At 46.5% G+C, this 64,704-nt stretch overlaps 2 protein-coding genes across 2 annotated transcripts in view; one reads left to right on the forward strand and one right to left on the reverse strand.

The window, feature by feature from the left end:
- Window positions 1–8,167, reverse strand: part of NSF (N-ethylmaleimide sensitive factor, vesicle fusing ATPase) — a 114,820-nt gene extending 106,653 nt beyond the window's left edge. Inside the window, exon 1 of the mRNA XM_089674621.1 lies at window positions 8,028–8,167. Within this exon, the coding sequence (XP_089530747.1) occupies window positions 8,028–8,039 (12 nt within the window). The 5' untranslated portion in view covers window positions 8,040–8,167. The remainder of the gene's footprint in view (window positions 1–8,027) is intronic.
- A 14,728-nt stretch (window positions 8,168–22,895) lies between these two features.
- LOC149464602 (ADP-ribosylation factor 1-like) lies at window positions 22,896–60,583 on the forward strand. The gene is made up of 5 exons (XM_089674625.1): window positions 22,896–23,045; window positions 47,148–47,311; window positions 47,397–47,507; window positions 51,358–51,482; window positions 53,305–60,583. The coding sequence occupies exons 2-5, from the start codon at window positions 47,164–47,166 to the stop codon at window positions 53,464–53,466; spliced, it is 546 nt and encodes a 181-aa protein (XP_089530751.1). The 5' UTR covers window positions 22,896–23,045; window positions 47,148–47,163; the 3' UTR covers window positions 53,467–60,583.
- The last annotated feature ends 4,121 nt before the right edge of the window (window positions 60,584–64,704 follow it).

A 64,704-nucleotide genomic window follows, 5' to 3' on the forward strand; every position in this document is an offset into this window, starting at 1 on the left:
TTCATAGCCCGGGAGGCAGGACTTTCCACCATTCATAGCCCGGGAGGCAGGACTTTCCACCATTCATAGCCCGGGAGGCAGGACTTTCCACCATTCATAGCCCGGGAGGCAGGACTTTCCACCATTCATAGCCCGGGAGGCAGGACTTTCCACCATTCATAGCCCGGGAGGCAGGACTTTCCACCATTCATAGCCCAGGAGGCAGGACTTTCCACCATTCATAGCCCAGGAGGCAGGACTTTCCACCATTCATAGCCCGGGAGGCAGGACTTTCCACCATTCATAGCCCAGGAGGCAGGACTTTCCACCATTCATAGCCCAGGAGGCAGGACTTTCCACCATTCATAGCCCAGGAGGCAGGACTTTCCACCATTCATAGCCCAGGAGGCAGGACTTTCCACCATTCATAGCCCAGGAGGCAGGACTTTCCACCATTCATAGCCCGGGAGGCAGGACTTTCCACCATTCATAGCCCGGGAGGCAGGACTTTCCACCATTCATAGCCCGGGAGGCAGGACTTTCCACCATTCATAGCCCAGGAGGCAGGACTTTCCACCATTCATAGAAGAAGATGCCACATCCCTGTCTGCACACGTGCAAGATCTGGTGCTGCCTGATTACATGAATGGAAAGTAATGCCACTTGGGACATACAACACTGGTATCCCAGGAGGGAACAGCAGGACAGCAAAAAGGCATTCTCACCATATATCGTAGCCGCATACCGAGGCATCATGACAACACATGTACATCCCCTACAGCTGTCAGTGCAGCCTAAAGGGGATGGGCAAAAACATGGATCAGACATGTATTTTTACTGACCCCCACCTCAAATACAAGTGAGGCCTAAGGTTTTCACTCTTCTAGGCTACAATCACATGGCCATAACACAGCAATAAATAATGTACTGATTATAACCAAAGAACAAAAGTTTTTGTGTAAACGATCAGTAAATAGATTCATTATTTAATGTATAAAAATTGTCCTGTTCTTTTTTCAAATCGCATACATGTATACACATCCTCAGATGCAGATTTGGGGATTTTGTTACAGATCTGAATGCAGTGCATGTTTACGCACCTGGGTGAATGCAGCTGTGCTCAGATCCATAAGAAATGGTTGTAAATGCACTTTTTTTTTTATGGCCGTGTGATTGAGGCCCTAAGGCTCCATTCACACAGAGCAATTGGCTGCGTGCTCTGTGCAGGGCGGTCTATCACCAGCATGGGGATGCCCAGGTGTTGTGTGTATCGCCCATGTCAGTGCCCCGTTGTTGTCTACTAGGACGTGCAGCTGCACAGACACAGCCGCTGTGTCCCAATATGACGTGTGGATGCACATCCCTGAACACATACAGGGCGAGTTCGGGGACCTGCTTCTGTACGCACCCGAGTGTCATATTGGGACATAGCGGCTGTGTCCATGCAGCCACGTGTCCCACAAGACAGCAACGCCTGCGCCTCCCCATGCCAATAAAAGTCAACCCTGCATGGGGCCCACAGTTAATTGCCCTGTGTGAATGGGGCCTAACACCCCGGTCACATCAAAGCTGATTTTTAAATCATGCGATTTACAGCGAAGTCGCACAATTTGAAAGTCAGGTGACTTGCCGATTTAAGGTGCGATTTGCAAGACATCAGAAACAGATGTCTATGCAAATCACAACAAATGTAGTGCATGTACTGCTATAGAAATCGGTGCGGCTCTGACCAAGTTGGAACCACACCTATACGACCGCTCTAATAGTGGACAATAGGGCATATGATTTGCAAATCGCATGCCAAGTTGCACCCAAAGTGACTGGGGTGTTACCCCTGGTTCACATATATGGGGCCGTGCGGACTACGTTTTGCGCAGACACGAGAGCCCATTCATTTAAGTCCCTGCATTTCTGAAAGCGCAGCCCGCACGGAAACCTCGGTTCCCAGTACGGTTGCGTTTTCCGGTGCGGGCGGCGTGCCATTAGAACTAATGGCCCCCACCTGAGGGTCCGCATTCCTCTGTGCGAGTGGTGCGGTTGCATGGACTTTTGTGCGGATCTGCAGCCGCACCACCCACACAGATGTGAACCGAAGGTTAGGCTAGGTTCACATCTATGCGGCCGTGCGGGCCGCGTTTTGCAAGGGCAAGAGAGCCCATTCATTTGAATGGACTCCTGTGCCCGTGACACACAGGAAAAGACGTCCCTGCACATCTTTGGAAAACGCAGCCCGCACGGGAACCTCGGTTCCCAGTACGGTTGCGTTTTCCAGTGCGGGCGGCGTGCCATTAGAAGTAATGGCACCCTCCCGCGGGACCGCAATTCTCTGTGTGGGTGATGCGGCTGCATGGATTTTCGTGCGGATCCGCAGCGGCACCACCCACACAGATATGAACGTAGACTAATGCAGGCCATAGACGGGTCGAAAATCGGCCGATTTTTCTTTTACAAAACGAAAAATCGGTTGTTCAAGCGGCCGACGTTACCAGCTACGGTAAAAAAAAATTAATAAATAAAAATCGCCCGATTTTCATCCTGTCTACAGCTGGCAAAAAGTGTCCCTGCAGAAAGCTCCGCTATTTCTTTGACAGTTCCTTGACATTTATAGCGGTTGCAACAATGTATTTGTATCCATTTAGGATACAGATGTTTTTATTCGGAAACAAATAGATACATTGTTGCAACCGCTATAAATGTCAAGGAACTGTCAAAGAAATAGCGGAGCTCTCTGCAGGGAGATTTTTTGCCGGACTGGAATTCCTCTTCTTCTTCCTCATCCTCCTCTTCCTCCTCCTCCTCCTCCTCTTCTCCATCCTCCTCCTCTTCTTCCTCCTCCTCCTCCTCCTCTTCCTCCTCCTCCTCCTCCTCCTCCTCCTCTTCCTGTCCTTCTTCTTTTTGTCTTCCTCTTGCAGGTCACTGCTCATGCGCAGATTTTTTTATCGGTAAAAAGATCGGCCGATTTGCCCATCATTGCCTCGAAAATCGGCCGATTTTTTCCAACTTTACCGATAAAAAAAATCTGCCAAAATACCGAAAAACGGCCGAACAAACAGCCCACTAACGATCCGAAGATCGGCCAATTTTATTTTCGGCCAAAAAAAATCGGCCGATTTTCGACCCATCTATGGCCTGCATAAAGATCTGCAGACATGGCGGATGTCTTCAGAAGACACAGATTGTCCCAGGTGCTGATAATGGAGAACCATCTCAACAGGTGTGATAGAAACAAAAAGTATTCATCAGCCAAAATGTTTGCTAAAAACCTTGTAATGCACATAGATCACGTAGGCCTTGTTCACACGGGTGGCCTGAGGGGGGGTAAAAACAGGCAGCGGTTTTACAGCTCCTGACTGGCCAACTATAACATGCAGCCTCTCTTTTTTTACACAATGACCGCAATGCTTTATGCTGCAGCAAAATGTTACCCCATGAAGCATTCGGCAGGCAGTGCCACCCTCAAAATCAACTCAGCTAGCGGTTGCGGCGCCCACCGTGAATCACTTTCCAAACGATCGAATCCTTAGAAGGAATTTTATTTTTCTAAACAAAACTGGAATGACTGTTGAAAAGGCAGAACAAGGTGCAATGATGGGGCAAGACACCAAATTCATCCATACTGAATCTTTTATAAGCCAAGTGCCGTGATAACAAATGATTGCTTAGTCACTGATACAGGTTACTGCATCTTCCTGTTCCTCTAATAAATGAAGGCCACTGGGAGCTTCACACCCATCTGCATTGCTGCGAATACCTGACAACAAACAGAAATCAAATCATGATACAACTCCCACTCCCAGCGCGATCTCATCCACAACAAGACCAACAGTCAGCCTGGAAAGGACATTGCCGCTGGAAGAAGCCGGGGAAATAGACTCATTTAGATGCTCCCATCGCCCACAGGGAGGGAGGGGGGGGCAACACACAGCAGCAAAGGATAGAATATTAATGGGATATTAATGACGGGAGCAGCACTAATTCCAAATGTACCGAGGAGCCGTGATTCCATCGTCAGGCAATCGCTGAGCTCCGTCCTACACACAGGCTGCCACAAACAATAAAGGACAGTCGTGAATGACAATATCACATGACTACCCATAACATATACAAAGTCATCCCCGATTCACCAATTATAATGGTCCTCTCTGCATATTACCCCTGCCTGGTCACCGCTCTGCATATTACCCCTGCCTGATCACCGCTCTGCATATTACCCCTGCCTGGTCACCGCTCTGCATATTACCCCTGCCTGATCACCGCTCCGCATATTACCCCTGCCTGGTCACCGCTCTGCATATTACCCCTGCCTGGTCACCGCTCCGCATATTACCCCTGCCTGATCACCGCTCTGCATATTACCCCCTGCCTGATCACCGCTCTGCATATTACCCCCTGCCTGATCACCGCTCTGCATATTACCCCCTGCCTGGTCACCGCTCCGCATATTACCCCTGCCTGCCTGATCACCGCTCTGCATATTACCCCTGCCTGGTCACCGCTCTGCATATTACCCCTGCCTGATCACCGCTCTGCATATTACCCCTGCCTGATCACCGCTCTGCATATTACCCCTGCCTGATCACCGCTCTGCATATTACCCCTGCCTGGTCACCGCTCTGCATATTACCCCTGCCTGGTCACCGCTCTGCATATTACCCCTGCCTGATCACCGCTCTGCATATTACCCCTGCCTGATCACCGCTCTGCATATTACCCCTGCCTGGTCACCGCTCCGCATATTACCCCTGCCTGGTCACCGCTCCGCATATTACCCCTGCCTGGTCACCGCTCCGCATATTACCCCTGCCTGATCACCGCTCTGCATATTACCCCTGCCTGGTCACCGCTCTGCATATTACCCCTGCCTGGTCACCGCTCCGCATATTACCCCTGCCTGGTCACCGCTCTGCATATTACCCCTGCCTGGTCACCGCTCTGCATATTACCCCTGCCTGGTCACCGCTCTGCATATTACCCCTGCCTGATCACCGCTCCGCATATTACCCCTGCCTGGTCACCGCTCCGCATATTACCCCTGCCTGCCTGATCACCGCTCTGCATATTACCCCTGCCTGGTCACCGCTCTGCATATTACCCCTGCCTGGTCACCGCTCTGCATATTACCCCTGCCTGGTCACCGCTCTGCATATTACCCCTGCCTGGTCACCGCTCTGCATATTACCCCTGCCTGGTCACCGCTCTGCATATTACCCCTGCCTGATCACCGCTCCGCATATTACCCCTGCCTGATCACCGCTCTGCATATTACCCCTGCCTGGTCACCGCTCTGCATATTACCCCTGCCTGATCACCGCTCCGCATATTACCCCTGCCTGGTCACCGCTCTGCATATTACCCCTGCCTGCCTGATCACCGCTCTGCATATTACCCCTGCCTGGTCACCGCTCTGCATATTACCCCTGCCTGGTCACCGCTCTGCATATTACCCCTGCCTGGTCACCGCTCTGCATATTACCCCTGCCTGGTCACCGCTCTGCATATTACCCCTGCCTGGTCACCGCTCTGCATATTACCCCTGCCTGGTCACCGCTCTGCATATTACCCCTGCCTGGTCACCGCTCTGCATATTACCCCTGCCTGGTTACCGCTCTGCATATTACCCCTGCCTGGTTACCGCTCTGCATATTACCCCTGCCCGCCTGACCACCACGCTGCACACAAACATTCATACAGCTACACAATGGGGGAGATTTACTAAACCTGGAGCACTAGTGCTTGACAGCCAATCAGCTTCTACCCTCAGCTTATTATTCAATGAAGCTTTGGCAATAAAACCTGGAAGCGGATTGGTTTCTATACAGAAGGGCACCTGATTTTGCACTCTCCAGCTTTAGTAAACAAACCTCAATGTATTTTCTGGAAGAAAAGCACCTTGCTGACATTTGTCTGCATTCCAAAGGGATGTTATTTACTTTCTGCCTCCAAAATATTTCCTTCACACCAGCCTGCTAAACCACATGTCCCTTGTTACATCACATGACACCTTTTATTCAGCTGGTGTCAAAAACGACACTTCATTGGAGTCTATGAGCTGCAGCGGTGAGTTTCGCCGAGTAGAAACGCAACAGGTTTGAATTTCTACCACCACTGATGTATACAGGGCACAAAGAGAACTATTTATTTCTAGGTACCCCTTGCAGTGGACCTGTGCATGCTAGGGATGAGCTCAGGCATGTCCAGACCACAGTCTGAGCCCACTTGAGCTATCCCGCCAGGAGGCGGTCACTGCCCATTGCCAACCGTAAGCTGCTGAGCCATTAGTCAACCCACAGCCACACAAATACAAGGGACGTGGGGTGAGGTATGCCTGGGCAGTGCACACTGACAGCTTCCTGACGGGATACCTAACGTGGGTTCCGACTAGGATCTGAGCTCATCCCTGGTGCTGACCAATGGAGATGGTGTGACCAAGTCCTGATCGAACAGAAGAACAAAGCTCAGTATGAATCACGGTGGGCAGGCTGAAGATAAACAAAAGGAGTATTGAAAACTCTATTGAGAGGCTAACAGCTGCTGTGGCTGGACACTGCACTAAGCACAAACGTTTAGAGCCGTATGCCCCCAGGAGGGAATGCCCTGAAAGCGGGCTTCTGCCATTTGTTATGTTAGTGCCCCTCTGAGTCTTGCCTGTGACTGTTGAGTCTTGCAAGGCCTCATGGGACTTGCAGGTCCTCAACACCTGGAGGGCCGTAGTTTGGAGACCCCTGGTCTACCCTATGCGCATCGTGAAAAACGCATTTATGCAAACGCGGCCTAAAGGAAATGGTACAATCAGACCAGGGGCGGACTGACAACTCATGGGGCCCCCAGGCAATAGGGGATCATGGGGCCCCTGTGTCCTTGCCCAAACTCCCTGTGTCCTTGCTGAAAAAGGTACCAGGGGCATCTCATGGGGCCCCCTACAGACCCCGGGCCCTCGGGCAGTGCCTGAGTTTCCAAATGGTCAGCGCGCCCCCGAATCAGACTGTATAGTGTGTGGCCAGCCATGCCGTGCCGGTTTACGCGCCGTGCAACCCCTCATCGCTCACAGTGCGTCACGACGGGATCCGACCAATGAGCGCTTAAAAACCGTGCGAGACGCTTTCCACGAGCCTTCACACCCAACAACCGTCTCCTAGGGACTGGCTTCCCATTGGCTAAAAGAAAGACACTAATTCTGAAAATGTGCAAAACGTCACACGTGTACAAATGCGGGGAAAAAATGCGCTAAAGTCAACCAAAGACGGCAACGCTCAGGGGTGAATGGAACCTCCTGGCTGTATTCTCCGCCTCATAAGAAATATATAACTAGAGGTATATATACATGTGTATGCATGTAGATGTGTGTGCATGTATACATGTGTATGTATGTATGTAGATGTGTGTGTATGTATACATGTGTATGTATGTAGATGTGTGTGTATGTATACATGTGTATGTATGTAGATATACATGTGTATGTATGTATGTAGATGTGTGTGTATGTATACATGTGTATGTATGTATGTAGATGTATGTGTATGTATGTAGATGTGTATGTATGTAGATGTGTATGTATACATGTGTATGTATGTATGTAGATGTGTGTGTATGTATACATGTGTATGTATGTAGATGTGTGTGTATGTATACATGTGTATGTAGATGTGTGTGTATGTATACATGTGTATGTATGTAGATGTGTGTATATATGCATGTGTATGTATGTAGATGTGTGTATATATACATGTGCAATTATGTATGTAGATGTGTGTGTATATATACATGTGTGTATGTGTATGCATGTATATGTATGTGTATGTATGTAGATGTGTGTATGTATACATGTGTATGTATGTAGATGTATGTGTATGTATGTAGATATGTGTGTATGTATACATGTTTATGTATGTAGATGTATATATAATGTATAATAATAAACACAATGTCTGTCTGTGTATATACATCTCTATGAGAGACACACATCCCGCATAGGTCCTCCCCAGTGTCATGGCGGCTCTGCCCCCTCCTCCTTCTCTATAAATCCCATTCTGAGGTGACCCGACACTCACCCGGCCCGCCATGGCCGCTCCTGTCACCTCACACCGCGTCCACCGGCTGACAGAGCTGCACCACCAGCTCAGCAAAGGGGCCGAAGAGATTCTCTCAGTGGGCGGGACTCTGTCTCATCACATGACTCCCTACAACAGCAGCTTATGGCGTCATCGCGTAACCCGGAAGAAGGGCAAGCTCCTTTAGCACCATTTTGAATCCTGGATTTAAAAAAAAAAAAAAAAGCTTAGTTATTTATTTTATTTTATCTTTTTTTTAATACAATTTTGCTGTGCTTCTACTTGGGATTTTTTTTTTTGCTTAAAGTGGAGTTCCAGTCAGTTTTGTGTTTATTAAACTGCTGACTTTTATTAAACACACACCTGTCCCAGGGTCCTGCGATGTTCTCAGCCCCGCCGTCCATTCTCGCCTTCTTCTCTCCCTGGCTCAGGCATCACAACTGTGGGCACCAGGGTGCCCACTGCGCATGCGTGAGTGGCGCTGCACATTCTCATTGGTCCAGCAGTCTTCCAGGACCTGTGAAGGTACCCAGGAGACTTTGGGAGAGAGGAGGCGGCCAAACTTCTGTCTCACTTCGCCGCGGCGAACTGAGCCAGAAGTGGGTACCTGTCAAATACACGTATCAGCTCCCCCTCCCCCCCAAAAGGTGCCAAATATGGCAGTGGGGGGGGGGCAAATAAGCAGAGCGTCTGCTTTTTAGTGGAACTCCGCTTTAAGACAGTAATTCATATTTCATTTTTATTTTCAATACCTCACTTTCCCCTCTCAAGCTTCTTATTTATCATTTATTTTTGCTCCCCCCCCCCAAGTTGCCAATCTACTAAAGCAAATCTGTCACTTTGCCTGCAAAGAAATAAAAACAATTGCAAAGATTATTTATTTTTATAAACCACTTCCAGTCCGGACACTTTCACCCCCTTCCTGTCCAGGCCAATTTTCAGCTTTCAGCACTATCACACTTTGAATGACAATTGCGCGGTCATGCAACACTGTACCCATATGCATTTTTTAGCATTCTTTTTAGACCGATAAAGCTTTATTTTGGTGGTATTTATTCACCACTGGGATTTTTATTTTTTTTGCTATGTAAATTAAAATGTCCAAAAATTTTGAAAAAAAGTGTTTTTCATATACAATTTTGCAAATAAATAATATTTCATTATAAATCTAGGCCAAAATTTATTCCGTTATATTTTTAGTAAAAAAAAAATAGCCCAAATTAGTTTATAACCAAAATTATAATTTTTAAACATTTTTAAAAAAAAATTTTTTTTTAATATTTTTTATTTATTTATTTATTTTTTACATACTGTCACCCTAGCAGTACAGTGTCACCATGGTGACACTGTACTACTTGGGGGGGGGTGATGAAGATTTTTTTTTTTTACACTGATTGCTTTTACACCCATAAAGGATGTAAAATCAATCATTTCTCCTTCTCTCTGGCTGCATTTTTGCAGCTATTGAGAACTACTGAGTGAGCTGTGATTGGTCACAGCTTGTCACATGGTACAAGGTTGTTGTAAATAGCCCTGTACAATGTGACCTCTGTGATCATTCACAGATTTCACACATAGTAAGCAATGATGTCACAAGTGACATCTTGCTTACTACTTTGCATGTGATCACTGATTGGCCAATCAGTGATCACATGATCGGGACCTCTTACAGAGGTCCCATCCAACGATCGGTGTTCCACAGCGGGCACCGGATCGCGGTGCTGTGCGCTCCCAGGGAGCGCGCACAAGCAGGGTGCGGGGAGGCCGTTTATAAACGGCCACCCAACCCTGCACTGCCACCATCCGCCCGTTTATATACAACGGCCAGACGGGAGGTGGTTAAAAGGATCAACGTGTTATACATGCCTGCTCTATGTAATGATATTTTGCACAGATCGGCCCCGAACATCCTCTTCTGGGGTCCCCCACCAGTACTCTTGGCTGCTTCTCTTCTTGGTGCTCCACCATAGGAAGCCGCTTTCTATGGGGGCACACCTTGGCTTGATCCAGAGCTGGGCTCTGTGCATCTATTGACACACATAGAGCAGCTCAGCCCTGATCCCCGCCCTCTGCTCACAGGATTTGACTGACAGCAGCAGGAGCCAATGGCAATGACTCTGCCTTTATGAGCAGAGAGAGAGAGCAGCTGCAGATGGGGCTCAGAATTCAGAATAGAATTAGGGTCCTTTCACATGGGGGCCTTCAGTTATGTTTTCATCCAAAATGCACAGAAAGTAGGTGATTTGGTTGTCAATGTCATAGTTCACATCAGTGCTTGCAGTTCCAGTGTGTTCCAGTTGCAGAAAAAAGGTAGAACAGGCTGCATTTTTCCTGTAGAGAATTGTACTGGAACGTGGTAAAACGCATCAAACACACACCTGAACGCACCAATGCGCACCAAAAATGCACTGGAATGCACATGTCCCTATGTGAATTGAAGAAAAACAGAAAGGAAAAAAATTAAGCAGAAAGCATCACAAACGTACTGCAACGCATCAAAAATGCATACAAAACTCACCGGAACGCGCCCAAAATGTGTGGGTGGTGGGTGGTGCGGCTGCAGGTATTTGTGCAGGTCCCGCATTCCTCTGTGTGGGTGGTGCGGCTGCAGGTATTTGTGCAGGTCTCCTATTCCCCTGTGTGGGTGGTGCGGCTGCAGGTATTTGTGCGAGTCCCGCATTCCTCTATGTGGGTGGTGCGGCTGCAGGTATTTGTGCGGGTCCCGCATCCCCCTGTGTGGGTGGTGCAGCTGCAGGTATTTGTGCGGGCCCCGCATTCCCCTGTGTGGGTGGTGCAGGTATTTGTGTGGGTCCCGCAGCGGCACCACCTGCACAGATGTGAACCAGGGGTTAGACTAATGACTAATTGCTGAGACTAACCACAGGTCAGGTGCTATGCTTTGGCCAATGACAGGGCATGATGATGTCCCCCGCCCCCTGGTGATGTCATCACCCTATTTAAGAACTGTCATCCTGGTGCAGCTGTCAGACGGTGGGAGCCAGTGTTGTGGGCGGTGCTGCTTTTTTTTCTTTTAATTCTTTTTCAGGTCGACAGTGGTGGCAGGCATCGTGATTAAATGTCGGCCAGGGTTGTGGGAAAGAGGCCCTTGTCCTCTTCGGCATGGGGACACCATCCCCATGCTGGAGAGCACGTGGCCTCGCAAGGCCCAGGGAGGGGGGGGGGGGCTCGTTCATTTCCCTCTTTTCTGGCCTGCCAGGCCTGTGCTCAGATCAAGGGTCTGGTAGGAATTTAAGGGGGACCCCACGCTTTTTTTGCTCCCATTTTTTTTGGGAGTGGGGTTCCTCCTAAAAGTCCTACCAGGCCAAAAGGGCCTGGTATGGCTTTTAGGGGGACACCTACGCACTTTAAAAAAAAAAAAAATTTAAAAAAATGTCAGTCTTATACATTGTACAGTGCAACTTTTAAGGTAGTATAAGGGGACCCCTCCAGACATGATATTTAACCACTTGCCTACGGGGCACTTTTACCCCCTTCCTGCCCAGGCCAATTTTCAGCTTTCAGCGCTGTCGCACTTTGAATGACAATTGCGTAGTTGTGCAACACTGTACCCATATGAAATTTTTATAATTTTTTTCACACAAATAGAGCTTTCTTTTGGTGGTATTTAATCGCCACTGAGTGTTTTATTTTTTGCAATATAAACAAAAAAATATCAAAAATTAAAAAAAAAAAATGTCTTTGTTTCTATTATAAAATTTTGCAAACAGGTAATTTTTCTCCCTCACTGATGTGCATTGATGAGGCTGCACTGATAAGCACTGATAGGCGGCACTGATGGGCACTGATGAAGTGACACGGATAGGCAGCACTGATGGGCACTGATAGGCGGCACTGATGAGCTGGTTCTGATGATGCTGCACTGACATGCAACAATGATGGGCACTGATAGGCGGCACTGATGGGTGGCACTGACTGACTACACTGCTGGGCACTGGTGGGTGGCACTACTAGGCACTGCTGGGCACTGGTGGGTGGCACTACTAGGCACTGATGGGCACAGGTGGGTGGCACTGATGGGTACAGGTGGGTGGCACTGATGGGCACTTGTGGGCAGCACTACTGGGCACAGGTGGACGGCACTGGTGGGTGGCACTGCTGGGCACTGATCATCAGTGCCCTGAAGATCAGTACCGATGAGTCCACTGACAGTTGCCATTTATAGGCAGTACTTTCCTCACGCTGTGATAGCATGAGGAAAGTGCAGCCAATAACCAATAACTGCATTTACTGGTGATCTGCTGTGCCATTGGACATGGCTGATCACATGGTAAAAGGCCATTGTGATTGGCCGTTTACCACATCACGTGATCAGCTGTGTCCGTAGGACATAGCGATCATGGAGATCACCTGGTGCACCTCCCCGGAGGAGCACGGGAGGGAGCGTTCAGTGAGGACATCATTTGACGCCCTCCCAGAACTGGCCGGCCGTGGTGAAGCTGTCATACGGCTATCTGCGGTCGGCAAGTGGTTAAAGGATTTTTTTAATTTTTTTTTTTCATTTAAACGATGAAAAATGACTGCCCCTATAAAAACAGTACTTTTTGAAATGTTTTTTACACTGATTCATGTCCCTCAGGGCAGTACCCGAGTCTCCATACTCCTTTTATGGCTAATACCTTGCATATAAGCCTTCAAAATGGGCACTTTTGAATTTACAAGTTCGAGTCCCATAGACTTGCATTATGTTCGATGTTCGCGGTAGAAATTTCTTTAGGTTGGAATATTCTACCATGAGCCGAACAGGAGGGTGTTCAGACCATCACTATGACTGGTATTTTCCTGCATTGGATCAATGCAAGGCACCACAGGAGCACACAGAAAACAACCAACGTTCCAAGTTAGGTAGTTCAAGAAGTAGTGTCCGCCCGGCAGTACTAGGGTCATTGGTTCAAATCCCAGCCATGGCACCACCTGCTTGGAGTTTGCATGTTTTCCCTGTGCCTGCGTGGGTTTTCTCTGGGTACTCCGGTTTCCTCCCACACTCCAAAGACATGCTGGTAGGTTAATTGGATCCTGTCTAAATTGGCCCTAATATATATAGATATATATATATGTATATATGAACGTGAGTTAGGGACCTTAGATTATACTCCCCTTGAGGGTTAGGGACTGATGTGAATGTACAATATATGTGTAAAGCGCTGCGTAAATTGACGGCGCTGTATAAATACCTGAAATAAATAAATGAGTAGTAAAGAGATGCTAGTATTGAACCAAGATGCAGATAAGGAGTTTTTTTTCATCATCTCCCTGTGCGCAGGTCCCAGTTCCATTCTCTTCTGTGTAAGACTCAAAGCATTGCATAGCATAGGGGAGGTCATGGCAGGTCATGCCAATCATGTAACTTGTTCAAGGACAGATGGATATCTCACCATTGCTAATGGGGAGATTTGTACTGATCTGTGCCCAGCCTTACACATGGGATGAATTCATGGCTGATCATTTGGAAATGACTACCATCTAGTGGTTAAAGAAAGATAATAACATTCCAGATTTCAGTTGCAGTTACTCTAGTTGCATGGAGTACTCCCCTTTGAACTGGAAATACAATTTTTCTGTATACATTCCTTTTTTTGAGGGATCTCCTGGTAGGTTGCATGACACAGGTCCTTTCTTCTGTGTGCCTGGGGTGGGCAATCTAGAATGTTGCAGAGAACGATGCTGATGTAGTGACATTATGGATGTTCGCGGCAGCATTTTCCTGCGGACCCAAGTCATTGGTGGCCATTAAATAACGCAAAAGAGCAGTGGCAGGAGGCAGACAGAGGCAAAAGTCTGCTGTTTCAGAAAAGCTGTTTTTCTATTTTTTAACAATGTTGGTAAAGTTCACTTTTCACTTGCTTCCAGGACTGGAGTTCTACTTTTAAACATAGAAATTAAGGTAGTTCTAATAGCTCACATTTTTGTCCTAAATACATCGGTGGTGAGCCGCTGAGCAGCGAACAATAAATGCATTTAATTACCAAAGTCCACAAGTGCTTACAACAAGAATGATCACCACCATAGCATTTCGGTTTGTGTGCACCACTTTTCTGAACTTCCATCCAGGAGCATGCACTCAACACTTCTTGAAAGTTTTTTGACCACCCCCCCCTCAGAACGATATGTCCCATGATGTCAAGAACTTGCATGCTCTGTCCAGTCTGCTCTGTCTGAGTGTGATGGAACCACTACGCACTGTGCACTCATCCAGGCCTCTCTGGCTGTCCGCCACTCAGCTTGCACACCCCATCCAGTCTGGTCATGCTTGATATGGCCACTGCATATGCACACCCCATCCAGTCTGTTCATGCTTAATATGGCCACTGCATATGCACACCCCATCCAGTCTGGTTATGTTTGATATGACCACTGCATATGCACACCCCATCCAGCCTGGTAATGTTTGCATATGGTCACTGCATATGCACACCCCATCCAGTCTGGTTATGCTTGTTATGGCCACTGCAAATGCACACACCATCCAGTCTGGTTATATTTGCATATGGCCACTACATATGCACACCCCATCCAGTCTGCTCTGGTTATGTTTGCATATAGCCACTGCATATGCACACCCCATCTGGTTATGTTTGCATATGGCCACTGCATATGCACACCCCATCCAGTCTGCTCTGGTTATGTTTGCATATGGCCAATGCACATGCATACCCCATCCAGCCCGCTCTGGCTGTCTGCCACTGAGCTTGTGCACCCCATCCAGTCTGCTCTGGCTGTGTGCACATAGGACCACTACATTTGTGCCTCCCGTCCAGTCCACTCTGGCTGATTACGTATGCATGGGTGTCACCATAGGACCCTGCTAGTGCAAGGTGACACTCAAAATCAGGAAAGAGAGGGCAGGGGAAATATGACCTACTGAGCAGGAGGAAGGAAAGGCTTTCAAAGAAAGATGAGCAGCAGCTAATATAAGTCTGTACATCTGCTGCAAGAATAAACATAGAATGTAATATAATTTTAAGTTTCATATTACTCTCAAGATTTGTATGCACAACAGAATATTTGGTTTAATGTATAAATTTAAAACAAATGCAAAGGAAAAGTGTAAGGGTCCATGCATTCATTAATAAGTTTCAGTGCTATTTATTTCAAATTCTTTTTCAATGTCACCCAAAACACCTCCAGAATGCAGCTACACTATATTTCCAAAAGTATTGGTCTCCTGCCTTTACATGCACATGAACTTTATTGGCATCCCAGTCTTAGTCCGTAGGGTTCAATATTGAGTTGGCCCCGCCCTTTGCAGCTATAACAGCTTCAACTCTTCTGGGAAGGCCGTCCACAAGGTTTAGGAGGGTGCCTATGGGAATGTTTGACCATTCTTCCAGAAATGCATTTGTGAGGTCAGGCACTGATGTCGGACGAGAAGGCCTGGCTCTCAGTCTCCGCTCTAATTCATCCCAAAGGTGTTCTATGGGGTTGAGGTCCGGACTCTGTGCAGGCCAGTCAAGTTCCTCCACCCCAAACTCACTCATCTATGTCTTTATGGACCTTGCTTTGTGCACTGGTGCGCAGTCATGTTGGAACAGGAAGGGGCCATCCCCAAACTCTTCCCACAAAGTTGGGAGCCTGAAATTGTCCAAAATGTCTTGGTATTCTGATGCCTTAAGAGTTCCCTTCACTGGAACTAGGGGGCCAAGCCCAACCCCTGAAAAACAAACCCACACCATAATCCCCCCTCCACCAAACTTTACACTTGGCACAATGCAGTCAGGCAAGTACCATTCTCCTGGCAACTGCCAAACCCAGACATGTCCATCGGATTGCCAGACAGAGAAGTGTGATTCGTCACTCCAGAATACAAAAAATGGCCACTGCCCCAGTCTATAACTGGCCTTCACAGCAAGTAATTAGTCAATCCAGAGAACACGCCTCCACTGCTCTAGAGTCCAGTGGCGGCGTGCTTTACACCATTGCACTTGGTGATGTAAGGCTTAGATGCAGCTGCTCGGCCATGAAAACCCATTCCATGAAGATCGCCACGCACTGTGTGCTAATCTGAAGGCCACACGAAGTTTGGAGGTCTTTAGCTCTTGACTCTGTAGACAGTCTCTTTGCTGGATGGGCTGTCTCTTTACTGGACAGGCTGTCTCATTGCTAGATAGGTTGTCTCTTTGCTTGGAGTGCTGTCTCCTTGCTGGATGGGTTTTCTCTTTGCTGGACTGGGCAGTCTCTTTGCTGTATGGGGATGTCCCTTTGTTGGATTGGGATGTCTCTTTGCTGGATTGGGCCATCTCTTTGAATATATAGAGGGCACTGTGATTCGATCTCTTGGGGCACTGTAATGTTAAGGGGCACTATGATATAAAACAGACTGCGCTGTAAAGGGGCACCATAATCATTACAGTGCCCCTTTACAGTGCAGTCCACTTTATATCACAGTGATCCTTTACATTACAGTACAGAGGACCGACTCCATGAATATTCCATAACCAACTGCCCCCCTGGAAAAATTGGCTGCTCCGACTAAAATGCCCAGGACTAGTTTTTGTCCCAGTCTGGGCCTGCACAGTTGGCAACCTATCATGGTAGCATGCTTGAATTAATTGAGCTCCTGAGAGCGACCCATTTTTTCACAAATGTTTGCAGAAGCAGTCTGCATGCCTACATGCTTAATTTTATACACCTGTGAAATAAAGCTTCTGAGATTAAAACATTTATTTTCTGACTTTCGTAAATGAGGTCCACTGAGCCCTCTGAGTTTAAATCGTTCTAAAGGAACATTGCCCCGTGTTTTTATTTCTCAGCAACCAAATTGCAGAAGAATTACAATGAGGCAAAAATTCAAATGCTTCCTAAGGGCAATGAGAACGCTTACCTAACTATGCATTTCTTAAATAATATCCTATCTCTTTTGCTGTAAAGGAAGGAATGTACTGTACCTTTCTCAGCAGTTGCTATAGATACCATTTTATAGCAATTTTTATTTAATGTAGCAGCTGACATTGCACAGCTATTGTGTGAGTTGGGACTGTCTGACTAACTAACTGTTCAGTCCCTAAAACAAATTAGAATAAAAATGTGTGCTGCTATTCCACATCCCCCCACCCCTTCACAATGTGACACCTGTCCATAACCCTATCACTCCCCTATACCAACCTATGTGTTAACACTTAGGGGTATGTTTATAAAACATAAAACATCCTGTGAAACTACATGTACATTCATTCTGTGAGATTGGGGGCAAAAATTAATGTTACTAAGCTATTTTGTCTCCAGAACAGATATTCTCCATTCATAAAAAAATAGAGTGAATTGGGAAAATACTGCATTATGCCCACTGGATGGAGCTGATGATCACAGGAAATTAGTATTTATTTCCTGTGAACATTAGCTCCATCTAGTGGCCCTAGTAACGCATGTGTAATCCGCTGCAAAAAACGAATCTCTCTTCTATGGAGTGCTGGCATTGTGGCTGCGCTCTCGGGGACTTTATACATATTTTCTGGACCTGCCAGCAATTGCTACCTTCTGGATGCAGATTATGTCTGTTGTTAACCTCATGGTGGATGTTCCTCAGATCCCCTCCCTCAGAGTCTGTTAGGTTTGGTGGAGAACCTGGTTCCTAGGAATGGCGAACTGGACACTCGTGGGTCTTTTACTGTTTCATGTCAGAAAAGCCATGACTTTGTATTGGAAAAAGCAGGTTTCCCCCTCCAACACTTTCTAGAAACAGCAAGTTAATGCCATTTTACCTTTTTACAAAGATACTTATCTGCATAGAGGGTGCCCTAAAAAGTATGACAGAATCTGGGCAAAATGGTTAGCAGAACCCTCAACGGCTACTGACACCTGACTTCTCTGAACTATTTGTGCCCCTCCTGGAGCCTCATTTATGTTAGTTTCGGGGGCCTTGGGTACTGGGGAGTATATGTCTATTTGTCCTAAATTGTTTGTCACAAACAGAAGCTATTGTTTTAGGTTCTTTTTTGTTTTATTGTATGTTGTTATGTTTGTGGGCCGAAACCCTGACTGTAAACTTGCTATGCTTTCACCAAGATGTCCTTGCGTGGGTTAGTGCTGGAGGATGTAAAGGTTTATGTTAAGTGTATTTTTCTTGGAAAAACAATAAAAAAAATAGAATAAAAAAAAGTGTGTGTAATCGCTTATCTGCGTAATATTCCTATCCTTTAAAATCAAAATATAATGATGTGCTCCCAACTAATAAATAAGTGAATACAGTTAAATGTCAGTGTACTGAACATATGCTGGAAGGCTGCAAGCATGAATGTGTTCCCACAATGTGCTATTTTTAAAAAAACAAATATATACCTCAAAAGTTATATATCTATGCTGAACCAACCCCTAAATCAACATACAGTCAGGTCCATAAATTTTAGGACATCGACACAATTCTAACATTTTTGGCTCTATACACCAACACAATGGATTTGAAATGAAACGAACAAGATGTGCTTTAACTGCAGACTGTCAGCTTTAATTTGAGGGTATTTACATCCAAATCAGGTGAACGGTGTAGGAATTACAACAGTTTGCATATGTGCCTCCCACTTGTTAAGGGACCAAAAGTAATGGGACAGAATAATAATCATTAATCAAACTGACTGTACAATATACAGTAAATCAGACATAAACATAAATGATACCAGGCATGTGCTTCCAGTTGCTCCTGATCATCAAGTCACCTGTCTCTATCCTGGGTAACTTGACGGACAGGAGAGACCGGAAGTGACACAGGAGCTACGGCCCCGCTGTATAGTAAATTGTGCTGTGATATTTTAATTTATTGTAAGTGCAATTTTAATATTATTAAAGTGGTTTTAAAGACACTACACTATGTGACCCCACATATATTTATGAGCTTGATTGTAGAGCAGAAGCTAGTACAAGTCCGGGATTTAGAGGGGCTGTACGCCTATCTTGCTGGTTTTTATACTCACTCCTCCACTGTATCTATGGAGGAGCGATGTAGCCACCCTTGGGCTGTAGCATTGTCAACTTAAGGAGAGGGTAGATTTAGATGGACATGCTGGCTGATCAGAACACTGTCATAGCTGGCCACAATCAGGTGAGCCCTCAGAGAGACTGCTCATTTCACAGAGGCCTTGAACTGAATCAAAGCATATGTCCATAGGGATTGACAGAGAGGGGGTGATGGACACTGGTGAGGTAGATGAGTAGATGAGAAAAATGAGTGGGTGAGGTAGATGAGTGAGGAAGCAGCATTAGTGGTAGACTGAAGGGATAGTCTGTGGAGAGGATGTCCAGCAGAGGACAATAGTCAATAGTCAAGGCAAGAGATAACCAGGGAGTCAGTTAGTTACCTGGCGTTGTCAATCGCTAAGAATGGGAGTACACAGGTGAATGTCACAGAGATGAAGGTGGCAAGATTTGGATGAAGATTGGATGTAAGGCAGAGGTCAGGCCATTTGGGACCTATAACATTTACCACACTGACCAATCCTTTAAAACCTACTGCACATCTTTTTTGTACAATTGGTAAACTCCCAGTAATCCCATCCCACGTATTGCTCATCTACAAGAGTCTAAATCCTATATATAGCAAAGCGGAACAGAACCGCCATATTGTATATACTCTTCAAGGGATGGTCTATGTTGCAAGAATTGGTCCTGACTGGTGAAAATGTGGGAATTGGGGCTAATCTGAGGTGTGAAGGTGAGAGATTTGGGACAAGTCTGAGGTGTGAAGGTGTGGGAATTGGAACTAATCTGAGAGGTGAAGGAGCAGGAATAGGGGCTGATCTGAAGGGTGAAGGTGCGGGAATTGGGGCCGATCTGAGGGGGTGAAGGAGCAGGAACTGGTGCTGATCTGAGCCGTGAAGGGGGGTGGGGGATTGAAGATGATCTGAGGAGTGAAGATGTGGAAATTGGGTTTAATCTGAAGGGTGAAGTTGCAGGAATTGGGTCTGATTTGAGGGGTGAAGGTGTGGGAATTGGGACTGATCTGTGATGTGAACGTGTGGGAATTGGGTCTGATCTGAGATGTGAAGTATGGGAATTGGGACTGATCAGAGAGGTGAGGGTGTGGGAATTGGAGCTGATCTGACAGATGAAGGTGCGGGAATTGGGTCTGATCTGAGGGGTGAAGGAGCAGAAATTGGGGCTGATTTGAGGGGTGAAGGAGCAGGATTTAGGGCTGATCAGAGGGGTGAAGGTGCAGGAATTGGGGCTGATCAGAGGGGAGAAGGTGCGGGAATTGGGTCTGATCTGAGGAGTGAAGCAGAAATTAGGGCTGATCTGAGGGGTGAAGGAGCAGGAATTGGTGCTAATCTGAGGAGTGAAGGTGCAGGAATTGGGTCTGATCTGAGGAGTGAAGGTGCGGGAATTGGGTCTGATCTAAGGGGTGAAGGAGCGGGAATTGGGGCTGATCTGAGGGATGAAGGAGCGGGAATAGGGGCTGATCTGAGGGGTGAAGGAGCAGGAATTGGGTCTGATCTGAGGAGTGAAGGTGCAGGGATTGGGGCTGATCTGAGGAGTGAAGGTGCAGGAATTGGGTCTGATCTGAGGGGTGAAGGTGCGGGAATTGGGTCTGATCTGAGGGGTGAAGGAGCAGGAATTGGGGCTGATCTGAGGGGTGAAGGAGCAGGAATTGGGTCTGATCTGAGGAGTGAAGGTGCAGGAGTTGGGGCTGATCTGAGGAGTGAAGGAGCAGGAACTGGGTCTGATCTGAGGAGTGAAGGTGCAGGAATTGGGTCTGATCTGAGGGGTGAAGGTGCGGAAATTGGGTCTGATCTGAGGGGTGAAGGAGCGGGAACTTCGTCTGATCTGAGGGATGAAGGAGAAAAACATGAAACATGATAGGGTGAGCTGAGGGACAGAAAGATAGATTTGGGTGTCTTTAGCATAGATAAGGTATTGGAGACTATCATCAGACTCAGGGAGAAGGTGTAGATCAAGAATAAGAGAGGTCCAAGGAGAGGGCCCTGATGGAAAAAGGAGACGAGGAGGTAGTTTGAGAGGAGGTTGGTGATGTAGCTGGGGGCAGTTGCGGATGGTGTTCTCTGTTGTTAGTATTCTTGAATTGTATTTCTGGGGTGAACAGAGACCGGTGGAGAGATTGGCAGAGAGGGGTGACATACATTGGTGAGGTAGATGAGTCAGGAAGCAGCATTAGTAGCCTGAAGGGGATAGTCATCGAGGAAGGAGTTGCCACAGTCGAGTAAATGATAACAGGGAGTGAATTATTAACTTGGCGGAGTCAATGGTTAACCCTTTGAAGACCAAGGGACGTATTTGTCCCATGTTTTTAATTGCGTGTATCATCTGATTAAGAACTTAAAACTCTTTTTTTTTTTGGTTTGAGTCAAAATATTAGTTCTTATCAACAAACAACAATTGGATCTAGCTTTTTGCCAATTATTTCATGAAATGGCTTAGTTACAGCAACTGAAGTGTACGAACTTTAAAAACAAAAAAATTGATTCTTTTGGCGTTCCAAAATCTTACGGTCCTCAAAGGGTTAAGAGGCGTACACAGGTGAATGTGACGGAGGGGGAGTCAATGGTTAAGAGGCGTACACAGGTGAATGTGACGGAGGGGGAGTCAATGGTTAAGAGGCGTACACAGGTGAATGTGACGGAGGCGGAGTCAATGGCTAAGAGGCGTACACAGGTGAATGTGATGCAGGCGGAGTCAATGGCTAAGAGGCGTACACAGGTGAATGTGACGGAGGCGGAGTCAATGGCTAAGAGGCGTACACAGGTGAATGTGACGGAGGCGGAGTCAATGGCTAAGAGGCGTACACAGGTGAATGTGACGGAGACGGAGTCAATGGCTAAGAGGCGTACACAGGTGAATGTGACGGAGGCGGAGTCAATGGCTAAGAGGCGTACACAGGTGAATGTGACGCAGGCGGAGTCAATGGCTAAGAGGCGTACACAGGTGAATGTGACGGAGGCGGAGTCAATGGCTAAGAGGCGTACACAGGTGAATGTGACGCAGGCGGAGTCAATGGCTAAGAGGCGTACACAGGTGAATGTGACGGAGGCACAGTCAATGGCTAAGAGGCGTACACAGGTGAATGTGACGGAGGCGGAGTCAATGGCTAAGAGGCGTACACAGGTGAATGTGACGCAGGCGGAGTCAATGGCTAAAAGGCATACACAGGTGAATGTGACGCAGGCGGAGTCAATGGTTAAGAGGCGTACACAGGTGAATGTGGCGGAGTCAATGGTTAAGAGGCGTACACAGGTGAATGTGACGGAGGTGAAGGCGGCAGAACATGCAGACTGGATGTGAGGCCAGACCACTATTGGGGCCTATAACATTTACCACATCAGCCCAGCCTGTAAAGCCCTCTGCACGTCTTTCCTGCAGAACTAGCGCGTCCCCACAACCCCATCCCACGTATTACCCAATCACATGAGTCTAAATGCTATATATAGAAAAGCGGAAAAGAACCGCCTTATATACTCCGCTGTATTAGACCACACCCACATAGCCCGTCAGACGAATCAGCACGCTAGTCGTTTCACCGAAACTGGGCGTGTCTCCCACGCTTACATCCAGACAATTTAATTGGCCACGTAGCACCTCCCCGCTGTCACCTATGGCCGCCCTCTTGCTACACCCAGTAACCATGGAGATAGTGCAACACCTTGCGGCCACAGGCGGCGCATTAACATTGTTGAGTATCATAAATGCCCGAGCACGTGCAGTCGTGAGCAACCTCCTTCACTGGTTGGAGGGGACTCTGATCACGGCGAACCGTTTTCTGCTGAGGGGGTTTGTCGTAAACAACTGCGTGAGTAGCAACATGACCGCCATTCGCTTCCTCATTGTTGTACCGGCATGACGGTACGTCTTCTCATTGGCCGGAGAGGTCTCTCGTACGTCCAGGCACGCCCACTAATCGGTGGGCCCCGGTGGCTGCGATTGGCTTGAGGCTGAGCGTGCGCAGCAGGGCGGTCCCTCGCTTCTCTTCTCTGGGTGACGTGAGCCGTGGCCGCCATTTCGTGTGACAGAAGAGCCGGGCAGAAGCGGCGGAAGAAGGAAGCTGGTGAAGGGCAGACGTCGGTAAGAGACGTTAGACGTGGAGATGATTGCATTGTTGGTCATATTCGTTGTGGTACAGAGAGGGTGGGGGAGTCCAGGGGGGGCGGGGAACAATCATGGTGGGCTATTGGCTGCTATTCCTCCGGGGTGTCCCCTGGGCCTCTGTCAGGGTAAATCTTCCATGGGGACACTTGTCCCCTTCTCATCAGGTATTTTGTATAGGGTGAGTCCTGTAATATAGGTTATAGTATGGATGTTACATTGTATTCTTGTTACTTGGAGACCTCAGGCCTGTCCCGGGGTGGGCTCACCCTGTCTTCTTCAGTGGCACCTGGATGGTGGTCATGTGACACAGAGAGGCCAGCTTGGGCTAGACCGCCGGAGGATCCAATGGGGACCCTGCTTCTGACACATTGGCTGTAATTGGCAGATCACACGGCGGTCCTTCACAAAGCCTGGCCTGCCGATCTGCCCTCAGCCCACCAAACTCCATGGTTCCCGGAGGCCCGCCGGACGTCACTGAGTGTACCGGTATAGGCCGCTTTCATGGCGCTGGATGTTATGTGAAGAAATTCTCTTCTTCCTCCAAGTGGAACTGCGGGTGTGAATGTAATACCCTGCGAGCCGATGGTGTAGGAATTGGGGATGGTCTACGGGTGGGAATTGTGACTCATCCAAGGGGTGACATTGCAGGGGTTGGGGCTAATCCGACTAATGAAGGGGCACAAATTGGTGCTGGTCTGAGGTATAAAGGTATGGAAATTGGGGCTGGTCCAAATGTGCAAGAATTGGGGGACAATCCGAGGTCCGAACGTGCGAGAATGGGGGGGACGATCCGAGGTCCGAACGTGCGAGAATGGGGGGACGATCCGAGGTCCGAACGTGCGAGAATGGGGGGACGATCCGAGGTCCGAACGTGCGAGAATGGGGGGACGATCCGAGGTCCGAACGTGCGAGAATGGGGGGACGATCCGAGGTCCGAACGTGCGAGAATGGGGGGACGATCCGAACGTGCGAGAATGGGGGGACGATCCGAACGTGCGAGAATGGGGGGACGGTCCGAACGTGCGAGAATTGGGAGACGGTCCGTATGGGGGACGATCCGAGGTCTGAATGTGCGAGAATGGGGGACGATCCGAGGTGCGAAGGTGTCGGATTCGGGAACGATCCGAGGTGCGAAGGTGTCGGATTCGGGGACGATCCGAGGTGCGAAGGTGTCGGATTCGGGGACGATCCGAGGTGCGAAGGTGTCGGATTCGGGGACGATCCGAGGTGCGAATGTGCGAGAATTGGGGGAAGATCCTAGGTGTGAAGGTGTTGGATTCGGGGACGATACGAGGTGTGAAGGCGTCAGAATCGGGGGCAAACCCAGGCCTGCAGGTGCCGGGAACGGGGGACGATCCGATGTTGCCAAACCTCATGGTAAATGACACCTAATGTAGAAATGGTTTCTGACCCCGCTCTGTCCTAGAATAGGTGTCCTGCCTATTTGGAAAGGCAATGGTCTTATGACTGATCACAACCAGTTTGTAGAATCTGGAATTAGGGCCGATCCAGGACCTGTGAAATAACAGTTTGGTAGCCGGGGACCGCGTAGCTTCCTTGGATTTCTAGGCTACAACAATAGAGAGACTTGTGTCACCAAGAATTGTTCATTGTGTTGCTTTGTGTATGTAAAGGTAAAACGTTTCTTTCAGAGTAAGGAAAGGGTAAAACTTCTGGTAGACTATTTTGACCTTGGTGTCCTGGGAAGACCCCTCCCCTTTAATTCCAGCCCTGAAAACACAACAGGAAGTGTGAGAAAAATCTCTCCAAATTGGTGGTAATAAATGGCTGTTCCCATGCAGGGTGTCCCTGTAGGTGAGAAAATCCTCGTAAGTATCAACACACATGTACAAGTCTATGCAATTAGTGTATACCTGGGTGCAACCTGTTATTACTAGGGCCAGCTGTACGCCAAATTTGTCTCTCCTGGGCATGGAAATACCTCCCACGATTACTAAATCTGGAGCACGCAGAATCTGGCAGCCAACCAGCTTCTAATTTCAGCTTGTTCAATTACGCTTTGCCAATAAAACCTGGAAGCTGATTGGTTTTTATGTGGAGCCGCACCAGATTTGGCACTCTCCAATTTTAGGAAATAACCCCCAAAGTTTCAGAAGGTGGTCATGCAATACAATACACTTTTTTTTTTTTTTTTTTTTTTTTTTCACACACTTTTTTTTTTTTTATTCACCACTGGGTTTTTTCTTTTTTTTTTTTGATAAACAAAAATACCAAAAAGTTTGAAAAAGCCCCACAAGTTTTTCTTCTTTTGTTATACAATTTTGCAAATAAATAATCTTTCTTTATAGCTTTAGGCCACAATTTATTCTGCTACATTTGCTTGGTGAGAATAACCCAAGTCAGTGTTTATTATTCAGTCTGTTGGAAAGTAGGATCCACAGACTATGGACTAATCACAGAGATCAACACATTAGTACACAATAAATGGTGTGAATGGAAGGCCGCCCATTGTGTTCAATTGTCATGTGATTGGTCACAGCAAACGTATGGTACTGGCAGCGGCCCAGTACACTGATCTGTCACCCATTGTGTCTGCTGGACAGAGAGGGTGACAGTTCGTGCCGCAGCGTGGCCCAGTCCTGTCACATGACATCCACCCAAGATGGGAGAGCTCCCACCCAGCCGTCATATCACAATAGGCCAAGTGGGAAGTGGTTACTAGTTCAACTGGTAACATCAAGAAAGGAAAAATACAGCCAGCCCGATTCGGGGTCAGAAGATCTCCCTTCTTCAGGGGTTAAAAAAAAGATAAACAGAAGAATGCCATTAAAGCAAGAATGGTAATGAGGAAAATTGATACGTAAATTGCAGTAGAATGGATGAACCCAGGAACAGTACTTGAAGGCACTTCTAGGGACCTTTTCAAATGTGAAGATGAAATGCCCCAAGACAACCCACCACCAAAAGGTAAACCAAGGAATAAATGCTGTCCCAGAAGTTCTCCTTGAACCAATGCTGATTGAAATTGACTGAAGATTCTCCTGTGTATGCCCTGCATAAAGCACTCCTGATGGAAGGTATTGAAGGGGGGCTGGTTACTGTGTCTCCATATAGGACACCGCAGTGGCCCTGCGCACTACCGCCTGCTTTTTACATTCCATTCATATAGTAAAGGTCGCTGCATGAAGCCAACAGTGTCTTACTATGTTTTATATCTGTGGTCTCCAAACTGCGGCCCGAGGGCTGGATGCAGCCTGTTGCTTGCTTTTACCTGGGCCTTGGGGCACTATTTCATCCACTGATACTAACAATGAGGCCTAATTCCCCCCCACTGACACCAAACTAAGGGGCACGATTCCCCCCGATGACAGCAACAATGGGGCACGATGCCTCCCCAGTGACGACAACGGTGGGGCACGATGCCTCCCCAGTGACAACGGTGGGGCACGATGCCTCCCCAGTGACGACAACGGTGGGGCACGATGCCTCCCCAGTGACGACAACGGTGGGGCACGATGCCTCCCCAGTGACGACAACGGTGGGGCACGATGCCTCCCCAGTGACGACAACGGTGGGGCACGATGCCTCCCCAGTGACGACAACGGTGGGGCACGGTGCCTCCCCAGTGACGACAACGGTGGGGCACGGTGCCTCCCCAGTGACGACAACGGTGGGGCACGGTGCCTCCCCAGTGACGACAACGGTGGGGCACGGTGCCTCCCCAGTGACGACAACGGTGGGGCACGGTGCCTCCCCAGTGACGACAACGGTGGGGCACGGTGCCTCCCCAGTGACGACAACGGTGGGGCACGGTGCCTCCCCAGTGACGACAACGGTGGGGCACGGTGCCTCCCCAGTGACGACAACGGTGGGGCACGGTGCCTCCCCAGTGACGACAACGGTGGGGCACGGTGCCTCCCCAGTGACGACAACGGTGGGGCACGGTGCCTCCCCAGTGACGACAACGGTGGGGCACGGTGCCTCCCCAGTGACGACAACGGTGGGGCACGGTGCCTCCCCAGTGACGACAACGGTGGGGCACGGTGCCTCCCCAGTGACGACAACGGTGGGGCACGGTGCCTCCCCAGTGACGACAACGGTGGGGCACGGTGCCTCCCCAGTGGCAGGAACGGCGGGGGCACGGTGCCTCCCCAGTGGCAGGAACGGCGGGGGCACGGTGCCTCCCACTGACGCCAAACTAAGGGGCACAATTCCCCCCCAGTGACAGGAACGGTGGGGGCACGGTGCCTCCCCAGTGACAGGAACGGTGGGGGCACGGTGCCTCCCCAGTGACAGGAACGGTGGGGGCACGGTGCCTCCCCAGTGACAGGAACGGTGGGGGCACGGTGCCTCCCCAGTGACAGGAACGGTGGGGGCACGGTGCCTCCCCAGTGACAGGAACGGTGGGGGCACGGTGCCTTCCAGCTGATGCAAACAATGCGTCGCAATTCTTTCCACTGACAAAAATGGGGCATTGTCTATTCCCACTGATGTTGGGATGGTTTCTACTCCCAATGGTCACAGTTTGGCCCCCCCTAAAGTCTGAAGAACAGTAAACTGGCCATTTGTTTAGAAAATTTGGAGACCCCTGTTCTTGTTAACACTGCAGAGATTGGTAGATAGGCTGGTCACATGACTTTGACAGGTTCCATGCTCAGGGTTCTCCCAGCACCTTTTTTTTTCCTTCCTTGTTGATGGTGCTCCACTTGCGAGGTCCGAAGGCAAGTGGTTTGCTTGTTTTGTATCACACGTCACGTATCTGTGGTAAGGCCGTACATGCATTGTGAATGGGGGTCCCCAATCATCACTAGAGGAAAGATGAAGTGGAAACCAATTGCTGTGGGTGATGAGGTCCATTGTTTCTCATACAGTAGTGGCCATTAGGCCCGGTTTTTTTATTCTAAGGCAAGATTTTACTAGACTTCCTTCCAGTTAGAACTCCCAGTCATCAGCCTGACTGTAGAGGACAGTACTTTGCTCTCCACTTCACAATACAAGGGCCGTATCTGACGCTCTGTACTGATTACTTTCTTGCATAATTGAAGGTGAATGTGCAAGTCTTTTTAGGCTTCGTAGCAGGAGGGAGGGGGATGTGTCCCTTTGCTGATGGGGTTTAAGAGTGTGGAGCAATCTCCGTCTGCAACCAGATATGCTTTTGTATTAATGCCAACGTTTCAAATGTTTCTTCCCAGTTATAGCAGTATTGAGGGGCATTCTATACTGTATTTGTGTACAGAATATCTCCAGTATTTTCCATGTCCTGCTCTTGTGATTGGCTCACTGCTGCTGCTTAGTCTGCACAGAGCTTGAAGTATAATGTCCAGTATCCCCTGTGATAGGAGTTTGATTTTTGGTCACATACTATCATAGGTCTACTTACGAAAGCAATGTGGGGCTATTTTGTTTTATGACGACCATGAAGGCGAGTCCTTCCCGCTTCACTGGCAGTTTGAGAAAGGATCCTGTAAAATCTTTTCAGAACACAGAAAGAGATACACCTGCAGAATGTTTATACAACAGGTAACAAGAGTTATATTGTCTTTCCTTTACAATATTGGCCACGCCACTTTAATCTATAGTCACATTGCTGACAGTGTTCCTACCCTTGCGCCCTGCCCTCGCTCTGTCTGGTCTCCCGGGACCCTGCCCTCGCTCTGTCTGGTCTCCCGGGACCCTGCCCTCGCTCTGTCTGGTCTCCCGGGACCCTGCCCTCGCTCTGTCTGGTCTCCCGGGACCCTGCCCTCGCTCTGTCTGGTCTCCCGGGACCCTGCCCTCGCTCTGTCTGGTCTCCCGGGACCCTGCCCTCGCTCTGTCTGGTCTCCCACAGAACATGGAAATGCAATTATTAAATATAAACTGCTAAATACTTTCTCATCAGCAGTTTCAGCAGTCTTGTGACTTCTATCAGTGTCCAGAAGAGCAATGGTTAAAGCTTGTAGGAGGAGTTTTCATTCTGCTCTGACTGTCCTATGAGGCTGAATAACCCCTGATCTGACAGTGCTGATTGGCCCTATGCTGATCTCATGCACCCTCACAAAGGAAAAAAGATAAACCTCTCTAGCTGTACACACTAAACTGAGCATGGGCAGAGAGCCTCCTAGAGCTTTGTACTATTAGCATATGGATTGGGGACAATAGAAAAAGGGGAAGATCAGAGACCACAGGTTCAAACTTCCTTTTTACACAATGTAGAGGATTAACCCCTTAGGTATTCAGACTGATTTTACCGTTGTGGGTTTAGTGACACGTTAAGGTTATTGGTATATAGGTGCTTATACCTTACCTGTGTCTGTCATGGATCCATGGGTGCTTATACCTTACCTGTGTCTGTCATGGATCCATGGGTGCTTATACCTTACCTGTGTCTGTCATGGATCCATGGGTGCTTATACCTTACCGGTGTGGGTTGTGGATCCATGGGTGCTTATACCTTACCTGTGTGGGTTGTGGATCCATGGGTGCTTATACCTTACCTGTGTGGGTTGTGGATCCATGGGTGCTTATACCTTACCGGTGTGGGGTATGGATCAATGGGTGCTTATACCTTCCCTGTGTCTGTCATGGATCCATGGGTGCTTATACCTTCCCAGTGTGGGGTATGGATCCATGGGTGCTTATACCTTCCCAGTGTGGGGTATGGATCCATGGGTGCTTATACCTTACCAGTGTGGGTTGTGGATCCATGGGTGCCTATACCTTCCCAGTGTGGGGTATGGATCCATGGGTGCTTATACCTTACCAGTGTGGGTTGTGGATCCATGGGTGCCTATACCTTACCTGTGTGGGGTATGGATCAATGGGTGCTTATACCTTACCAGTGTGGGTTGTGGATCCATGGATGCTCATACCTTACCTGTGTCTGTCATGGATCCATGGGTGTCTATACCTTACCTGTGTGGGTTATGGATCCATGGGTGCCTATACCTTCCCTGTGTCTGTCATGGATCCATGGGTGTCTATACCTTACCTGTGTCTGTCATGGATCCATGGGTGTCTATACCTTCCCTGTGTCTGTCATGGATCCATGGGTGCCTATACCTTCCCTGTGTGGGGTATGGATCCATGGGTGCCTATACCTTACCTGAGTAGTCTGTCTGCTTGCCTTTGCTAGGCTAGGTTCACAGCTATGCAGTTTGCGTTTTGATCCGTTTCTACAGTTTCTTTTGTGAAACGTTTTTGCACATGCGTTTGACTTTTTGTGTTTTTTTTTTTCTCCCAACTTGTTGCTGGGCAGATTAAAACGCATCAAAAACACGCACATGCTTTTCTGCAGCGTCTCCATTGAAGTTTATTGAACCAAAAATGCAACATTTTGCGTTAAAAAGTCCCTGACCTTTTCCAAAAAGTGCACCGGGTGAAAACGCAGAAATGTGAACCTGTGCCTTAGGAAATCATGTTAAATAGACTGCTGTGCGTTTCTGCAAAACGCAACGGGAAATGCAAAGGTGTGAACGTAGACTTGGAGCATTCTGTCGTTTTCTCCAATGTGAATAGGACGATGGCCATAATACGCTGGAAACATGAAGGGGAGTCTGTTTGCTAAAGGCAGGACTTCTTTAGGACAGTTATGCAGGGGATCATTTTGTTTTTACTGAAGGCTGCATACATTCTAATGTTTAGCTGGTACAGAATTAAAAAAAAAAAAAAAAAAGAAAAAGCCGTTTGCTATCTCCACCAGCTGATTTAACCCTGTAAATGGTACAATTGTGGCACAGCCCCCTCTGCTTGCATTAGCTGCGTTTAGGAGAAATAAAACCCGACAACTACAACATGCTCTTTAATTTTTACCACTACATATGTACATTCCTGAGCGGCTGCATGCTCCGGTTCAGCAGGGCGGTTGGGGGACAGTAAAACCGCAGCACGGCTGCCTGGTTTTACTGCCCCCTAGGCACACATGTGAACAAAGCCTTAGTGATTCTGCTGGCAACCTTGATCTTTGCTGTCACACTGATTCAAAATCTATTGTTTGCAGGTATGGGGAACCAACTGCCACTCCCTTGCCCTTCCACTGCATATTGCTTAGTGCCTGGCTAGGCCTGAATACTGTTACATGGGGGGACGGGGATCTAGAATCTCCTAATCCAGCTGGATTGGGCAATGACCATCTGATGTTTATGGCCATCGTATTGGGTCTGAATTGTCACTTAAATTGTCTGTAAAGCCCAACAATGAAATACAAAAAAAATACCCATTGGACCAGCAAGCCTTTTGAACTGATCTTCTGTACACTGCCGACTCTTTATCAGCTAGCAACATTCTCCGCTCTCTAGACTACAAAGAGAAATTTGGAGACTCCTGTAGGTTAAGGTTCTTTCTTTTGAAGTGCTAATGTCCCTCTGGCTTGTGAATGATGTGACAGATTAGGACCTTGGACTTCACTTGCGGCATGCTTGGTCTGGGCCAGTGACTCTTAAACTATTGAATCCAGAGACAACAAAGCATCTAGCAGTTTCAGCAAGTGGTCAGTGGCAGTTCATCCAGGGTATGGCCATACAGAGTAAACGTCCCTATTCAGGAGCCTCAGCTGCAGCATAATTTTGCCCATTGCCATGCATCACAGAATATAAGAGATCGGTATGCTGCGGAGTTCACCTTCATTTCATGCTACCAGGTTGCATGTCAGAGTGTAAGAGGGCCCGCACTGGGTAGGTGAGTGTTGCCCACACTGGGCAGGCGAGTGTAAGAGGGCCCACACTGGGCAGGCGAGTGTAAGAGGGCCCGCACTGGGCAGGCGAGTGTAAGAGGGCCCACACTGGGCAGGCGAGTGTAAGAGGGCCCGCACTGGGCAGGCGAGTGTAAGAGGGCCCGCACTGGGCAGGCGAGTGTAAGAGGGCCCGCACTGGGCAGGCGAGTGTAAGAGGGCCCGCACTGGGCAGGCGAGTGTAAGAGGGCCCGCACTGGGCAGGCGAGTGTAAGAGGGCCCGCACTGGGCAGGCGAGTGTAAGAGGGCCCGCACTGGGCAGGCGAGTGTAAGAGGGCCCGCACTGGGCAGGCGAGTGTAAGAGGGCCCGCACTGGGCAGGCGAGTGTAAGAGGGCCCGCACTGGGCAGGCGAGTGTAAGAGGGCCCACACTGGGCAGGCGAGTGTCGCCCACACTGTTGCTCGGGTAGCCTCTTTGCAGCCCAGTGAGGGAATGGGGTGTTTTGAAATGACTGACCTGCTAATAAACCTTCAATTTGGGTCTTAGGAATTTAGCAAACTTCTCGACTAAGTTGAGTGGGTGCAGCATGTTGGTTAATTAATGATGAACGGTTAGCATGTATTGATCAGCCTGTGATGAATGTCCCATTTTCTATTATTCTGTGGAAAGAACACTTGACCAGTGGTAACACCTAGATGACCTCTGTCTTGGTGGGATGACAGATTGTTTGCTGCACTTCATGGACATGAATACTGTACAGCACGGGTGTCAGACTGGTGGCTCTCCAGCTGTTGGCAAACTACAAGTCCCATGAGGGATTGCAAGATTGACAGTTACAAGCATGACTCCCAAAGGTAGAAGCATGATGGGACTTGTAGTTTTGCAACAGCTGGAGGGCCACCAGTTTGACACCCCTGCTGTAGAGTATATCCTCCTCCTATGGTGCAGGACACTCTCGGAGCATTCATAGACCCTGGGTTATAGGCTTGTACCTTCAGGCGATTGGGCACTGGCAAGCTTTTGGGGACACGCCCCTTGGGCATTTTGATTGTAACCCTACCACACTTTGAGTCCTCGGTTTTTCCTAGTGTCCTAGGGTGATGGACCTCTTCTTCATGGAGAAGTCACTCTTGGCTTCCAGGCTCACCATCACAAGCTGGTTAAGAAATCTGATTGCTAAAGGTCATCGTTTCATGGACAGATTTCCTCTTGTGCTTGTATGCACCCATTCCACCAGATCTCTGGGCATTTCAGCACCATGGCTTCCTTAGCCCAGCTATGTACTTTATCAAATGCCTACCAGGTGGATGTCCTATCATCTCCGGATACAGCTTTCGGCTGCACGGTTCTTGTAGCGGCACCCGTATGTTTAGGTGACCTAGAACATTCTGGAAACAACATTTTCACTTTGGCTTCAGGAAGGCCCCCTATCTTCCACTGTTTCTTGTGTTGCTGATCATAGAATGGCTCACAGAAAACTTCTTCTGATGGCTAAGTTTGCATCCCTGCATTGGAAATTGGACCATACGTATCGGTGGGCTGGCATCAGGTTACTGGAAGAAGATGCAGGTCTGGGAAAGGGGACTGTGGCTGCTTCACATTGTTCCTGCAGCCTGCTCACAATTTTTTTATAGAGCAGGAAGGGAAAGGATAAATATGTGGGGATTAATGAAAGAAAATACGATCATTGTACAACTTTCTGGTGACTGGACGTCAGGCAGCTGAAAGAAATATCTGCTGAGACCCAATTCAAAGAATTCTAGTAGCAGACAAATTCTAATGCAACATTTCTTTTATTTTTTTGTTTTTAAGCTAAACTCCCGGTGAATGGTTACATACACAAACGAAATACATGTAAGGGAGCTAAATTATTTGACTTTCCAACTGCCTGTTCACTACCTAGTATCAGCATTGTGGGTGCACATATGCTTCACACGCTCTTGGGGTTGCATGAGGACCTCTGGGGTATAGCATTTCATTTTTCTGGCTCCTTATAACGTCCTCCTTGAGATCCTGAACCTCTCCTTTTCCCCCTCACTTCTGTTTGGAATGAGCAGTGCACGTTTGTTGTGGTTATGTGCACTACTCTATGCACAATACACATCTCATAGTCCAAAAGGGATTTGGAGGAGGACAAGAGCAATAGTGTGTATGTGTATTTTGTGGTTTGTGTGTGTGTGTATTTTTGTTTTTGGTGGTGTGTGGGTGTGTGTGTTTTTTTGGTGTGTGTGTGTTTTTGTTTTTGGTGTGTGTTTCTTGTTTATTTTTGGTGTGTGGGTTTTTTTCTTCTTCTTCTTTTTTTTTTTTTAAGGTAAGAACACATACGAATAGGATTTTGTTGTTTTTTTTACCAGAGTTTAGTGTCCCTTTTTAAGCTGAGTCAGGGCTTTCATTTTCTTCACTCCAGCAAGTGCATGGAAGGCGTGTATAAGTGTAGGTGGATTAAAGGAACCTGGCAAGATCATCTGGCAATGTGTTTACCTTCATACAGGGCCAAACCTTTCCAGGTAAAGGTAATTCTGTATCTCTGACCTGTTCAGGTATTTTCTTGATTCCTTCTTGCAAATGTTTGAGATCCACTCGGTGGATAAAAATCAATGATTTAAAAAAAAAAAAATAAAAAAAAAAAATTGGATTTTTTTGATTTAAATTGGATTTTTTTTGATTTAAATTGGATTTTTTTTGATTTAAATTGGATTTTTTTTGATTTAAATTGGATTTTTTTTGATTTAAATTGGATTTTTTTTGATTTAAATTGGATTTTTTTTTGATTTAAATTGGATTTTTTTTTGATTTAAATTGGATTTTTTTTTTAATTTAAATTGGATTTTTTTAAATAAAATGCTTTTTGCAGAAAATATATTACCATCCAAAGGTTATTCCATCATGAAATAAAGATTAGTTTTTTAATTATGTAGAATAAGGCTGTATATGTTTACTTTTTTGGTAAATAAATTCCATGTATCCATTCACAATGTCACGCTCTTCCAGAGGTTTTGTAAGATTATTGGGCAGTTTCTCTGCCTACAAGATATTATCACAGATGCTCGGTTTACTTTTGCAGTTCTCAAAACTGAATTTGACTCAGCGGAGATCACATGCCTCTTCTTCACAGCAAAATGTTATAACGTGAACAGAGTTAAGAAAAAGACCTCAATCCTAACTTCTACAAACCTATGAATACAGAATCAACCCCTTCAGTGCTAAGGTTCAAGAAGTTCAGTGAATAGAATAGAAACAATATTTTTCTGATTGTTTGGAGTGGAATAGATCTGCACAAGAAGAAAGTGAAACTAAGTGTGAGGAGGAAGGGGCTGACAGTCTAAGTTTCTTAAAATATATAGATTTTGTTTAGCCAAATTAGTTAACAAACATGGATGTTTCAGCAAATCACATATGCTGGAATGTTATTGTTTCAGTTGAATAAATCTATTTAAATTGTTATTATTAAGGTAATGATTATTTTTCTCCTTCCTAAATACAACAGAAAAGTTGTCCAAATATGAATGATTAACCTATTAAACTGGGGATAAAAAACTAATATGAAAAGTTGTTATTCTAAAAATCTTCATCTACTTGCATATTAAAGTTATACCAGCAAGAATTAGTCTTTATGTAGAAAACTAGGATTTACATCAAGCCTTACTGACTAGTGATTTAAATCACATCCACCCTGGTTCCACTTCACCAATACATCCCGATATTTGAGTAATCTTGATGGCTTCTGTTACTGCAGGTCTATCTTGGCTCAGAGCTGAAATGGTTTTGATTCTTTTATTGGAGGCTTGTTGGGTAGGTATTGGAGCTGCGGCCTGGGGTGAAATAGGTAGTCACAGGGCCAGTATTTTCTGCTCCTCTATAACATTAGGGAACCTTTTCAAATGGAAACTTGTACGCCTCCTTGGCTGCTGTTTTCTTAATTGATGAGGAGCTGTTATGGTACCAGCCACACGCAGAAAAAGGTGACTCCGCATCACGCTACAGATGAGAAGATTGTATGGGGTCGGTGGCTGGAAGCCATGCAGCTCTATTGTCTCCAGTTAGTGTATATGAGCTCTGGCATGTTTGTACAGCTGATGTCAGTGTCATGTGCTCTCTGGCAGTTCGTCATGTGCACCACTTTCCAGGAAATGCATCTCAGGAAATGCTGCTATTACGTTCTGCATCCTTACCGGACAAATGAGGAACTTTAGTGCCTCATGTATGAAATGCCTGACTAAACAGTTTCTTACGATCGATGATTTCCCTTTTGCAGTATTAGTGTTTCTAAACCCACAACAGTAAAATCAGTCTGTATATGCAGTAAAGCATGCTTGTTATACTCACTGTGGGACCTAAGGGGTTAATTCTGCACATTGTGTAAAAGCTGTTTGATCCTGTCTTCTCTGGTCCTACCTCCCCCCTTCTTCTTCCTTTTTTTTTTTTTTTCTTTTTACTGTCCCCAATCCATCTGCCATAGCAAGGAGCAGCAGTAGAAAGTCTGCACATGCTCCCTTTGGTGTGTATTGCTAGAGCTTTTTTTTGGGGGGGGGGGTTGGCATGTGATCGGCACAGAGCCAATCAGCACTGTCTGGACAGAGGGTCAGGAGTCATGCATCCTCATTGGACAATCAGGAGAGAATCAAAACTCCTACAAGCTTAACCAGTGCTCGGCCAGACACTGATAGAAGTCACAAGACTGCTATATACTGATGATGAGAAAAGGTATTTAGCAGTTTATATTTACTAAAATAATTGCACTTCCATGTTCTGTGTACTGTGGGAGAGCAGATCTAGCGAGTGCAGGGTCCGGGGAGAGCGGATATAGTGAATGCGGGGTCCGGGGAGACCAGATATAGTGAATGCAGGGTCCGGGGAGAGCGGATATGGTGAATGCAGGGTCCGGGGAGACTGGATATAGTGAGAGCGGGGTCCAGGGAGACCGGATATAGTGAATGCAGGGTCCGGGGAGACCGGATATAGTGAATGCAGGGTCCGGGGAGACCAGATATAGTGAATGCAGGGTCCGGGGAGACCAGATATAGTGAATGCGGGGTCCGGGGAGACCAGATATAGTGATTGCGGGGTCCGGGGAGACCGGATATAGTGAATGCGGGGTCCGGGGAGACCGGATATAGTGAATGCGGGGTCCGGGGAGACCGGATATAGTGAATGCGGGGTCCGGGGAGACCGGATATAGTGAATGCGGGGTCCGGGGAGACCGGATATAGTGAATGCGGGGTCCGGGGAGACCGGATATAGTGAATGCGGGGTCCGGGGAGACCGGATATAGTGAATGCGGGGTCCGGGGAGACCGGATATGGTGAATGCGGGGTCCGGGGAGACCGGATATGGTGGATGCGGGGTCCGGGGAGACACGTGATACTTTGGGCCCTTGGTGTCCGCTTTTTTTTCCCCTAATTTTTATGTTTACATAGCATGGAAAAGTTGTATGTTTTTTTGTTGTTTTTTTTTTACTGCTATAGTAGTCACTTTTTGCAGTGTTTTGGACCTTTTATATGACACTAAACAATATTCTTGTTGTCCAAAAGTAATCGATATGCATCCACTACTTTTTAATGGCATATATTATTTTTTATGCAATTTTTTTTTTTTCTTGCTGTGTTTTTTGTTTGCATCACAATAACATCCTCTGAGCACCCAAACCTCTCCTTTTCCCCCTTCACTTCTATTTATTTGGATGGAGCAGTTCACGTTAGTTGTGGTTATGTGCACTCCTCTATACACACTACCCATGCCTGTAGTCCATCTCAATAGCAAGCAAGAGAAGGTGACTACATTACTACATACAATGTGACTATGGGAAACTAATGTAGCCACCCTCTAAAAAGAAGTTGGATCACAGCAGCAAAAATTGGAGGTGCTTGAGAACCACTAAAAGGTACTTTTTTTTTTTTTTTGTTTTTTTGTTAGTACATTGTTGAAATTTTTTTTTTCTTTAAACCAGTTTAGTGTGATTTTTAGGACAGTTTCAGTACTGAAAGCTCAGATTTCGGCTTTGCTTCATTATGGTGTCGCTGATTGCTTGGCAGCTGTTATTGCCACAATTGGGCAGAACTGTGGATTCTAGTGGGGATATCTCACAAATTGAAGAGATGGTTCCACTTGCTGGCAACTCTGCAAAACTAAAATACCAATTTTAGGTGGAGGTGGCCTGTGTTGTTTGGCTAGCTTAATCACAGTGAAGGAAAGAGGAAGTATACAGTATATGTTGCAGGGGAGGGGGAATTCAAGAGAACCTTTCCCCCTGTCCCATGTGGGCAAAGCACTTGTTTGCTTTCAAGCCCCATTGCCTGGGGAATTTTATTTTTTTTTTTCTCTTTTCCCCCCTGGAGTTCTGCTTTTACATAAACTGCATCAGGACCTGACGGACACTTTAAATATTACAAATCAGATACAACGTGGTGCTTTCTATTAGCTTTGTTAGCCACTGTGTGTTTGATATCCGCTTACAGCGTTAAGGGGCCGACTTAAATTACAACTATGGGCACAACTTTTTTTTTTTTTTTTGTTTCATGTGTATCATTGAGAAGATTTACCTTCACTTCCTGCCCCATAGCCAAAACAGGAAGTGATAAGAAATCACTACAAATTAAGAGAATTGCTTTGGGTCCCCCAGAGCACCAGAACTAGTGTACCCATTGGAAGATTTACCCTCTATTACTCTTCTGAGGACAACCCAAAATATGGGATTTTCTTTTACTTTCACTATCAATGATAATAGTAAACAGGGCAGATAGATAGGGGGAATCTCCTTAAAGTGTTCCTAAACTCACAACAGCAAAATCAGTTTGTATATTATTATTATTATTATTATTTTACAGTATTTATATAGCGCCAAAATGTTTGCTCAGCGCTGTACATTATAGCAGTAAAGCATGCTTATTATATTCACTGTGGAACCTAAGGGGTTAATCCTCTGCATTGTGTAAAAGTTGTTTTATCCTGTCTTCTCTGATCCTCCCCTTCTTCCATGCTCCCCCATTATTACTTTTTTGAGGACAACCCAAAATTTGGGATTTTCTTTTACTCTAACTTTCAATGATAATGGCAAACAGGACAAACCGAGAAGGTGAATCTCCCTAATTGGGTCAGAGACAGTGCAAAAATCTTATAGATGTTCTAATCCCAGTCCACTCCGTCAAAAACTTTAAAAAAAAAAAGTTTAGAAATTAGTTTTACTTTAAAGCGGAGCTCCAGTCAAAATGTAAAAAAAAAAATAATAAAAAAGCAGCTACAAAAACTGTAGCTGCTGACTTTTAAAAGAACAGACACTCACCTGTCCGTCGATCCACGCGCTTTCGCCGGACGTCCGTCGATCCACGCGCTATCGACGGACGTCCGGTGAAACCGCGTGGATCGGCGGACGTCCGGTGAAACCGCGTGGATCGGCGGACGTCCGGTGAAACCGCGTGGATCGGCGGACGTCCGGTGAAACCGCGTGGATCGACGGACGTCCGGTGAAACCGCGTGGATCGACGGACGTCCGGTGAAACCGCGTGGATCGACGGACGTCCGGTGAAACCGCGTGGATCGACGGACAGGTGAGTGTCTGTTCTTTCCACGGCCCCAGCATCAGAAGTGTGGGGACAGCTTGTGCCTTCACAGCCAGGTGCCCGCTACGCATGCGTGAGAAACGCTGTGCTTTGCGAATGGTCCTGTAGTCTTCTGGGACCTGTCACATGTCCCAGAAGACTACGGGGAGCGAGGGGGTGGGCTACAACCTCTTCCATTCGCCTAGGCGATCGCAGCAGAAGTGGGAGATGATACTTGTCACAATCAGGTACCCGCTCCATAAGAATCTGAAATTGTGGCTGCACAAGGTTGTTCTGTATAGTAATCCAATCACCACAATCTGCTGTATGAGGGGTTAAGTGGTGTGTGACTGGAAGGTGCTGTAACCCTTCCCCCCCCCCGTATGTGGTTTTGTTACTGAATTGTGATAATAGATGTTTGTCATAGACATCCACCTACATTGCAGTACCTTGTCAGTGCATTCTTTGCGCACTGTATGAATCATCAGTAATTGCTAAGAGAAGTTTAAGTACACATCTATCCGGTTCAAGGTTTGCTGTTCCGCACATACACCAAGCTAGAACAATGTATATTGTAGTGCAAGTGACAGAGCAGGGTGAAGATCTGTGTTCGGATAAATGAGGAGTGCCTTCTGAAGACTGGAACTAGAGATGATTCCGTGTCTAAATATAGGGTTTGTTTGATTTTGTTTTTTTGTGTTGTTTTTTTTTTTTTTTTCCCCAGAAAAATGGAAAGTGAACTTTAGAACTAGTTCAGCTTTAAATTTAAATTCTAACTAAAGGCATTTTTTGTTTCAAATAGGGATTACAACACCTGTCAGGTTTTTATTCCGGTCTGTGCCGTGTTGGGGCCATTCTCTCTCTAAATTTGTCCAGGTTACCATTATCGCCTAAAGTAAAGCAAGTGAAAGAAACCCCAAAATTTGAGTTGTCCTGAGAACAGGGATAGAGGGGAAATCATCCAGTGGGCAGACTTGTTCTGGTGACCTTGGTGACATGCAGGGATTCCCTCATTTTGGAGGGGTTTCATGTTTTGACTATAGGACAGGAAGTGAGGGGAAATCTCCCCAGTGGGACACAGCAAGAAAGAGACAGGGATTATAACCCTCCCATACTCTATCCTAAATGAAAAAAGTTTTGCCTTTAGTTCTACTTTAAAGTAAAACTAAAGGCAAAATTTTTTTTTTCTTTTTTTGGGGGGGGGGGGGGGGGACAAGAACACCTGTCAGTTTTTATTGCTATTAAACCCAGGACCCTGCATTCACTATATCTGGTCTCCCCGGACCCTGCATTCACTATATCTGGTCTCCCCGGACCCTGCATTCACTATATCTGGTCTCCCCGGACCCTGCATTCACTATATCTGGTCTCCCCGGACCCTGCATTCACTATATCTGGTCTCCCCGGACCCTGCATTCACTATATCTGGTCTCCCCGGACCCTGCATTCACTATATCTGGTCTCCCCGGACCCTGCATTCACTATATCTGGTCTCCCCGGACCCTGCATTCACTATATCTGGTCTCCCCGGACCCTGCATTCACTATATCTGGTCTCCCCGGACCCTGCATTCACTATATCTGGTCTCCCCGGACCCTGCATTCACTATATCTGGTCTCCCCGGACCCTGCATTCACTATATCTGGTCTCCCCGGACCCTGCATTCACTATATCCGGTCTCCCCGGACCCTGCATTCACTATATCCGGTCTCCCGGACCCTGCACTCACTATATCTGGTCTCCCCGGACCCTGCATTCACTATATCTGGTCTCCCGGACCTTGCATTCACTATATCTGGTCTCCCGGACCTTGCATTCACTATATCTGGTCTCCCGGACCTTGCATTCACTATATCTGGTCTCCCGGACCTTGCATTCACTATATCTGGTCTCCCCGGACCTTGCATTCACTCTCTGGTCTCCCCGGACCCTGCATTCACTATATCTGGTCTCCCGGACCCTGCATTCACTATATCTGGTCTCCCCGGACCCTGCATTCACTATATCTGGTCTCCCCGGACCCTGCATTCACTATATCTGGTCTCCCCGGACCTTGCATTCACTCTCTGGTCTCCCCGGACCCTGCATTCACTATATCTGGTCTCCCGGACCCTGCACTCACTATATCTGGTCTCCCGGACCCTGCACTCACTATATCTGGTCTCCCCGGACCTTGCATTCACTATATCTGGTCTCCCGGACCCTGCACTCACTATATCTGGTCTCCCGGACCCTGCACTCACTATATCTGGTCTCCCCGGACCCTGCATTCACTATATCTGGTCTCCCGGACCTTGCATTCACTATATCTGGTCTCCCGGACCTTGCATTCACTATATCTGGTCTCCCGGACCTTGCATTCACTATATCTGGTCTCCCGGACCTTGCATTCACTATATCTGGTCTCCCGGACCCTGCACTCACTATATCTGGTCTCCCGGACCCTGCACTCACTCTCTCCGGTCTCCCCGGACCCTGCATTTCACTCTCTCCGGTCTCCCCGGACCCTGCATTTCACTCTCTCCGGTCTCCCCGGACCCTGCATTTCACTCTCTCCGGTCTCCCCGGACCCTGCATTTCACTCTCTCCGGTCTCCCCGGACCCTGCATTTCACTCTCTCCGGTCTCCCCGGACCCTGCATTTCACTCTCTCCGGTCTCCCCGGACCCTGCATTTCACTCTCTCCGGTCTCCCCGGACCCTGCATTTCACTCTCTCCGGTCTCCCCGGACCCTGCATTTCACTCTCTCCGGTCTCCCCGGACCCTGCATTTCACTCTCTCCGGTCTCCCCGGACCCTGCATTTCACTCTCTCCGGTCTCCCCGGACCCTGCATTTCACTCTCTCCGGTCTCCCCGGACCCTGCATTTCACTCTCTCCGGTCTCCCCGGACCCTGCATTTCACTCTCTCCGGTCTCCCCGGACCCTGCATTTCACTCTCTCCGGTCTCCCCGGACCCTGCATTTCACTCTCTCCGGTCTCCCCGGACCCTGCATTTCACTCTCTCCGGTCTCCCCGGACCCTGCATTTCACTCTCTCCGGTCTCCCCGGACCCTGCATTTCACTCTCTCCGGTCTCCCCGGACCCTGCATTTCACTCTCTCCGGTCTCCCCGGACCCTGCATTTCACTCTCTCCGGTCTCCCCGGACCCTGCATTTCACTCTCTCCGGTCTCCCCGGACCCTGCATTTCACTCTCTCCGGTCTCCCCGGACCCTGCATTTCACTCTCTCCGGTCTCCCCGGACCCTGCATTTCACTCTCTCCGGTCTCCCCGGACCCTGCATTTCACTCTCTCCGGTCTCCCCGGACCCTGCACTCACTATATCCGGTCTCCCCGGACCCTGCATTTCACTCTCTCTGGTCTCCCCGGACCCTGCATTTCACTCTCTCTGGTCTCCCCGGAACCTGCACTTACTATATCCGGTCTCCCCGGACCCTGCATTCACTCTCTCTGGTCTCCCCGGACCCTGCATTCACTCTCTCTGGTCTCCCCGGACCCTGCATTTCACTCTCTGGTCTCCCCGGACCCTGCATTTCACTCTCTGGTCTCCCCGGACCCTGCATTTCACTCTCTCTGGTCTCCCCGGACCCTGCATTTCACTCTCTCTGGTCTCCCCGGACCCTGTATTTCACTCTCTCTGGTCTCCCTTTTCTCATCAGCAGTTAGAGCAGTCTTGTAGGAGGAGTTTTCTCTAGGAGGATGGAAATCCCCTGACCTCTGTCTGGACAGTGCTGATTGGCCCTGTGCTGATCACGTGCACTCTCCCAAGAAAAGAGAAAACCTCCCTAGCAATACACACTAAATATAATATAAACTGCTAAATACCTTTTCTCATCAGCAGTATATAGCAGTCTTGTGACTTCTATCAGTGTCCAGCTGAGCACTGGTTAAAGCTTGTAGGAGGAGTTTTCATTCACTTCTCACTGCCATATGAGACTGCAGAACCCCTGACCTTCTGTCTGGACAGCGCTGATTGGCCCTGTGCTGATCAATGCACACTCCCAAGAAAAAGAAAAAACACTGTAGCAGTAAACACCAATCTGAGCATGTGCAGAGTCTCCCCAAGGCTGTGTTCTATCAGGAGATGAAATGGGGAACGTGGAAAAAGGGGGGATCAGAGAAGACATAATCAAACATCCTTTTTACACAATGCAGAGGATTAACCCCTTAGGTTCCACAGTGAATATAACAAGCCCAGCTGAGCACATGTTAAAGCTTGTAGGAGGAGTTTTTCTTTCTGCTCTAGGAGAATGCAGGACCCCTGACCTCTGTCTGGACAGTGCAGATTGGCCCTGTGCTGATCACATGCACTCTCCCAAGAAAAAAAAAAAAAAGCTAGCAATACATACCAAACTGAGTATGTGCAGAGTGACTCCACATTATATGTCGTATAAGGAGTTAAGAGGGTGACACTGGAAGAAGGGGAGGATCAGATCAGTCAGGATCAGACATCCTTTTTACGCAATGCAGATTAACCCCTTAGGTTCCACAGTGAGTATAACAAGCATGCTTTACTGCATCTACAGACTGATTGTACTGTTGTGGGTTTAGTAACACTTTAAGGAGATCCCCCCCCCCTTTCTATTTGTCCTGTTTACCATTATCATTGATAGTGAAAGTTAAAGAAAATCCCAAATTTTGGGTTGTCCCCAGAAAAGTAATAGAGGGGAAATCTTCCACTGGGCACACTAGATCTGGTGACCTGGGGGGCCCCTGAGGAATTCCCTTCATTTGTAAGGATCTCTTCACTTCCTGTTTGGCTATGGGACAGGAAGTGAAGGGAAATCTCTGTAATGGGACACAGATGGTGGAAAAACAAAATCTGATGGTATTTCCAATGCTTTGTTGTTCTATCAAAGACGGAAAAAAAGTTTTCCTGTAGTTCTACTTTTAAAGTGGACTTGTGAATGTCTTGTATGTGGCGTATGTCTGGCCCTGCATGTAGGAGGTCCTTGTTTGTCTGTGGTTGGTGTTTCTGTGACAACCTGTTCGGTATTGTAGCACATTGTGTTGTACTGGTCCTTTAGCACGGTGCAGATCTATTCTAGAACATTCTATTCACCTTCTCTGTCCCTGACCCTTTGTGATTATGTAACATTATGCGGTAGTTATTGCTCTGTATATTTGTTCCATCCACCCCCTTGTTCCTGTTAGCACAGCACATTGGTGCGCCGACTGTCAGATGTCGGACGTTGCCATGACAACCGTTCCTTTCCTCCTTCCGCTGAATCTTCCTCTGTTGTAGTGGACGGTGAAGGACATTCCTTAGCGGACCAAAGAAACTGTCCTTGTAAAAGAAGCAGAGGATTTATTGTGATGGTGCCTTAACAAGAGGATTTTGTTTTCTTTTCATCCATTTATATTCACTTCTTTAATAGAACGCCCACAGTGGCTGAATGGTTAGCACTTCCGCCTGGCAGTACTCGGGTCGTTGGTTCGAATCCCAACCACGGCACCTCCTGCCTGGAGTTTGCATGTTCTCCCTGTGCCTGCGTGGGTTTCCTCCGGGTACTCCGGTTTCCTCCAAAGACATGCTGGGAGGTTAATTGGATCCTGCCTAAATTGTCCCTAGTATGTGTATGTATGAATGTGAGTTAGAGACCTTAGATTGTACACCCCTTGAGGGTTAGGGACTGGGCAGCACAACGCCTAAATGGTTAACACTTCCACTTGGCAGTTCTAGGGTTGTTGGTTTGCATCCCAACCACAGCACCACCTGCCTGGAGTTTGCATGTTCTCCCTGTGCCTGTGTGGGTTTCCTCTGGGCACTCCGATATCCTCCCACACTCCAAAGACATGCTGGTAGGTTAATTGGATCCTGTGTAAAATTGTCCCTTGTATATGAATGTGAGTTGGGGAGATTGTACGCCCCTTGAGGGTTGGGGACTGATGTGAATGTACAATATATATGTAAAGTGCTGCGTAAATTGACGGCGCTATATATCCTCTTTTTTTTTTTTTTTTTTTTTTTTTTTTTACTGGTAATGGTGGCGATCGCTGACTTATAGCTGGACTGCTTCCGGTATTCTGACCCTGGGGGGGGAACTGACTTGGTGTCACTGACATCCCCAGTGACACCAATACAGTGATCACTGCTCAAAAAAAAAAAAAAAAAAGCACTTACTGTACTAATGGCACTGGGCAGGAAGGGGTTAACATCTGGGGCAATAAAGGGTTAACTGTGTGCTTCACTGTAAGCACACTGGTATGCATGGTTCTGCTTTGCAAAGCCATGCATAGCAGTGTGCAGAAGCTGACAGGGAGGGAACTGTATTGTTTACTTACAGTTCTCTCCCTCCGTCGGTAATCCTCCTCGATTGCTGGGTGCCGGTTTATCACTTGGCAAGGACCCAATGATTGACAGCTGTGAATAGCATGATTTTACACATCCATGCCGCCCTGTAGCAGTATTACTGCTATAGGGCAAACAGGAAGCTTTAAAGGTGAGAGGCACCACTGGCCAGAACCGACACTTCCAATGTAGTGTTTTACCATGCAAGAGGTGTGTGTGAATCGGCCCCTAAAGTAGGCCAAGCATCAGATCTATTTTTCCATGTTTGAAGCATGCATACTTTGTAATATGTAATGCTTTGAGGTAATGATTACCACTCCGAGATCAGTACTACCCCTGACATTGCCTTCATCTGCTGATCTCTGCAGAATGACAAAGCCATCTTTTGTTCAGGACTCATTAATCCAGGTCAGGATCTGCTACGTGGACTGGCATGAGCACTGACATGAGTCATATAAGTCCTGACTCATCTTGTGACTTGCTACAATATGACTCTGTACAGTCTGATTACTAGAAGGGAGGGGACTGGGCAAGGGCGGACTGACAACTCATGGGGCCCCCAGGCAATAGAGGATCATGGGGCCCCCAGGCAATAGAGGATCATGGGGCCCCTGTGTCCTTGTCCAAACTCAAAAAGCCTATGAAAAAGGTACCAGGGGCATCTCATAGGGCCCCCTACTGACCCCGGGCCCTCGGGCAGTGCCCGAGTTTCCAAATTGTCAGTCCGCCCCTGGGACTGAGGAAATGCTTCCTCCTGTCTGCAGCAGACTGGTGTCCCCTCACCTTCGCTTAGGCAGAGCACTAGACTGGAGCTCAGTCACAGCTAAAAATGATGAAAGGTACAGCTTTTCTGAAAATTGATACTGTTTCCCTGTCAGGTATTGTACCAGCCCATGTTAATAATGGCAAGTGGTGCTCCTGATTTTGGGCATTGCTTGCTATTACTGCTCTGTATATGGGGAGATATCTGTACATTGATGATCACCCTTTGTTTTTCACTTGTACTATAGGCCTTTTTATTATGTTATGATCTCTTAGATTGTAAGCTCCAAGGATCAGGCCCTCCTATCCCTCTTGTATTGAACTGTATCGTTGCTGTATTGTCTCCCTTTATATTGTAAAGTGCTGAGCAAACTGTTGGCGCGATATAAATCCTGTATAATATAATAATAATCTGGCAATAAAGTAGAACTGTAGGCAAATCTTTTATTTTTTTTTCCATTTTGGATAGAGCAAGGGAGGGTTGTAACCCCCGACCAGATTTTTTTTTTTTTTACGCAGCCTATGTTCCACTTCAGAAATTTCCCTTCACTTGCTGTCCCATAGCCAAACAGGAAGTGAGAGAAAATTGCTGCAAATGCAGAGAATTCCTTGGGAAATCCCAAGTCATCAGAACTAGTGTCCCCATTGGAAGATTTGCCCTCTGTCACTTTTCTGGAGACCAGGACAGATCGAGAGGGTGAATCTCCTTGACGGGGGCATAGACAGCAATAAAGACACAGATGTCCTAATCGCTGTCCACGCTATCCACAGCAATATCATGGGATTCCCTTGTGGTCTGCAATGACTGGATTGACTTTGCATGTGAAGCTATATAACATTTTGCATCTGTTTCCATTCTCTTATCTGCTGCTTTTTCTATTATCAGATAAAAGGACACTACAATGGGGAACATGTTTGCAAGTCTGTTTAAAGGCCTCTTTGGCAAGAAAGAGATGAGAATACTCATGGTGGGTCTGGATGCTGCTGGAAAGACCACCATCCTGTATAAGTTGAAGTTGGGTGAGATAGTGACCACCATACCCACCATAGGTAAGCTATGTCCATTTATAATTTAATTCATTGACCTGTATCTAAAACCATTGTTTGTTCTGATATGACTTTTGGTGCTTTTCAGGTTTTAATGTTGAGACTGTAGAATACAAGAACATCAGCTTTACTGTCTGGGATGTTGGTGGTCAGGACAAAATCCGGCCTCTGTGGCGTCACTATTTCCAGAACACTCAGGGTGAGTATCTTCTGAGGTAGCGCTGGGTTACGTCTTGCCAAGTTGTATCTGCATTGATTTCCCTGTGCTTGTGCAGATAATCCTTCGGGTGCCCTAGTTTCCTTCCACAATCAATTAAAAAAAAAAACAAAAAAAAAACTAGTAGGTTAATTAATTTGTCTTCAGTGTATGTGCACTGTCTGAATATTATTATACAGGATTTATATGGCGCCAACAGTTTGCTCAGCACTTTACAATATAACGGGAGACAATACAGTAACAATACAGTTCAATACAAGAGGGTTAGGAGGGCCTGATCCTGGGAGCTTACAATCTAAGAGGGAGGGGCTAGTGGTACAACAGGTAGTAACTGGGGGATGGACTGGTAGGAGGAATAGAAGATTCCATTATTAGCTGAGGGCAGGATAGGCTTCCCTGAAGAGATAGGTTTTCAGAGATCGCCTAAAAGTGAGCAGAGTAGGCGATAGTCTGATAAATTGGGGTAGAGAGTTCCAGAAATGGGGGAAGCTCTGGAGAAGTCCTGGAGACGAGCATTGGAGGAGAAGACAAGGGAGCTAGAGAGTAGGAGGTCGTGCGAGGAGCGGCGAGTACGGTTTGGGTGATATTTGGAGACAAGATTGGTGATGTAATTTGCGGCAGAGTTATATCTGTGACACTCAATTTAACTTGAGGAATAATATGAGACCATTCTTTTGTTAGTGTTACTAAACCCACAACAGTACAATCAGTCTGTATATGCAGTAAAGCATGCTTGTTATACTCACTGTGGCACCTAAGGGGTTAATCCTCCCCATTATGTAAAAAGGCTGTTCGATCCTGTCTTCTCTGATCCTCTCCTTCTTCCACTGTCCCCAATCCATTTTGCGAACTACAGAGCCCTACTAGATACTCTGCACATGCTCAGTTTGGTGTGTATTGCTAGAGCGTTTGTTTTTTTTTTTCTTTGGGAGGGATGCATGTGATCAGCACAGGGCAAATCAGCACTGTCCAGACAGAGAATCAGAGGTCAGGCAGCCCCATAGGACAGAGGAGAATGAAAAGTCCTCTTACAAGAATAACCACTGCTCAGATAAACACTGATAGAAGTCACAAGACTGCTATATACTGCTGAAGAGAGAATGTATTTATTTATCAATTTATATTTACTAAAATAATTGCATTTCCATGTTCTGTGTGCTATGGGAGATTAGATATAGTGAATGCAGGGTCCGGGGAGACCGGATATAGTGAATGCAGGATCCGGGGAGACCGGATATAGTGAGTGCAGGATCCGGGGAGACCAGATATAGTGAATGCAGGGTCCGGGGAGACCGGATATAGTGAATGCAGGGTCCGGGGAGACCAGATATAGTGAATGCAGGGTCCAGGGAGACCGGATATAGTGAATGCAGGGTCCGGGGAGACCAGATATAGTGAGTGCAGGGTCCGGGGAGACCAGATATAGTGAGTGCGGGGTCCGGGGAGACCAGATATAGTGAATGCAAGGTCTGGGGAGACCAGATATAGTGAATGCGGGGTCCGGGGAGAGCGGATATAGTGAATGCGGGGTCCGGGGAGACCGCATATAGTGAATGCGGGGTCCGGGGAGACCGCATATAGTGAATGCGGGGTCCGGGGAGACCGCATATAGTGAATGCGGGGTCCGGGGAGACCGCATATAGTGAATGCGGGGTCCGGGGAGACCGCATATAGTGAATGCGGGGTCCGGGGAGACCGCATATAGTGAATGCGGGGTCCGGGGAGACCGCATATAGTGAATGCGGGGTCCGGGGAGACCGCATATAGTGAATGCGGGGTCCGGGGAGACCGCATATAGTGAATGCGGGGTCCGGGGAGACCGCATATAGTGAATGCGGGGTCCGGGGAGACCGCATATAGTGAATGCGGGGTCCGGGGAGACCGCATATAGTGAATGCGGGGTCCGGGGAGACCGCATATAGTGAATGCGGGGTCCGGGGAGACCGCATATAGTGAATGCGGGGTCCGGGGAGACCGCATATAGTGAATGCGGGGTCCGGGGAGACCGCATATAATGAATGCGGGGTCCGGGGAGACCGCATATAGTGAATGCGGGGTCCGGGGAGACCGCATATAGTGAATGCGGGGTCCGGGGAGACCGCATATAGTGAATGCGGGGTCCGGGGAGACCGCATATAGTGAATGCGGGGTCCGGGGAGACCGGATATAGTGAATGCAGGGTCCGGGGAGACCGGATATAGTGAATGCAGGATCCAGGGAGACCGGATATCGTGAGGGCAGGGCCCGGGGAGACCGCATATAGTGAATGCAGGGTCCGGGGAGACCGGATATCGTGAGGGCAGGGCCCGGGGAGACCGCATATAGTGAATGCAGGGTCCGGGGAGACCGGATATAGTGAATGCAGGGTCCTGGGTTTAGTAACACTAATTATATAGCTCTTACAGTGGAGATTGTGCATTTGCTGTTCTGTCTGTGGCCAGTTTTTTCCATTGTACAATGTTCTGTATGGAACATTTCTGTTCCTTGCCCCTACACGTTGGTGACAGTCACTGTAATCAGAAGCACCAAATGCCTAACAAACCCCTAGGCACAGTCACATGTGTCAAAGTGATCTGCTTCTTCTAATTGGGAAATGTATGTAAAAGTTTCATGGAGCAGATCAGATTTCTCACTGCTGCAGCCTGCCTAGTGCCAGACGTTGTTTGTTCTCTGGCACACTGGCAACTTGTGAAATAATGTTTTGTAATGGGACAGGTGTGACATTTCATAGGATGCCAGAACCCCTCATAGATCTAAACATTTTCTATCCCTGGTAAGGTCACAACAGTAAGAAGTTCTTCATGTCCATACATCTGTAGATTTGATTGCAGAATCCTGGATATTGGAAAGATCCCTTAGTGGGTGTGCGATTTGCTGCTGGTGTCGGTGTACTCCTAACAACACCACAAACACAGATTGCCAACGCAGCGCGTTTGTCAGCACCAGATCACACGGTACTGCAGTAGCAGTGTGTTTTAAAAGCAGTGAATGCAAATGAATGGGCTGGAAATCGCACTGCACTGAATCGCACAGGAATCCCAGTTCACACGTGGGGCGCCTTCTTGTGCGATTCTGGGGTGAACCAGTACATGGAGCGCCTTCTTGTGCAGTGTGATTTTTAGCCAGTTGTTTGAATGGACTGAAATTGCACTGGATCACACCAAAAGTAGTGCATGCAGTCTTTTTAAAACTGCAGTGCAACTGGATCACATGGTACTGCAGTACCATGCGATCTGGTGCAGACAAATGCACTGCATTTGGGGTGTTAGGAGTTCATTGACATCTGTAGCAGATTGCAGACCCAGTGAGTTTTAAATGTTGAACGTCTGCAGAGAACGGGTCCGATTAAATGCCCACAGTGACCTAAAAGCAGACCCTGCATTCAAACAGAGCACAGAGCAATAACGTCAAGATTGATGGGTCCTTCTGGTAGTCCTAGAATTACAACTTATGACATTCATGGCCTACTTTAGAGAACCTAGATGTTACCTGATTACAGCTGTATAACTAATTTAAAATGTATGCAGTTTACGCCAAGACTTGTGTTACAAGAGCCATCCTATTGCTGGCAGCAACTTACTAATGACAGGGTCGTCTGTTTCTATAGCATTGCTCCCTCACTGGTTGGGGAGATTCTGCAGCTATGGTATAGAAACAGTGAATGTTATTTTTGCTCTTTTTAGCAATTCTGTCGCTGGTGTGTTGGCGTCAGCAACAGGATTATTAGTGGGACTTGGGCCTAATGGACACACAATTCCTGGTTGTATTTGTTTCTATAAAATTGAGCTTGGTTAGTAAGAAGTGATTTTTAACTTGGAATTCTTCTATGCAGGTCTCATCTTTGTGGTCGACAGCAATGACCGAGAGAGAGTTAATGAAGCCAGGGAGGAGTTATCAAGGATGTTGTCAGAAGACGAGTTGCGGGAGGCTGTACTTCTAGTGTTTGCAAATAAGCAGGTAATTTGAATCCTTATTGGTATAGTAGACCATAGAAGCGTAGTGGCGGCACTCTGAAGCCAGATAAGCAAGATAGATCACCCTTCTGGCATTGGAATGAAGGGAGCAGCGTTCTTAATCCGTTTCAGTGCCTAGGAAGAGATCAGGGGGAGCGGACGCCACGAGTCCAGCGTGTATGTGTAGACTGGCCGCAGCACCACGCTTGCCATGGCCTCTGGCGCATTTCGCCTTACCCTCCGGGGCTTGGTCACAGAAGCCAAGTCTTGATGGGTGAGGTGAAATGCATCAGAGGGCATGGCTAGCGCGGTGCTGAGCCCACTCTACACATACACGCTGGACTCCTGGGGCTGGTCCTGAGCGGTGTCCGCTCCCCCTTGTCTTATTCTGTCTGCATAGATGTCTCATACTATTGAGGTTGCTGAACTGATTGGCTTTACATTATTAGCCTATATACAGGTTATCAGTAATCCATGTGGGAACACATTGCATGCTAGCAGCATATCAGGTTCTAGGTGTATATTGCGCTGAAGTTTTTTCATGATATTGGCTATATACAGGTTACTTGCAGAAGATTTGTTTCTGTTTTGACATTTGGAATTGCTTAAAGCGGAGTTCCACTCACCCTGTCAAAAAATATAAAAGTTAGCAGCTACAAAAACTGTAGCTGCTGACTTTTAAAAAACAGCCACTTACCTGTCCCTCGGTCCCGTGGTGTGTCCCCTGCAGCCCGTTTCACCGGCCGTCTGTATTTCAGGAGGCCGGCATTTTCAGATTGGGCACCTGGCTGTGATAGCTTGTGACTTCACAGCCAGGTACCCACTGCGCATGCGCGAGTAGCGTGGTGCTTCATGAATGGTCCTGTAGTCTTCCGGGACCTGTCACGTGTCCCAAAAGACTACAGGGAGGGAGGACACCTTCCGTTTCTCGATAACCTAGGCGATCGGACCAGAAGTGGGAGCAGGTACCTGTCAAATTCAAGTACCCGCTAACCCCCCCCAAAGGTGCCAATCCTTAATGGGGAGTGGGGGCGCAATCCTTAAAGCGGAACTTTCCCTTTTTGGGTGGAGCTCCGCTTTAATTCGTCACTTTATCTCTACAGACCACTTGGAGTCAGTACTTATTGGTAACAATATATGTCGAAGTGTTCAGAACTGTCAGATTTTACTGACTGCTGTGGTCTCCAGTGATGTCTGTCTGTGGTGAAGTAGTTATCAGAGTAGCCCTTTCCTTGGTGGAAAGAATGATGGTGTGTAGGCAACTCAGCTGCACTGCATTAGATAATCCTACTTATAGTCTGCACTGCATGAACTTGACTAAGGGCCAGTTCACACTACATGCGTTTTTTCAGTGTGCTTTTTTTTTCTGCATCCAAAACGCACAGAAAATAGGTTATATGGTTGTCGTTGTCATGGTTCATTCACAACAGTGCTGGCGGTTCCAGTGCGTTGCGGATGCAGAAAAAAAAAGTAGAACAGGCTGCACAGAACTGTACTGGAACACACAAAAATGCACTGGGATGCACATGTTACTATTTAAATTGAAGAAAAAGAGGTGGAAAATTAATTGGAATGCATCAAGACACACCGGAGCGCATCAAAACTGCATTGAAACGCGCAAAAAAATGCAGAAATGCATCCAGAACGCATCTGCGTTTTTTTATAGTGTGAACCCTGAGAGTAAGCAGATGTCAGGCATGATAAGATCCTGTATTTTGTGTAAATAACATTTTATTTCCAATATACCATACGTTTTCTTGGGAGCTAATGAAATAAATCACTTGGCTGTCCTGCATATCTGTGACATGTTTTCTTGTCCAATCTAGGATCTCCCCAATGCAATGAATGCTGCAGAAATCACAGACAAATTGGGCCTGCATTCCCTGCGTCAGAGGAATTGGTACATTCAGGCAACCTGCGCGACCAGCGGGGATGGGCTGTATGAGGGCTTGGACTGGCTGTCCAACCAGCTGAAGAACAAGAACTGATCCCCTTCACAGTGAAACCTTACCCTCTCTCCACCCCTCTTCCACCCAACTCCCATCCTGTTCAAAATCTTGGCAGAGCTGGCCAGCGCCTCTGCTGCCTCGCAGGCAGGCATGTCATTTCTACGCACATCCGTGTTTATAAATGTGTGTGTTTGCACGCCTGTGCGAGTGGGAGCAGCAATCTCACACTGTGCCTTATACGTGCTTAGCAGTATTAACCCCTTCTGAACACAACACTACCCACCACTTCCAACAGCCTGTGTACAGCTTACCCCCTAACTCCATTCTCCAACCAGTCAATAAGTAGTGACTAAGTGGGCTACTGGGCAACACTATATGCTGGTGTGGGCCAAGTCGCCTTCGTCATCATATTGAAACACATTAAAGAACTCCAGAAAGATCCAGTACGGATTCTGTGATCCTGATCCATAGAGGTCCACCTGCACTGAGTCTGTCTGGAAGAAAGTCTGGCATCTTTGGGTCTAGTATACTTTAGAGCAGGGGTGGTCAACTGTGGCCCTCCAGCTGTTGTAGAACTATAAGTCCCATGAGGCATTGCAAAACTGACAGTTACAAGCATGACTCCCAAAGGCAGAGGCATGATGGGACTTGTAGTTCACCAACAGCTGGAGGGCCACAGTTGCCCACCCCTGCTTTAGAGACATAGCAAGCAGAATATCTTTCAGATTTGAATTGTGAAGCTGCTGATCAATAGATCAGGGAAGCAGTGGTTAAGGCCAACTAAAGCGGCTTCATCCTCGTTCCCAAAATGGAACATTGTGGAGTTCTTTTTTAAAACAGTGAGTTGCTGGCTTTAATAAAGAACGTTTGGACCTTTATGAATTATCGGTCTGATATAAAGATAGGGGTGATACAGACAGGTGTTTCAGATCCTCCTGGAAATTAGGCCTTTTTAGTGTACTTTCCCATAATGGGAAATATGTATTGGAATTGGATCTTTTTAATCTGATTCAAAAATGAAAGTAATCCATATATGCCCTGCCTTGCCATTTAAAACATTTTTTTGTCTAGTAGCTAAACAGTGACGGTAGTTCATAAGATAATACTGCATGCAGAAATAAGATAGGCGTTTAGGGTTACTTCGTGACTATGAATCATTGTAGTTTTCTCATAATAGGACATCTGCAAGTAAATGAAAGGACAGTATCTATGAATGTTCTACTTTGTATTTCTAATCAGCAGGGGCTCTGGGTCTCATCGTAAGCAAAAAGGGGCTTAATAGCATGTGTTGGCATAACTTTGTGGATTGGGTATAATGTATATTGAAACATATGGTATTTTTCATTCGATTCCATAACTTATTTGCACTCCCTGGACTGGTATATGTACTGCAGGTAAAATGAGATCGATTCATGAAGGCGAACTGTTACCATGATAGACTAATTAGATTGTGGTGATCACATGTTTTATTTTGCCTGGACAGAGCTGCATTTTTATGTTTTTTTTTTTTTTTTTTTTTTTTTTTTTTTTTTGCATTTCCATGCACATTAAAGATGACCTCTGGGCACAAAATATATTTCACAAAGAATTTAAATCTACTTTGTGTGCACCAAATACCTTTGCATACTCATATATTATCTTACAGAAATGACATCACTGTGCTGCTGCATGCAACCTGAGCAGAGTTGTGGGAGAGGCCCAGAAGGCCCACCCACTACAGGCTACCTGCAGAAAACTACCAGAGGGGGCGGATACAAGACCAGTCTCTCCGCATAAGGAGAGAGAGCAGCAGCGACCGGTCTGCAATAGAGGAAAGTCCAAGAGTTGTTCCGTGCTGGATTATTGCACACATTTCAAGGAAGTACACAAAGCACATCACAGTTCAAGTACAAACACGTTTCTTAATATCTTTGCTTAACCAAGATTTCTGCTTTAATATGTGGTCACCAGCTGATCAGGTCTAATACTTCCGCTGTATAGTGTCCATGTGACCTGTAAAAAGCCACATTGCAGTCATAGGATGTGCAGAGGGGATGTTTGACTAGAATGTAATTCACAAACCTATGAACAGTTCTTTGTGAGATGACATGCGCTGCGGGTTCATCTATATTATTTTATTTTATTTTTTTACCTGAATACCTCGGCCTATTTTCAACACTGCACACCTGTTGCAGCTATTGCAATTTTTATTTATTGGCAGATATCTGAACAGAATGTGCCCCTCTTAGTCATACACTCATGTGACATCACCAGTCTTTGCATACTCTATTATCTTTTAGAAATGTCATCATCCCTGTGCTGCTGCATGTAACCTGCGCAAACAGCAGAGTTGTGGAAGAGGCCCAGAAAGCCCACCCACAACAGGCTACCTGCAGAAAACTACCGTAGGGGGCGGATACAAGACCAGTCACTCCGCACAAGGAAAGAGCAGCAACGACCGGTCTGCAATAGAGGAAACTCCTGCAGAAAGGGAAAGTCCAGGAGTTGTTTCATGCTGGATTATTGCACACATTTCAAGGAAGGACACAAAGCATATCACATTTCAACTACACACACGTTTCTTAATATAATATTTACTTAATCAAGATTTCTGCTTTAATATGTGGTCACCAGCTGATCAGGTCTAGTTATAATATTTCTGCTGTATAATGTCCATGTGACCTGTAAAAACCCACATTGCAGTCATAGGATGTGCGGAGGGGATGTTTGCTGCGAAAGTAATTCACAAACCTATGAACAGTTCTTTGTGAGATGACATGCGCTGCGGGTTTAGAGAGATATATATATATATATATATATATATATATATATATATATATATATATATATATATATATAAAATAATTTTGGGTTTTATTTTTTTATTTTTTTTCTGAATACCTCGGCTTATCTTCAGCACTGCACATCTGTTGCAGCTATTGCAATTTTTATTTATTGGCAGATATCTGAACAGAATGTGCCCCTCTTAGTCATGCATGTGACATCACCAGTCTGGTTTTTGGAGGCTCCTGAGATGTTTGCTCCCACTCTGAAGCACATGTTTTGGTATGGCTTATTCCATACTGGGAAGGAAGTCTGTACTGTAACCATACATAATCTAATTTACTAACTTCATCCATATATTAAACCCAAGTCATCCGTGTTGCGGTCCCCAGCCCCCTTTTGGCTGTCTCATCCTATGGGCCAATGCTTGATCATGTAACAATGAAGAAAGAGTGGAAGGGGAGGGGGGTGTACAGGTGAAAGGGAACACTTCTAACAGAAGGTTGTCTAGTTTTGCAGACAACGCAGGTAATTTTGGTTCAAACTGGCAGAACGCACGGCCTGGGCCAAGTCCATTAGCCGTGCTTGTGGACCGTAGTGCATCCTGCTGTACATAAGCGCTCAGGTCTCGAGGACATTGAACACTGCATAGTCTGGATGTATTACGAATGTAGGCGGATTCATGAAATATATAAATATATAATTTTGTAAATCTTTGACAGTTCACTGAAGTATTAAAATGAAATGGCTTTGTTAAAAAAAAAAACAAAAAAAAAAGTTTAAATATATTTAATCAGGGAAGTAGTGATTTCAATTCCTAAAAGTGGGTGGGTGGGGGTATAGTCCAGGTTTGTGTATGCAAAAACACAACTACAGGTTGTAAAGAGTTAATAAATTCCTATATTTTCCAGCTTTCTGTACTCTTGTTTTTAACAAGGTCTGAACACCAGCAAATGCAAAGGTGAAAGTTGATGGGTGTTTTCTGTAGAGATGTGTGGGGAAGCAGGACAGCCGGGTGATTAGGCCCTGATGGATGCAGCTGTTTCTAACTTTGCGTCAAATTCTTGTTTCCAGGGCAGTTATGTCTAACCTTTTGACTGCCTTGGATCTGGTGTGGCAGATGAGTTGGGGAACAACGGTCCCCTTCAGAGCCTAAATACATAGGTGTTTGCATTGTGAAAACTTCCCTTTAGCTGCAGTGTTCTGAAATCAATGCTGTGTGTGGGGGGTGAAGTTAATCTAAATCATCCTTGATGTAATAATTTATATTTGTTTGGCATGTTTTTGTTTTTTTTTTTAGTTTGTGTGAAGTTTTGCTGCTTCTTGGTCTTTTTTTTTCCCATGGTGCCTTTTTGAGATACAGAAATCCTTACAGTACAGTAGGTGGTCTATGTACAACATCAGTGGCCTGGGACCTATTGTCGTTGGTGGCTGTGGTTAGACAAATTGGGGGTTATTTACTAAAGCTGGAGAGTTCTGCATAGAGACCAATCGGCTTCTAAACGCAGCTTGTTTAATTAAGCCTTGTCAAAACCTGGAAGCTGATTGGTTTCTATGCAGAAGTGAGTCTGATTTTTCACTCTCCAGCTTTAAACCCCACTGCGTCCACCTTGACTAGGAGATGGCATTTTCTATTTAGTCCAGTTGACCATGGAAGGTTGAGGAAAGTAGATAAGAGGATAGTGTCATAGCCCACGATTGGATGGAGACAGATCATTTAATAGGGCAACTGCTGCCCTGCACTGGGTATGAAGCATGAGAATATTTGAGACTAGTATGCATTCCTTTAAGCACATCCTTACCCAATCAGGAAAAAGCAACAAGTTCTAAAGTGGAAGTCCAGGGTATTCCTAAGTGTAAACCTGCTCCCACCCCCCATTCTAACTACCCTGTAGAACATGGGTGTCACACTGGTGGCCCTCCAGCTGTTGCCAAACTACAAGTCCCATGAGGCATTGCAACATTGGCAGTTACAAGATTGACTCCCAAAGGCAGAAGCATGATGGGACTGCCAGTTTGACACCCATGCTGTAGAAGGAAGTTTCTTATACTTGCCTATTCTGAGAGCTGGTCCAGTCACGTGATCTCCCCTTGAGCCAGCTTCTGGGGAGAGGAGATGTAGCAGCCAACGGCTGAAATGCCTCTATGAAGTCACCCATAGACTTACTATGTGGCATTCTTTGTTGGCTGTCTCTCCTCTCCCCTGAAGATGCTGGAGATGATCACATGACACTGGGAGATGATCACATGACTGGAGCGCCCTCAGGATAGGCAAGTATACACATCTTCCTTTCACAAGGTAGTTAGAATGGGGGTGGGAGCAAGTTTAGCTATAGTTAAGAAAAGCATGGATTTCTACTTTAATGCTCCCTTCTCCAGCAGTTCATACTCTCCTTCAGTACACCGGTAGGTGCAAAGAAAATACTTCATACTTCTGGGTATGGAGGAGTGTGTGACCTATTTAGCTTCCCTTTGTGACTGCACTGATGTATGGTCAAGCTCTGTCACTTTGGGGTGGGTAGGCAGTCCTCAGCCCTTGGTGAGCTCTGATTAGAGCAACTTAAAACTTGCACAGGGCTCCTGATTTCTTCTCCACCGGGTGCAAAGAAAATACCTGTCTTGTGTATGGAGGAGCATTTGCCTCTCACCTTCCTTTGCTGTGATTGGCTAAGCGCTGTCACTACAGGGAGGCAGATCTTAGCCCCATGTAAGCTCTGACTAGAGGGACTTGGAGCTTCCGCAGGGCTTGGTTTCCTCTCCCATAATGCCACTAAATGGAGCAGCCAGGGAGGGAAAGGTGAGTATGTGATACTGGGGAAGAAAGAAGAATTTTGCTCATCATGGTAAAGCACAGATTTATTTTAAACACCACAATCTCTAGAGTTTAGCTTGATTTTAGAACAATGTGGCTCTTAAAGTGTTACTAAACCCAGGACCCCGCATTCACTGTATCTGGTCTCCCCAGACTCTGCCCTCACTGTATCTGGTCTCCCCGGACCCTGCATTCACTGTATCTGGTCTCCCCGGACTCTGCATTCACTATATCGGGTCTCCCCGGACCCTGCATTCACTGTATCTGGTCTCCCCGGACCCTGCGCTCACTCTATCTGGTCTCCCCGGGCCCTGCATTCACTGTATCCGCTCTCCCCAGACCCTGCATTCACTCTATCTGGTCTCCCCGGACCCTGCATTCACTCTATCTGGTCTCCCCGGACCCTGCATTCACTCTATCTGGTCTCCCCGGACCCTGCATTCACTCTATCTGGTCTCCCCGGACCCTGTATTTACTATATCTGGTCTCCCCGGACCATGCATTCACTGTATCCGCTCTCCCCGGACCCTGCATTCACTCTATCTGGTCTCCCCGGACCCTGCATTCACTATATCTGCTTTCCCACAGTACTAGTATATTTACTAAAATAATTGCATAGAAATGCAATTATTTTAGTAAATATAAACTGCTAAATACCTTTTCTCATCAGCAGTATATAGCAATCTTGTGACTTCCATCAGTGTCCAGCTGAGCACGTTAAAGCTTGTAGGAAGCGGTTTTCTTTCTGCTCTAGGAGGATGCAGGACCACTGTCTGGATAGTGCTGATTGGCCCTGTGCTGATCACATGAACTCTCCCAAGAAAAGGAAAAAAAAAACCTATCAATACACACCAAACTGAGCATGTGCAGAGTGACTTCACACGATATGTCCTATAAGGAGATGAGAGACACTGGGAAAAGGGGAGGATCAGAGAAGTCAGGATCAAACCGCATTTTTACACAATGCAGAGGATTAACCCTTTAGGTTCCACAGTGAGTATAACAATCATGATTTACTGCATATACAGACTGATTTTGCTGTTGTGGGTTTAGTAACACTTTAAGAAAGAGAAAATCTAGATGGACCCGTCTGACCTAGACCGTTATATAAAATGGTAAACTGTAATCCTGTAGTATCTAACAAACAGACCTTCATTTAGTTGCTGGGAGCCGGTTAACTTTTTCCATACTTTGCTTTTGCAGCGTACTGCAGCAGTGTGGATATCAGTTTTAAACAAGGGTTTTATTATTTTAAACCATGGTTTGGATCTCTAGAACTGTTTTCACTGGGGAATGGGGATGTAGCTCTTATAAATTAAAATACAAAAAAAAAAAACAACCCATATATACTTGAGTCTGTACATGAGACCGTTTTCATATCTTCATTCATAAAGAGCATTTGAGCTTTAAAGCAAAACATTTTTTTTCTTGTATAAAACGCATATGAAAGTGAAATACGTGATGTACAATTGGACCTATATTGAGTTACTTTTTTTTTCTTTTTTGTTTGTTTTCTAACCATGTTGTAATTTGTCTGAAATGCTCTATATTAAAAAAAAAAAAAAAAATTCTGTACTGAAACAGTGTGTTTTTTTTTTTCTTTTTGTATGCTAGTCATCATTTTTCACCATTTTATTTTTTTTACACATACTGTCAGCTGTGCAGTACAGCGTTATCATATGACTGGTGTGGCAGTGATCAGGGATACTGACCAGTCACAGTATGTAAAAAAAAAATTATATATATATACACACACACAGTTGTGTTCAAAATAATAGCAGTGTGTTGAAAAAAGTGAATAAAGCTCAAAATCCTTCTAATAGCTTTTATTTCCACCCACACAAATGCATTGGGAACACGACACATTCTATTCCAAATCAAAACATGAAGAAAAACATATCATTTGAGTTGTTCCTCAAAAAAATGAAGAAAAGTGAATATTAGACTGTTCAAAAAATAGCAGTGTTTGTATTATTTACAAACTCAAACATTCACTATATAAACTGAAAAATGTTTGACGATTTTGCTTTCCTTTGAATCACTTCATGAATATTTGGTTGTAGTCGCACTGTTTATGAGAACTGCTGTACATCTGTGTTGCATGGAGTCACCCAACTTCTGGCCCCTGTGATCAGGTATTCCAGCCCAGGATGATTGGACTACATTCCACAGTTCTTCTCTATTTCTTGGTTTTGCCTCAGAAACTGCATTTTTGATGTCACCCCACAAGTTTTCTATTGGATTAAGATCCGGGGATTGGGCTGGCCACTCCATAACGTCAATCTTGTTGGTCTGGACCCAAGATGTTGCACGTTTACTGGTGTGTTTGGGGTCGTTGTCTTGTTGGAACACCCATTTCAAGGGCATTTCCTCTTCAGCATAAGGCAGCATGACCTCTTCAAGTATTCTGATGTATTCACACTGATCCATGATCCCTGGTATGCGATAAATAGGCCCAACACCGTAGTATGAGAAACATCCCCATATCATGATGCTTGCACCACCATGCTTCACTGTCTTCACAGTGTACTGTGGCTTGAATTCAGTGTTTGGGGGGGTCGTCTGACAAACTGTCTCCGGCCACTAGACCCAAAAAGAACAATCTTACTTTCATCAGTCCACAAAATGTTGCGTCATTTCTCTTTAGGCCAGTCAATGTGCTCTTTGGCAAACTGTAACCTCTTCAGCACATGTCTTTTTTTTCAACAGTGCGGGGGCTTCTTGCAGATAGCTTGGCTTCACATACAGGTGAAACTCGAAAAATTAGAATATCAGGCAAAAGTTCATTTATTTCAGTAATGCAACTTAAAAGGTGAAACTAATATATGAGATAGACTCATTACATGCAAAGCAAGATAGTTCAGGCCGTAATTTGTCATCATTGTGATGATTATGGCTTACAGCTCATGAAAACCCCAAATCCACAATCTCAGAAAATTAGAATATTGTGAAAAGGTGCAATATTCTCGGCTCAAAGTGTCCCACTCTAATCAGATAATTAAGCCATAACACCTGCAAAGGGTTCCTGAGCCTTTAAATGGTCTCTCAGTCTGGTTCAGTAGGAATCACAATCATGGGAAAGACTGCTGACCTGACAGTTGTGCAGAAAACCATCACTGACACCCTCCATAAGGAGGGAAAGCCTCAAAAGGTAATTGCAAAAGAAGTTGGATGTTCCGAAAGTGCTGTATCAAAGCACATTAATAGAAAGTTATGTGGAAGAGAAACGTGTGGAAGAAAAAGGTGCACAAGCAGTAGGGATGACCGCAGCCTGGAGAGGACTGTCAGGAAAAGGCCATTCAAAAGTGTTGGGGACTTTCACAAGGAGTGGACTGAAGCTCGAGTCAGTGCATCAAGAGCCACCACACACGTACGGATCCTGGACAGGGGCTTCAAATGTCGTATTCCTCTTGTCAAGCCGCTCCTGAATAACATCAGAAGTGTCTTACCTGGGCTAAAGAAAAACAGACCTGGTCTGTTGCGCAGTGATCCAAAGTCCTCTTTTCTGATGAGAGCAACTTTTGCATCTCATTTGGAATCCAAGGACCCAGAGTATGGAGGAAGAATGGAGAGGCACACACTGCAAGATGCTTGAAGTCCAGTGCGAAGTTTCCACAGTTTGTGTTGATTTGGGGAGCCATGTCATCTGCTGGTGTTGGTCCACTGTGCTTCATTAAGTCCAGGGTCAACGCAGCCGTCTACCAGGAGATTTTGGAGCACTTCATGCTTCCTTCCACAGACGAGCTTTATGGGGATACTGACTTCATTTTCCAGCAGGACTTGGCACCGCCCACACTGCCAAAAGCACTAAAACCTGGTTCAATGACCGTGGGATTACTGTGCTTGATTGGCCAGCAAACTCGCCTGACCTGAACCCCATAGAGAATCTATGGGGCATTGCCAAGAGAAAGGTGAGAGACATGAGACCGAACAATGCAGAAGAGCTGAAGGCCGCTATTGAAGCATCCTAATCTTCCATAACACCTCAGCAGTGCCACAGGCTAATAGCTTCCATGCCACGCCGCATTGAGGCAGTAATTGCTGCAAAAGGGGCCCAAACCAAGTACTGAGTACATATACATGTTTATACTTTTCAGAGGTCCGATATTGTTCTATGTACAATCCTTGTTTTATTGATTGCATGTAATATTCTCATTTTCTGAGATTGTGGATTTGGGGTTTTCATGAGCTGTAAGCCATAATCACCACAATTATGACAATCACGGCTTGAACTATCTTGCTTTGCATGTAATGAGTCTATCTTATATATTATTTCACCTTTTAAGTTGCATTACTGAAATAAATGAACTTTTGCACGATATTCAAATTTTTTGAGTTTCACCCGTAGGCGTCTTCTAATTGTAACAGTCCTCACAGGGAACTTTAGACCTTCTTTCATCTTCCTGGAGCTGATTGTTGGCTGAGTCCTTTTTGGCTATTCTTCTATCCATTCGAATGGTAGTTTTTCGCTTTCTTCCACGTCTTTCGGTTTTGGTTGCCATTTTAAAGCATTTGCCATCATTTTAGCTGAGCAGCCTATCATTTTCTGCACTTCTTTATATGTTTTCCCCTCTCCAAATCAACTTTTTAATCAAGGTACGCTGTTCTTCTGAACAATGTCTGGAACGACCCATTTTCCTCAGAATTTCAGAGAGAAATGCACTGTAACCAGCATGTACAACATTTGCTGCCTTCCTTCCTTAAATAAGGGCAATAATTGCCACCTGTTTTTCAAAGAATGAATGACCTCACTAATAGAACTCCACACTGCTATTATTTTGAACATGCCCCTTTCAATTAGTGATTCAATTACACAGAATCAGCAGCATGCATGTCATGACTGTTGGGTCTGTTGGATTTCTATTACTCTACTACACCTGCTAGTAAATTATTTGCCATATAGAAATATCATTTCTACCAAAAACAGTGATTGATCCGGTTAGTGATGTCTGACTGCTATTATTTTGAACACAGCTGTGTATGTGTGTGTGTATATATATATATATAATTTTTTTTTCAATTTTCTTTTTTTAAAAATGCATACTGTGACCAGAGCAGTGCCGTGTTACCAGGGGCGGACTGACAACTCATGGGGCTCCCAGGCAATAGGGGATCATGGGGCCCGTGTCCTTGCCCAAACTCAAAAAAGCCTATGAAAAAGGTACCAGGGGCATCTCATGGGGCCCCCTACTGACCCCGAGCCCTCGGACAGAGCCCAAGTTTACAAATGGTCAGTCCGCCCCTGCGTGTTACCATAGTGACACAGTACTGATCTGGGGAGGTGATCAGGATTTATGTTTTTGCACTATGCTTATAACGGTGCCGATCACTGTAATAAGCAATCATTTTTACGAATGGCCTCCATTCATGTGTTGTGTACATTTGTGATAGCTGTGATTGGCCCTGCCTGTACCACATGATCACTGGTACCAATCACAATAGTACACCATGAACGGCTATGAATGAAAGATTTGTACATTTCACATGTAATCCCTGTGATTGGTTACAGCAATCACATGGTACAAGTGCGCTGTGATTAGCCCTGTCTGTACCACATAATCACTGTGACCGATTACAATAGTACACTAAGAGTGGCTATGAATGAGACATAGTGTACATTTGGCATGTGATCCCTGTGATTGGTCAGTGATCACATAGTACAGGTGTGCTGTGATTGGCCCTGTCTGTCCTACGTGATCACT

This window comes from Staurois parvus, unplaced genomic scaffold (assembly GCF_062004578.1).
Source record: "Staurois parvus isolate SC_StPar_1 unplaced genomic scaffold, SC_StPar_1.0 ptg000151l, whole genome shotgun sequence".
Classification (NCBI taxonomy): domain Eukaryota; kingdom Metazoa; phylum Chordata; class Amphibia; order Anura; family Ranidae; genus Staurois; species Staurois parvus.

What these genes read in the sequence shown, in the direction of transcription:
- LOC149464602 (XM_089674625.1), top strand. Translation starts at nt 47,164, where the DNA reads ATGGGGAACATGTTTGCAAGTCTGTTTAAAGGCCTCTTTGGCAAGAAA. An exon ending in CTATTTCCAGAACACTCAGG is followed by an intron (nt 47,508 to 51,357) that starts GTGAGTATCTTC and finishes TCTTCTATGCAG; the next exon opens with GTCTCATCTTTGTGGTCGAC. An exon ending in TAGTGTTTGCAAATAAGCAG is followed by an intron (nt 51,483 to 53,304) that starts GTAATTTGAATC and finishes TGTCCAATCTAG; the next exon opens with GATCTCCCCAATGCAATGAA.